The 71,237-nt window shown below is 52.1% G+C and overlaps 2 protein-coding genes and 1 long non-coding RNA gene across 3 annotated transcripts; all 3 read right to left on the bottom strand.

Annotated features, from left to right (window-relative positions):
* Nucleotides 1–20,865: 20,865 nt before the first annotated feature.
* On the bottom strand, nt 20,866–21,801 carry LOC311169223 (beta-1,3-galactosyltransferase 5-like; the record flags this gene model as incomplete). Its single annotated transcript, XM_084231010.1, has 1 exon — nt 20,866–21,801. The coding sequence occupies one exon, from the start codon at nt 21,799–21,801 to the stop codon at nt 20,866–20,868; it is 936 nt and encodes a 311-aa protein (XP_084087136.1).
* Nucleotides 21,802–40,555: 18,754 nt separating this feature from the next.
* On the bottom strand, nt 40,556–41,801 carry LOC311170047 (beta-1,3-galactosyltransferase 5-like; the record flags this gene model as incomplete). The annotated part of the gene is made up of 2 exons (XM_084232368.1): nt 41,785–41,801; nt 40,556–41,491 (listed from the first exon to the last, which is right to left on the bottom strand). The coding sequence occupies exon 2, from the start codon at nt 41,489–41,491 to the stop codon at nt 40,556–40,558; it is 936 nt and encodes a 311-aa protein (XP_084088494.1). The 5' UTR covers nt 41,785–41,801.
* Nucleotides 41,802–42,176: 375 nt separating this feature from the next.
* Nucleotides 42,177–65,971, bottom strand: LOC311169950. Its single transcript, XR_014617063.1, has 3 exons — nt 65,868–65,971; nt 57,473–57,544; nt 42,177–42,297 (listed from the first exon to the last, which is right to left on the bottom strand). It is a non-coding gene; the product is annotated as an uncharacterized lncRNA (long non-coding RNA).
* Nucleotides 65,972–71,237: the final 5,266 nt, after the last annotated feature.

Raw genomic sequence — 71,237 nt, 5'->3', positions numbered from 1 at the left:
AAAAGAAAGGGAAAAAAAAAAGGCAAAGGAAAGTGTTAAAGGTCTGAGTGAGGGATTTTTGACAGAAAATTTCTGTGATCTCAAGTGACTTGCCATGAAATATTTTGGTTAACTTAAATGTCAGTTGTGCAGCTGTGTGGCACCAGGCTTTAGTTATTTTGATATATAAAATTGTTTCTTGTTGTGAAAACCAACTGAGTCAATTTGGGTATATTGATACCTCATAGACAGTATTCTCATAAAATTGTTTCACCTTTTCAACATAAATGTAAACAAATAAAATTATTCTGAAACACATAAGACTTCTTAAAACCTAGTAAGCCAGTCATTTCAAGCTAAATTTACTGAGGCTATAAAAAGGTATACTAATCTAGACCCTAAAAAGGACAAACAATTTAATGGTCTCGGTCTCCTTCATTTGTCAGCCTTGCTCTGACAACAGGTGCAAACTCCAGAGACTAAGTCAAGGGCCTAAAATCCTTTTAATACTTTTAAACATGGCCTTCAAGGCCTACAATAATATGGAGGGGACTAACTAGACTAAAAAGAAAGGGAGAAAGGCAAGAGAAGGGCCAGTAAATGGCAATTGCCATTGTTAGTACCCTGCTACCTCAGACTCACCCAAGGCCCCATGCGCCCTAGGGCAGTTGGGACCTCAACCTCTTAATGGGCTGCCAGCTTACTTCCACTGCCTGCAACCAGGACACCTCAGCTGCAAGAAGCTGTCCCCAGGCCCATGCCTTCTGTGCCATCACACAGGGCACTGAAAAAAAAAAGGGACTGTCCCACTCTCCAGAGAGGGAGGGGCCAGCCCTAACCACAGGCCAGGATGGGAGGACAGGCTTGACCGTCAGCTGCGTCTGACCATGAAAAACCCGGTGCAGGAGAAGATCTTCTCTGAAGAAGCCCAGAGGTGAGAGAGACTCCCCAATTTACTGTTTCTATGGGCAAGCCTCGGGTGACCCTAAAAGTGGCAGACATAAAAATCACCTTTTTAGTAAATAAGGGGCCACTTACTCTGCCTTACTCCAATTCTTGGGACTGACCTACTGGTCAACTGTCCCCCTCACTAGTACAAATGGCCAGCCTGAGCCAGGACACTTTCCAACACGGCTACCTTCTCACTACAAGGCTACTTGTTTATACATTTTTAGTTTTGTTTTCCTAGCTTCCTCTATTAGGAGAAAAATTGTAACTACATTCCAAACTAGCAGCCTCCACAGCTACTATTACCTCTCTTAGCTGCTGCTACTAAACATAAAATGGTACTGAAGTCCTAGGTCTCACTAATTCTGTCATTTTGGCTACAGCACCTCCAGGTGTTTGGGGCACTAGCCCAACATTGCTCCTTAAAATCCCTAGTCTCAGTGGGAATATAAAATCGCAGAACCCTAGACCTGCCAATGGCTAAAGTTAAAGGAGTTTGTGACCTCCTTACTCTTAAACCTCCTCACTCTGAACTTTTGCATTTTTTTTTTCCATTTTCCTCTTGCTTGGGCTCTACATCCTCAATGCCTTCATCGAGGTCATCTCTCGACTGGAGACCATCAAACTATGAAGCCTCAACTGTCCTTCTTTCGAGGTCCCTTAGAGCGTAACCCTGCTGTGGAGCCCTGACAGTCTCCCCACGTCACCCACTTTCAGCAGGAAGCAGTCACTGATCAGATCGACGTCCTTTGTCCTAACAGCAGTTAGGTGCTCCACTGCAGAGGGAGGAATGAGACACAGGGCAAGCTAGGAATTAGGCAGTTTTAGGGACACTGCAGGAGGGGACCTCGGAGCACTGAGGAAGGCTTCAGAGATACGGGCAGCAGGAGGAGTGTAACTAATTCCACCTGGAAAAACAAACATCCCAGCACCAAGGACAACATTGTTAACGCTGGCCTTGGTTTCCTTCAGGTGATAAAGGGAGGCAGAGATCAGGGAAATGGAGAGTGGTTTAATTTATGGACAACTTAGAAGGGCAGCTGTTCAACTTCAATGCAGGGATGCTCATCCGGAGGACTGGGCCATAAAGATAAAGATGCAACAAATGGGGAAAGAGAAAGCTGCTAGATAAGGAATGTGAAGATCACCCGCCCAGTAGCAAATTAAGTGAGACAGCCGAGACCTCACCAATCACAGAGACACTAGTGGAGCTGTAGAATCATGAGGGAAAGAAGGTCTATATTCCCTGAGACACGACTCCACTTGGGCTTCCTGGCCTGGGAGTCCCACTTTATTTCTGCTCTTTTTCTCCTCAGTAAACTTTTTCTTTCTCTAAACAAACCTGCCTCTTCTCGCTTGCTGGCCTGAGCGTCTGCGAAGTTCCTGCTGAGGCTTCATGAGACACCAACCCGTGGGGGTCTAGTGGCCGGGACTCAGCGCTGCCCCTGCAGCCTGAGATATGTTCCTGGCTGGGAGATAGGCCTGACAATTCTGGTATCAGATATAAAGATGACCAGTGGGCACTTCAGATATGGCTTAAAACTAGGGAAATGCAATTTAAAACCACAGTTGAGATGTCACTTCCTGCAGGTTTAGAATAGCTGTTATCAAAAAGTCAAGAAATAACAAATGTTGTCTAGGACATAGAAAAAAAATAATCTGTACCCACTGTGCGTGAGATTATAGATTGGTGCATTCACTGTGGGAAACAGTATAGAGGCTTCTCAAAAATTAAAAATAGAACTACCATGTGATGCAGTAATCCCACTTCTGGTATTTACCCAAAGAATAGATAACCACTAAGTCAAAAAGAAAGAATCTTTCTGTGTTCATTGCAGCATTCCTAAACAATAGCCACAGCATGAAAGCAGCCCAATTGAGCAACAACCATCACCAGATGAGTGGACAAGGAAGTTGTGGTATGTCTACACAATGGCACACACTGAGCCATCAAGTATGTGCCTCTTGTCATTTGCAACAACTCCGACAGATTATGCTAAGGAAGTCAGAAGGAGAAACACAAACATCATCTGCTTCACTCAGTTGTGGAATACAAACAAAACAGAAACCAACCCTTAACCTCTGACAATCCAATGGCAGGACCCAAGGGGAGGGAGCCAGGAGGAAATGGGTGGAAGCCGCTGACAGGTTGGTGGAAAACACTGACTGGAATTTGTTGATGAGCATACTGAGAAAATGCAATCTGGAACCTATAAATAGTGCTGTAAGCTAACTTTACCTTACCTTAAAATAAACAAGTTTCCTTACCTAACTTTACCTTTACCTTAAAATAAACATAAAATTACATAAAAAGGTTTCTCAGCCTCAGTGCTGTTGGCAATATGGAGGAGGCTTAGCGGCAGCCCTGGCCCCGGCTCACTGAAAGCCTGATCCGAAGCTCAGCACTATCGCCTGCAGGTCGTGAGGACAGAATGAATCTCCCAGCATCACCCAAACTCACTGGGGGATCGATATTGCCTCGAGCCCAGAAACAAGCCTCAGACTAGCACTTCTAACATTTCACCACAGAGTTTGATTTTTGCTGTAAGCTTTCTGTGAATCACCAATTAAGGTTTATTATTACAAACAACAGAAACTGACTACAAGCTTATTACAAAAGCAGCAACAACAAAGAGAGATCTGGATTCTTAAAGAATAGATGGAAAGGCTGAAAAAAGAGGATTAGAGACTAAACAGGACCCCAGGGAGGGGGTGGGGAGCCTGCGGCACAGGGGACATTGCAAGGACAGTCTGATGGGAGTCCTGGCTGGTGCTCCCGTCCAAGCCACTGGAGGGAACCCCAAATCAGCCCTGCAGCTTTATGCAACCCACCCCCCATCAGGTCTGCTGGTGGAGCAGCAGACTGGCTAGGTTGAGGGCCCCCACTGCAGGTGGGGGCTGAATCAGACCTGGGGCTCCCAGAGTCTCACACACAGAAAGGGGGAGATTTCCCTCATAGAGGAAGGAGATGCAGACGCCTGGCTGCCTAAAAATGTGCTCAAATATTGAGATGTGAAAGAACCAAAATGCACATTTGCCTCTGTCCTGTTAAGGAATACCTCTCAAACGCTGTTCACTTGCGTGTCACTGTGGTTGCTGCTGCTGTTATTGTCGTGGACATGAGGGGGGTGATGTCAGATATGAAGACGGAGCTGCTCTAGAGGCCCCAGTTACCCAGCCAAATACTCAAGCATCTATCTTATTAAAGTTGCCATTATGTTAGAGATAGATGTGAAGAGACTTTGTAGACGTGATTGCCATCCACAACCAGTTGGCATTAAGTCAAGCACATTGCCTCTTTAAGGTGGGTGGGCCACGTCCAACCAGTTGAAGGCCTTAGAGTCAAACAGGTTTCCCAGGGAAGAAGAAATTTTGCCTCAACACTACAACAGCAGCTACTGCGAGCCTGGCCTACCCATTTCAGCTTGCCAGCCCCCACAACATGCAAGCCCATGATTGACATAAACCTGAGCACGTATGTATGTGCGTGTGTGTGTGTGTGTGTGTGCGTGTGTTCATACTACATAGATTTCAGGAAAATGTGTACTGGTTTTGTTTCTCTGGAAAACGCTGATGGATACCAAAGGTGTTTAATATTGTTAAATATCTCACCGGGACTTAATGAGAAAAACTTTTTTTCTCTCCTTTGGGGCAGTGACAGCTCACTTCCCCCTATTATTTCTTCTCTTTTTCTTCCATAATAATTAAATTTAGAGACACACAGAGCCACTCAAGACAATCCCAAAATTCCTGGCCATCAGATATGGCCGCATGACCAATTGCTGGCTCAGGGGCTGGATTCTACAAAGTATGATCAATTTCCAGGTCTTGGCCTTCAAGGTGCTGAGGCTCGGGGGGCATGTTGGGCACGAGAGCCTGCTTCCTTCTTGTTCACTGGAACATATCACAGACCCCAAGCAGGAGGAACCTCTGGACCCCGACGGGAAGCCTTGCTCTGAAGGAGCCAGGCAGTGCCCGAGCCGAGGTTGCCAGGATCAAGAGTCACACCAGAGTTTTGTCGAAGACCCAAAATTCTGCCCTATTCAAGTTGCTTTCATTTTAGATCTCCGTGTTCCAGACACTTGCAACTACACATCCTGTTCGTACATTGTACCCGCAGCTTTTCCAATATTAACCAATTCTCTCCTATTTTTTAATGTACCGCAACATTCATTTCAGTGGTGGGCTATTCATGATTTTGTGTCCATTTCCAAAGCTGAGCTTGCTCTATCATTTTCCTTTCTTTACTGTGTCTGTCCAGTTTCTGAGTCACACTTGTTTCATCATGGAAAATCATGTCCCTTTTTCTATTTTCTAAGACAAATGGCATGCCATGGGGATTCAGGAATCTTGGAAGATCAAATACTTCCGGTAAATGCTTGAGCCAGCCACCCCACTTGCACCAGGGCCATCTGTTTATATGTGGATGTAATTCTGTTTCTTCTTGAGCCAATTCCACTGCTTTCCTAGCAAATTTCTCCATTGTTAGATGATTCCAAAAATTGGCCCTCACTTTCTCTGTCAATTTTGCATTTTCTCTTTAAAATTCCCAAGAGTGGTCCAACCACTGTGGAGAGCTGTGTGGAGATTTCTGGACCTACTAAACATAGAGCTTCCATAGGATCCAGCAATTCCACTCCTAGGTATTTACCCAAAGGACACAGAAACATCAATTCCAAAGAGCACCTGCACCCCTATGTTATAGCAGCACTGTTTACAATAGCTAAGCTTTGGAAACAACCCAAATGCCCCAAAATAGATGACTGGATCAAGAAGATGCGGTACATATACATCATGGAATATTACTCAGCCATCAAAAAAGATAAGCACATGCAATTTGCAGCAACATGGATGGTGCTGGAAGGGATCATGCTCAGCGAAATAAGCCAGAAAGAAAAAGAAAAATACCGGATGGTCTCACTCATAGCAGGAATCTAGAAAACTTAAATAAGGGACCAGGAAAATGAATAACTATAAGAAAGTGAAAAACAGAATCAACAAAAAACTATGAAACAGAGACACTTTTGGGGGGGTGGGGGGCAGGAGGGGAGGGATTGGGATCAGAAAGGGGGGGTTGCAATTGTATGGGGAATGTAAAAATAAAATTATTTTTAAATAAATAAATAAATAAATAAAATTCCCAAGAGTCTCTGTTGCTTCTCTCCTTTGCTTAATCACTCATGCTAAAAGGACAGCTTGTTTTAAAAAGTTTCAAACATCCGGTGTTTTGTGGGTTTTGTTTAACTTCAATTCTGTTGCACCCGCGGGTCCTTCTCGGCCTCTGGGACACCGAGTCCTTCTGCATGTGTGTTCCAGCTTCCAAACACGTCATAGTGAAAACGAAGCATGGGTTTGGGGTGAGGAGGGAGGACATTTATTTTGGGGGCATTTTCTTTTATAGCATCCTGTAGTCAAAAAAGGTGGTCGTGTGATGACCTTTCTTTGGGTATTGGTTAAGGTTTATTCCATGGCCTAAGTGAGGTCAATGTGTACGATGCTCGGCCCACACTTGAGAGATTTCATTTTCCGTTTGTGAAGAGATGCATAGATGCCAATTAGCACTTGGCAAGAGTTGTTAATTATATCCCTTTTCTGGGTTTCATTTCCTATTTTCCTGAAATCTGTCTGGGAGTGATTATTTTCCCCTTAGTCAAATCTGTTTTGAAAAGGAAATCCCTCCATTTCACCGTTCCATGTTTTAAAATGCCTGTATTCTACTCTTACACTTGGTAGTTTAGCTGAGTCAAACCAGCCTAGGTTAGGAAAATAATTCCTGAGAGACAAATTTCTTCCTTGCCATTGAGCTACTGCTGAGCTGTCCATGCTGAGCTGATGCCTGCTCTTTCTCTCCAAAGCGTTAGGATCCTCCTGTTGTCCCAAGAGTCCTTAAACACCCTGACGGCCGGCGGGGCTGGCCTCACCCCGGGAACTTCTGTCCTTGACTTGTGGAAATGTCCTTGAATCATTCCTTTGCTGGAATCTCCCCTCCCAACTCCCCATTTCTCAGGTCTTTCTGGACCTTCTGTTTGAGGATGGAAGGATCCTCTAATGTTATGATATTTTCTTTCCTATCACGTTTGTCCTTTTACTGCAGTCACCAGATTTGCTCAAATTTCACTTCAAACTCCCGGTGCGTTTTCCTTTCCCGTTATATTGTCCATTTCAAAGGCCCTTGTTATTCGGATTGTTTACTCTGTAATAATCTTTTCTCTGTTGTTTCTGAGAACATGGATAGGTTTTGGACATCGCCTCCGTCCATTCTCTCCCAGTTCTCCTAGAATGTCTGCTCCATTGATTGAGATGTTTTGGTGTCATTGTTTCACAGGTATTTACTCTCTGGTCAAACAGCAATTTTCTAATTGACGGTCTTAAAGCGAATGTACATGGACGTACCTGTTAAACACGCGTCCAGTCTGCAGCTGGGAATCGGGACATCATCTCACGGCCTGTGGGAAAATGGGATCCCTGAGGTGATGGCTGGTTTTTATTAATCCTCCTCCTCGCGGTCCAGACTCTTCCCTTGGAGCCTCCCCGGTGGCGCAGCAGTTGACCGCTGAGCTGCGAAGCTGCCTGCAGCCTGTGCAGCACCGGTTCAATCCCCGGCCACAGGGGGAGGGTCCCACATGGTGCGCAGACCTCTCCTGCCGCCCGCTGCTCCCCTCAGCAGTGTACTTCGTCAGTCTACGTGTTCTGTTCCCCGCTCTGGCTCTGGTGAATCCTCTCACCCTCCCGCGCTTCTGACTGTACCCAGTGCTTGTATAAATAAATTAAAAAATAAATAAACCTTTAAAAAAAAAAAAAAAGACTCTTCCCTTGGGTGTCCTGGGAGTGAGTTGGGGCTAGGAAGTTCCATTTTCGACCAAATTTCTGTATCGGCTACATGAGCAAAGAGGGTCTACCTTTTATGAAAAGTAGAAAAATACCCATACTGGACTGAATTGTTTTCTCCAAGATACAACATATAGGAAAAATGTAGCCTGGACACCAGGAAGTCTCTCTGCAATGACCCTCAGCTCCCCCCAAGAACCCTGTGCTTTTCATTAATCGGTTCTTGACACAGGGCTGACCAGCTGCTGTTTTGCATATATTTAAAATATGCATTTCTAGATAATTGGGTTCATATTTGAAAGTAAGTTGCTTAAAATTACATTCAACTTCTTTCTACAAACCAACCTATTCTTCCCCATCACAGAGAATTGGTTAAGGTTTTAAAAGATATCATCCTCACCTTTCTCAAAGTTGCACAGAGGGGCTTTTGCTTACATACCGCAGGAGCAACAGATACTACAGGGTTGTTTGTAACCTGCTATCCTCAGTGCATGGCTGGATATAGCCTAAAACAGCCGCATGACAGAGAAGTGGAGAGCAGGCCTGTGCCTGGGGCTCTTTCCTGTGAAAACAACTTCTCAGTTTCATCATCTCGACAATAACGAAGCTGGACCTGGTTTTGTCCTGGTCCCTCTCTTGTCTGATATTCTCTGCTTCTTCCGTGACAAGAGCAAACACTGCTAAGGGCAGGTCACTAAAAGTGCTGATCACAACAGTGTCTTGATCTTAGGGCAGCCAGGTTCTCGTCCCTGAAATGGAACCTGGATGTGGAGTATCCATCTCCACCGCTGCTGAGCAAAGTGTGTCCACAAAAAGTGTCAGGGCCACAGCGCTGTTCACACAATGAGAATCACCGGCAGCCTCGGTCATCCGAGATGTGGAAGCGGCAAGGTCCCTGCCCAGGTGGCTGACCAGAACATGGGTCATAGACACTGGCCATGAATCAGACGAGAATCACCTGGAACCCTAAAGACGGCCACAGGCGTGTCTCCATCCAGGGTTCGCACCCTACTGATCCCTTCCTGACAGTTACTAATGGTCCCACTTCACCAGATTGTACCTAAAAGGGATTTCATCGCCATGATAGGACATTCCGGTGGGAAGTGTCTGTGACCCAGCTCATTTCTCTGCTTACCTTATTCTCTAATGCACTTTGTAGAGCAGGGAGACGATGGCCAGTTACTCAAATGCAATTTAATGTCCATAAACCAATCAGTAACGCAGAGCAAATTCTTATTCGTGGACCACTGAAATGAATCCGGATTCATGGACTTGTGGGCAAGAAAAGCAGGCAGCTACTTCAGAGTTCTGTGCGAGAGAGAATATTAACCCAAAGACAGACAGAGACACACACACACACTCTCTACCACTGAACCACTGCAAATCTCATTTCCTTTGTGTTCGGAGCGACCTGCATGGCCTTCACCACCCGGTCTGTCGCAGTCTTTCCTGAGGACAGCCAGGCCCATCTCTAGCCCGTGGATGCTGATGAGCTGCATCCATCACCATCTATAACCCCCAAGGCCGCAGGGCCATGAGAAAGGGTCAGGACTCAGGACTGAGCGAACACAGCACCCCCACCCAAACAACAGGACCTACCTGAGACCTGGGCAGTACCTCCTCTGCTACCTCCAGGCATCTGAGGCTCCCCACACAGCCCTGCACCCCTTCCCGGTGCCTCCAGCTTCTGTTTTGTTTCTGAGACAGCTGAGGACGCAGCCAGCAAGGAACACGGTGGACAGAGATTCCTCGAGAACTGTGAGAAACGCATGCGCAAGTCAAAGGGAAACACACCTGTTCCAAGCAGTTTATTTCCATTTACATGACATTTGGAAAGATCAAGTCCATAGGTTAGAGGCTGTGCCTCTAACCTATGCCTCAGAGATAAGTTATCCTGAAGACTGTAAAGATATCAACTCACTAGGCTTGATTTAACTTAACGATAGCTTTTTAAAAATATAAATATATCTGAGAAAAAGAAAATTCCCCAAGGACACTCGGCTTCATTTCAAGCCCTGGGCCTGCAAGTCCCAACAAAATTACTCACCCTTCACCCCTCACCACACACAGCTCCCCAAGTCCCTCCAAGTAGTAGGGCCCACCCCCTGCTTGGCTTGGAAAAAATCCCAAGGGAAAGAAGAAAACCCCATTACTTATAAACACAGGCATGTCGGGGCTGCTCAGCATATTTCTCTCTAAACATATAAAGCCCAAGTCAACTTTCTGAAATATTTTTTCAAACACAAATTTAGAAAGCATCAAGGTGAAGACAAAACAGTGTGAGCTTTAGGCTTTCCAAGGTCAGCTTCTCAGGCTGAACAAACTTATCACACCCATCTACAACTGGAACTAACCAAGTGTGTGATGTCATTTTCATAATTTCATTGTTATGAACCATCAATGCCACTATTAACAAATCAAAATACGCTCACATAATAGCGCTCCCGAAAATATAGGGGGTTGTTGTCGACTGTCATTCAGCAACATATCAATTTACTATCATTACTTACCTTTCAGGCAAAGCAAAACCTGAGCCCACAGCCTGCCCGGTTGGCATCCAGGACCTGCCAGCCATTTCATTTTGAGGTCCTCGTTGACCAGGTATGAGGTCAGTCCACTCCCCGCCCGTCTGCGAGGTTCCAAAGCAGAATTTAATGAAGAGCATCCCTACTTGCGAGGTCCACCTTGTGCTGGGGACTGACGGGCTGGACCCTCGGCCGAGTGGTCGGCACCGCTGCCCAGGAGCGCGTGGGACAGGAGACGGGGGCCTGGCCGTCTTCACTCTGCACATGACAGGTGCGCGTGCCTGAGCCAGAGGAGAAAGGCGGCAGGACACACAACGCAAAGGAGCAGATGCCGAGAGTTATGCTCGACTATGGATCCGCGTGTCTGCTTGCACACGTGCTTGTGTCTGACAAAGAAGGAATTGCTTTAAATCAGTTAAAAACTGCCTTTTGTGGCCAGTGTCCCAACAGCAGGAGGTAGGACACGGTCTCCTCTCTCAGCCTGGGTGATCATCCACCCCTGGGCCCTGGGCCCTGGGCCTGCTGGGATGGCCTCACCCGAGTTTCAGGGCTTGCCGAGAGGGAGGCCGCAGAGCATGGAAGTCACACATGAAAAGCAGGAAAACAGAGGCGAGGCTGTGCCTCTAAGTCCCCGGTGGCCACAAGCCACCACCCCCTCGGTGTTCTGGCACCAGGGGAGCACATTTTACACCCAAAGACGTCCCTGGGTTTCCTTCCAAAACGCCTCAGCCCGTGGCGCATCTTCCTCACGTCCACATACAGATCTTTAATCATGTAGAGCCAAAGAGAAATAAAAACAAGCGACAACCATCATCTAATTCCAGAGTCAGTGTTTGGAGGGAGCTTACACCTCACTGAATGATCGATTCTGTCCACCATTCTGCCTGAACCCCACCTATGTGAGGTCTCCTTAGGCCCAGTAGAGGGAAGGAAATTCTATGGGGCCTACACCTGAGGGGGTGGGGGGAAGCCAATATTCCTTAAAAATGAACAATGATGTAAAAAAATTTTTTAATTAATCATTAATTTTTTTAAATAAAAATAAACTTAAAAAAAAAAAAACAGTAGATAATTATCAAGTATCCCTACCCCAGGCACGAGCCAGGGGTGTGGGCAGAGAGGAAGAAGCCAGAGAGTTTTCACAATCTGCTAACACGCCAGTCCTGAGATGGCAAATGTTAAAAATTCTTATAAAAAAATTAACGAGGCCTCCCCAGTGGCGCGGTGGGTTGAACACAGCGCGGGGAAGCTGTCCACAGCCACTGCTGCGCAGATTCGGTTCCGGGCCGGCCAGGGAGATACCCAGATGGCACGGCAGACCTCTCCTGTCTCCCAGCTGCTCCCCCCAGCAGTGGATTTCAGTGGATCTGCCTGCTCTGCTCCCCACTCTGTCTCGGGTGAGTCCTCTCACCCTCCTGCGCCTCTGGCCTGTAACACAGCTATTGTAAAAAAAAAAAAATTATCATGAGAAAACAAACACTCCCACACGGGGAGACATGGAGGAAATGCAGGCAGCTTATCTCTTAAAATGAGGAGGCAGGGCAGCAGCTCTGACCCTGATTCCTTTGTGATTTGACCAGGCAGACCACACTCTTGGCAGGAGCCCAGGAGAACCTGGGCTGGTTCTCGCCTCACTCTGCCCCCCTGTGGCCCCAGCTGGACCAACTACAACAAACTCACAGGGGCGCCCTTCACACCTAGAAAGGCCCCAGGCCTGTGGTCAGTTTCACCTTATGTCACTGTAGCGGCAGGAAGGGACCGTGCAGGTTCTCTACGACCAAGCAGACGGGGTGAAGGAGGAGTCCTGGAGCCCTCGGTGACTTTTGCCGGTTTTTACTGGGATTTACCAGGTACAGGGAAGACAGGGGTGCTGGGGGCCGGGAGGCGGGCAGGCTCCCAGCCCCCAGCAAGTCTTCACTCTTTCTGGGCTCTCTGGCCTTCTCACACATTCTCTCTGCTTCTCGTAGTTCTGCTGGCGTCCCCGTGACGCCGCCCTTATGAGCACAGTCTCAGCACAGGTGCACCCACTTACACAGGCCCACACCCTACTCCAGGTGCCGCCTTCAGGCGTGCATTCAGGACCGCAGGGACCCATCATCAGTCCTAATGGCGGGAGGGCAGAAAAGCCTGGTACTTTACTTACCCTACAACCCACCCCCTTAGGGTTTTCTGCCATACAGTCTGTATCAGTCTATGCTCAAGTTATATACGTGTTTCTTGGCAATATGAACACCGCAGCCATGGCCCACAAAAGCAAATGAAATACATAACAAAATACAACAGATCACAAAAGAGTCCAGGCAGGGCACCAACCTAGTGGCAAAAGACAAGATCATTGGCACCAGCAGATGATCCAGCAAATCTGCTGCCGAAGGCACCTCTCATGCGAGGGAAGAGAACACTCAGGCATCGGCCGTCACACACCAGTTGCCGTCAGGCTTCCTGGCCTTCTCTGGCTGTGGTCTCGGCCACAAGCCACACTCCACATCCACCCCCTGGATGCGCGCACTCCTGGCTTGGCGATTCCCTATTGCTGGGGGTAATCACCCAATCCTCAGGGTTCCTGACTGCAGTCACTCCAACACTCGGCTTTCAGAGCCACCAGACCCCTGCACTCAGGACAACCTACCGCACGAGCACATGGGTCTGGGATCCGCGGATACAAGCTCCACATGCGGCCTCTCTTGGGTCCCCTCTATGGCTGTGGGCGCCACCCCAAGCCACGTTCCCCACCCGTCCCCCAAGGACGGGTTCCTCAGCTCCTCACCCTCACTCGACAACGAGCAGGGCATCACCCACAGGTGACTTTAAGAGACTCACTGGCCTTCACAATACTTGGGCGCTTAACAGCCACTCAAGGCTTCCCAATCTCAGCACCAGCTTTTGCCTAGTGAAGGCCCTGAAGGCTGAGGGGCTGGGTCTCCACCAGCTTTGAGCCCCGCCCACCCCCCTCAGGTAGTCACTGAGTCACCCTGAACCTCCATTTCTTCAGCTCCAACCCACGGCTTCATCCTCTAAGCACAGCCATCCGCCCCATGGGCTGCTACGTGGATCCATAAGATACCAGGCGGGATGGTTCAGCATGTGGGTCCAGAGAGGGCTCTGCACAAACACTGCTTCCACTTGTCAAGACTCCAGTCGCTTCATCTTCTCACCTTTACTAATTAACCCAGCAAAGGGCCTATTTGCAAAACCCTCAGTGACCAACCTCAGCTTAACGTTCCTTCCTGACTCAGAAAAGTCAATGAGTACATTTGCCCAACATACGAACCAATCTAAGGGCTAGAGGCTCACAAGAGTTTTCCGCTGCTGGTTTCTAACCCTGGAGACACGCTGATTGAAGACTCGCAAACGCCTCTGCTGTCTCCTCAAGGAAAGGGGCTGTTGTTCAAACCACTGGTAGTTTCCAGGCGCCGCCCAGTTCTGATTTTGTGTTGGATTTTGTTTTTTATTCTCTTGCTCAGATCTTCATACACCTGAATGCACCAAGTCTAGACCATGGCATACTGGGACTGTGAGGAGTGCCACAGACACGAGAATTTCTCCAAGAGTTTCAGCAAGAGTCCAAAGGGGAGAAAGGAGCAAGAGCCGAAGGATGTCTGGAGGCCTCGCCCCGCAGGCGTCGCCAGTGCACACGGAACACTATAAATACGCACCACACAGGCCCCGAACCCGCCGCCCAGACAGTGACCATCACTCCAGCACCTCCATCTACACCCATCACCTCACTGCAGGCCTGTGACCCAGGCAGGCAGGGCCCAGCACGGGCCCACAGGTTTTTCCTTTTCTAAAGCAAGCTCTTTCCTACAGCTGCACCACAAGTAAAAAGAAAGTAAAAACCTTGCTTCTCATAGGAGGGGAGGTAGGAAGGGGGGAGGCAAAGTTCAAACCCAACAGCCCCAACCCTAAGTGTAGCCCGTTCCCCAGAGAACATGGGTCCGGGGGTGGAGGGTCCACCCCGAAACACGCTGGGACCCCAAAACTAGATTTAATACACAATAGCTGGGAGCCAGGGGCAGCTTTCTTCCCACACTTGTACCTCATTCGCCCTGTTTAGGGTGGAAGGGCATGGAAACACCTGGAGCTGCCCACAGGCACTTCCCACACACCAGGGACGCGGCTCCCACGCCGCTGCAGGATGCTGGCGACACCAAGATGGCGGCTCCGTGCTCAGCCTGGCCCGGGCGCCAGCTCGACACAGAACCTGACTCCCTTGGAGCGGGGGCGACCACCATTCCCTTAACACAGGCCTGAAGACCCCGAGGATCGAGGAGTGAGGACATCCTGGTCACACAGCCAGCCAGCAGGTTGCAGATTCGAGCAAGGGCTCAAGGCCAGAGGTGGACCCTTTAGCTGTGACACCAAGGACAAGCCGTCGTGCTAATGGGGGCGTGGGAGCATCTACACACACCCGAATTCATCAGCCCCCCGCCCGGCCCTGGAGGGGATGTCTCCCCTCCCCTCGTTTCATGCCTGGACCCACCACCCCAGCGTCACACAGTTACCTCCTCATTGAGTGGGTGATGGTTTCTGTGGCTCCTGTCACTGCAAACCGGGAACCTGTGCTGAGGGACGTGACCGTTGGTTTCTACAGTGCAGCAGCCCAGCCGCCCCCACACGAGAGAGGCCGAGCCCAGGGGCTGAGCCAGGGGATTCCAGCTGAAGCTTCCAGGAGTGGGCACACGGGGCCGAGGTGCCACGCGCTTCAGCTCACCGTCCTCAGCAACTCTTCCTGGGAACTTGTTTCACGGAGCATTCTTCTACTTTGTGGGTCCAGGAAGAGCCAGCCTTGCTGGGGCGGGCGCAGGGGCAGTGGCTGGCCACATGTCCTGACTCAGGCAAATCCTCCCCACATCTAGTTATCTGTGCCGTGAAGGAAACTCAAGGCACTGCGTTCGTCACCAGCCTGACCTCACAGGTTGGACGAGCAGAGTCAAACCGCCAGAGACATCCAGAATTCAGCTGCCTTCTCGGTCCATTCCACCTCCAACTTGAGAACTTCAGGTCAAGAAGATATTGAAATAAGAGCAGAAAGAAGCTTTAAATCCAATCAGAGGATGTTACTGATTCCTGTGAGCAGGTAAAGGAACAAAAAGTGTCCCCTGGTGCCACCAGCCTGACCAGGGTCAGTCACCCCCAGGACATCATTGGGCGGCCCTGCCGTGGGGGCATCTGAGGAAGCAGATGCAGCTACTGGGAGACAGCAGAGTTCTCCCCCATTTTGGCACCCCTGAGATTTAACCGTCCTCTAGACATGTTTAGGAGGCTCGGACTCATAGTGTTATCATTAAAGATTTAAAGATGTGCATCCTTGACACTTAGTACATTTTTAACCTGGCCCAATAAAATAACAGATCCAGCCTCAGATTCCATTTTTCAACATGTAAATTGAGTCGCTGATTCAGGCTCATGATTTAAGATGACATTTTGCTGCTACATGCTTCGAGAATATCTAGTTGAATGAATCTTTGCAAAACTTCTATCTTTATGTCCTTAGATGCTAAGAATTACTTACATCTTCATGGAAGGTGTGTGTCAGACGGACCTCAGGGGGAGGGGGTGACAGGGTATCAGAGCTGGCCCTGGAGCTCTGGAGAGTGAGTGAGGCGTGTGCACATTCAAGTGTGAGGCTGTACTCCCCACAATCACGGCTTTGTAAATGAATGTCAAACCAATAAAAAAATTTTTAAAAAATTTATTTATTTATACAAGATCCGGGGTACAGGCCAGATGTGCGGGAGGGTGAGAGGATTCCCCAGAGACAGAGCGGGGAGCAGAGCAGGCAGAAGGACCGAAGGACACTGCTGAGGGGAGCAGCAGGTGAGACAGGAGAGGTCTACCAGGCCATGTGGGATTCTCGCCGGCCGGTGGGAATTGAACCTGCACTGCAGAGGCTGCGGACAGCTTCACAGTGCAGTGCTCAATCGCCTGCGCCCTATTTTAAAAAATAATTAAAAAGTGAAAATCGAATTTATAAATGATCATTAAAGCAGCTTAGTTAACAAAGTAAATGGAATTGTGCATCAGGAAATTTCCTTTTAGAACAAACTTTAAATTTTGCTGGAGGGGTAGGAGATAAAAAAAAAAAAAATTTGCTGGATCCAACCCATTCCATTGTACCCAAATGACACAAAAACACTAATTTGAAAGAACCTGCACCCCTATGTTCATTGCAGCACTACTCACAATAGCCAGGCTATGGAAATAACCGAAATGCCCCAAAACAGCCGGGTGGATCAAGAAGACGTGGTATATACACGGTGGAATACTACTCAGCCATCAAAAAAGATAAACTCATGCCATTTGCAGCAACACAGAGGAGCTGAAAGGGATGATGCTCAGTGTAATGAGTCAGAAAGAAAAAGATGATCGAAAGATCTCATAATTCCACACAATTCCATATGTGGAATGTAGAGAAACCAAACAAAGGGTCAGGAAAAAGACAAACTTGCAGCTGCCCATTGATCTGGGGCATCCAGCAGGGGAGGGGTTCAAAATAGGCGCAGAATGGTTTTGCCTCAAGGCAAAAGCCAAGGAAGAGCAAAGGGCCAGGGGCGCTGGATCACAGAGCGGCAGTGATGGCAGAACTACGGGGACGCACCTGCCGGAGGAAGCACATACTGTCCAAACATTAACAACGATGGTATTAAAATTTAAAACAAAGTTCAATTCCAAATACCTTATGGAAACACCGCACCCTCAAGGAAGTGCAGCGTGACTGACACGGTGCAGTGACTTCCTTCCAAGGGCAGAGTCAGGGCACAGGCGGAGCAGCCTCACGGAGGATTCCCACACACACTGCCTCCGCCAGGTGGCCGAGGCCGGCACCCACAGCGGCCAGTCATGCTGATGGGGCGTCCTGGACACCACAGGCAAAGGACGCCCTCAACCCCCGGGGTTTCCCTCCCCAAAGCCCCTACAGCAGACAAACCCCAGCAGAGGAACAATCGACAGAGCCCCCGACCAGCACTTACCACTGTCCAGGTGGTCAAAACCAGGGGTCCTGGAGAGCAGTCTCAGCCAGGAGCGCCCAGGGAAGCCTGAGAAATCCAGTTACTATGGCAACTGGACGGGGTCCTGGCACATTAAAGAGCAAGAGGCAAAACCCAAGGAAATCTGAATAGCATCTGGAATCCACTTAATAACAGCGTGTTGCAGGCCTCCCTGGTGGGGCAGAGGTGAAGTCTCAGTGCTTTGAAGCTATCACCAGCCACGGCAGCACGAGCTCCATGCCCAGGCAGGGAGCTACCCACAGGGCGCAGCAGACCTCTCCTGTCTCCCGCTGCTCCCCTCAGCAGTGGATTTTCAGTTAATCCACCTGTTCTGCTCCCCACTCTGACTGCAGTGAATCCTCTCACTACAGGATTCCCACCCCTGTGGCCGGTACCCCAGCTCCTATATGCATAAATAAATAAATCTTAAAAAAAAATACTAGTATGCAATTAATTACTAATGTGCTCATTAATAAAAAATACTAGTGTGCTCATCAATTATCACAAATGTGCCACACGGATGGGGAAGTGGGGGTGAGGCATGTGGCGACGACCCTACAAATCTAAACTTCTTCCTTTAAAAAGCATATTAAAAATAAAAATAAATTAAAAATAAATTAAAGTAAAATACCATTTGCAGGATCTATAAAGAGGCGATTTGCATTGAGTAGCTTAAGTTTAAAGCTCCAGAAAGAATTTTAATAAACAATTTACCTTTAAAGCCCAAGTAAATCTCTGGAGGATCGCACCTCGAGTTGCTTTTGCGCCAAAGCAAATTCACCCCAGAGGATGGGAGAGCTCACACGGAAAGTCAGTCATTCTGTGCGAAAGCCCAGTACAGGCTCCTTGGGGGCCTCGGGGCAGTGGCCGGTGCCCGGCTGGAGCTGGGGTCTCCCGCCCGCCTCCGCCCCGGGCAGGGTTCCCGCACAGAGCAGGCGCCCGGAGCCCCGGCTCGGCTGCCAGAGCGGGCCAGAGGGGAGAGGCAGGTCACAGGACACGGTGAGAGATGTAGGACCTGGCGAGGCTGAACTACAAAGTGGGGAGTACAACAGTAGGGAGTCACCTCGCCAAGGATTGCTGCTTGGCTGGGGGGGGCCGGACGCGGGGGGGGGGGGGTGCGAGGAGTGCAGGGGATGGAGGACGGGATCAGGAGCCAGAGGTGACAGCCGGATCCAACTGGGGGGCCGCTGGGCCTCCCGCCCCGGGAAGGCAGAGACCGGGACTGAGAGGCCCTGGACATGCCGGATGGGGCGGGCAATGCGGCCGAGTGGCCATGCACCCGCATCCCCTGGGGCCCCAGGGCAGGGTCGCCCACAGCCTGGGCAGGTACCAGCACCAGGATGCCCCAGCAGCTGGGCTTCACAGCCTTTCTTTTGTGACCGAGGCTAGAACTCAGGAACGGCCAGAGGACAGAAGCCCTGGCGGGGTACGGGGGCAGGGGGGTACTCCAGCCCCTTCAGTCCATCCTCCCCACTTGCCACACGTTCCACCTGGCACGGATTCTGCACCTTTTCAGCTGTGTGATCTCCAGCCAGCTGCCCACCCTCCCTCTGCCGCAGCTTCCTCCTCTAGAGGCCAGGGACAAAGGGGTACCCTCGCCCTCAGAGCTGTTACAAGGGCTGATCTCTCCTGGCAAGCGGCATTTGCGCCCAGCATCCTGCTCCCTGCGGCCCCTGAGCAAATCCCCACACGCGCTCCGGCTCTCCAGCCCCTCCAGAGCGACCCTCGGTGTTCACGGACAAGCCTGGCGCTCCAGCCTCCCCCGTGGAGGGCGAGAGGGCGTGTGGAGCACGGCCTCCCTCACAAGCGGGGGTTCTCGGGAAACCTCTGAGTCTCCTCTAGTTTTATTTCATCTTCCTGCAAGGCCGAACTGAAGCAGCTCTGGTCCCTTCAAGTTCTAGAAACACAACCTCATTTCCATGAGAAATAATTCTTCATTGTACGGAGATACACAGTGGGGGAGCGTGTTTGCAGAAAACCTCCTAAGAACCCGCAGAGGCTGAGGTGGAGCCTGCCTGGGTCCGACCATCCCCACAGAGGCAGCTGGCTGACCGGCCGCTGCCACCCTCACCCACCCAGGCCTGGACCACAGACGAGCGCCCGGGCCAGGCGGGCAGCTAAGCAAAGTGTCGTCCTCAAGTCACCATTCGCTTCAGAATCAGGGGCAGCCCATCCTCTGGGGCCAGGAGCACATGCTGGCAAAACCCGGGCTCCCCAAAGCCCACTCAGCCCAAGATTCCCCCCCAGGGGAGGCAGTTCTGAGCCCAGCCCTGAGGGTGCAGCGCAGGCAAGAGCAGGAAACACGTCAGGAAGGAAGCAGCTGGGTCAGGTCCGAGGAATGCTGCCTAGTGCGCACGCCTCCCCGGACCAGTCAACACGCCAGGAGGGTCTGCGGCCGGCTCGGGCCCAGCCTCACCCCAGAGTCACAAGTCATCAGCCCCGGGAGGCCCTGGCTTCACACGCCTTCAGGTCTACAAGGTAAAACTTTCAAGTGACCAAGAGCAAAAGGCCTCGCCTTCCCCCGCCCTCGGAGCAGGCTCGTGTCGCCTCCCAGAGGAGGAAGGTGAAGGTTCAGCTCCCTGTCACAAGCTGCTTCCTGGCCATCTCCAGTTCCAAAGCTCAAGTGCTTGCTCAGGCCAGGCCTGTAAGGACGAGGCAGATCCCTGAGCACTTCCTGCCCCGTGCTCCATGTCGGAGGGGGTTCCTGGGGAGCCTCTGGAATTAGGTACACCTGACTCCCCAGAAAAGCTCCCAAAATCCTTCACACACTGGTCCTTGGACCAGCTGCCCTGGGACTCTGAAGCGGGCAGGAGGATTCACAGCGCTCACAGATAGCCCTGGGAGGTCAGCACCGCGGCCCAGAGTCTACACAACAGGCCAGGCTTGGCGGTGGACGCTGAGCTTAAGTGCTGAAGATGGATCTCCATCTGGAATGGCTGAATCTCAGCTCCAGGCTGTAGCCACTGCCGCCCGGGCCTGGGATGACTTACCTATGAGCTGAGCATCAGCTGCTGACAGAACTCAGTGCCCAGCCAGCTCCACCTCCACACTAAATCCCAGCAGAGAAACACACAGGGGCTGGGAGTCGGGCAGGAGGGACGCCGGGAAGGGACTGAAATTTGCCAGTCACCAGGCTTCCCTCTGAGCCCTCCTGGCCACCCTCCCCTGCCAGGAGCCCAGAGGTGGCAGTGAGTGCTGACAACGCTCCAGCTCCATCCCTGCTCCAAAGCGTGCTGGCCATGAACCCTGAGTCAAGTTCCTGGACCTCCAAAGTTGCTGTGTCCGCAAGGGTAAAATGGGATGACAGCACCCCCCACTTCACGAGATCGCCAACCCCAAGAACTGAGAAGCAGCAGGAGAACATGGGGCCCTACCGGGGTGGGCAGGTCCTCAGATTATTTCAGGCACTGGAGGGACTCATTCCTGGCTTCACTCAGCTCACAGTCTAGTTCAGATCAAGAACCCCGCATCGCCCTCCCTCTCCACCGCTCCCAACCCCCACAGACACCATCAACAGTGGTGCCAAGGAAGGTCTTTCAAAAGGCATCGTCCTGGGTGCCTGACGTGTGTCCAGATGTGCTGCTGGGCTCCCCTCAATCACCTGGACACTCCTCTCCCAGGGAACTCTCCAGAGCATGCCAATATATCAGCATATCTTGAGGCTTGACAAAATGGCAGGCCACAACCTTCTTGAAGCGACATGCGGAAAAGGCTAAGCCCTCTGGGAAGAAGGTCTGCTCCGTGTGAAGGGGCTCAGGTCTGATTTTCAGTTGGGCGAGGCAGAGCCCCACAAAGACATCTTCCAGCTTAATGAACGGGACGCTGTGAGAAACGTTATACACCTGAGTGGCCACGTCGCTGGAGAACACGTAGCCGGTGCCAGAGCAGAAGGGCGGGTACTTGTCCCACGGATACTCCTCTTTGCTCACAAACCACTTACTGTCCTTTTTCCGGATGGGAAGTTCATCCATTTTTAGGAAGCCAGTGAAAAACCCGGAGGTCCGGTTCTTCCTCAGAAGCAGCTCCGTCAGGTAGTAGACGTTGATAAACATGTCGGAGTCTGTTTTCATGACGAAAGCGGCCTGAGGACAACAGCGGTGGACCCACTCCATTCCCATCATGGTCTTCAGGGTCAGATTCACATAAACGTCCACGAAGTCCTTCTGGATGATGTCGCGATGCTGCTGGCTCTCCCGGGCCACCGCCAGAGACCTGTCCCTGCTGGACGTGGTTCCCAGGAGGAAGAATGTTTTTATTCGTTTTCCTCCGACCGTCCTGTCTCCTCCCCAGGTGCTGCGGATGGCGCTGCGCTCAGACGTCTGATGGGGAGACGACGTCACCAGCAGGACCAGGAAGGGGGGCTGCTGCTTGCAGTCCATGTCTGGGAGCTGCAGGAAGTCCCCGTTTTCTCTCTTGAAAAAAAATGGACTTGCTTTCAAAGGGCTCAGATTGTGCATGCTAAGATACAAGCAAAGGGCTCCAAGCACCATGAGGGAAACAAATATCAACCTCATCTTCAGGGAAGCCATCTGAAAGAAACAGAACAAATGGTCAGAACTCAATGGCACACAGACTTGTTGACCTGGACCTGGGCGGTGGGCAGGGGAGGGACCGTGCTGCAAGCTGCTGTCTCCAAACCCTGCAACCTCACTGCACACGGGATGGAGTCTGGGGTTCAACAGAGAGGCAGAGAGGACGCCAGTGTCTTCACTCCACAGTGGAAGGTCAAGGCCACAAGCTGGGGCACAGGTCCAGGCTTCCAAGGTCACCAGGGACCCAGTGGGAGTCAGCAACCCCATCCAGAGGACAGGGGACCACATACCTCACCGGGTATTTCCAGCGCCGTCCTCCTCAGGCTTCTACAGAAGTCAGCTGGGGAACCTGGGAGACTGGACCTAAACGTGTGGACAATTTGCCTTCTTCTCCTCCCATGAAATTAAGCATCCTTTGTCTTGTCCAGAAAGAAGCCAGGCCAGTTTTCGAACCCAATGGTCACTACATTGTGATCAAGGGGACAATACTTCAAGAAGAAATAACACTCATTAACATATACTCACCAAACGAAGGAGCACCAAAATATATCAGACAACTGTTGTCATCTCTGAAAACAGACATTAGAGAAAACACATACGTAGTGGGAGACTTCAACACACCACTATCAACAATGGATAGATAAACAAGACAAAAAATAAGTAAAGAAACTAAAGCTCTAAATAAGGACCTAGAGCATTTGGGCTTAACAGACATCTATAGAACACTAAACCCCAAAAAAATGGAGTACACATTTTTCTCAAGCGCACAGGGATCATTCTCCAGGAACGAACACATACTGGGGCACAAGACAAACATCAACAGATACACCAAGATTGAAATCATATCAACCATCTTTTCTGACCATGAAGGCATCAAACTAGAAATAAACCATAAAAAGAAGGCAAGGAACTTTCCTACCTCATGGAGATTAAAAACCACACTACTGGAAGACCACTGGACTAATGAGGAGATCAAAGAAGAAATTAAAAAATTCTTTGAATTGAATGACAAGAAGGACACCAATATCCTAAATGTATGGGATGCAGCAAAAGCAGTAATAAGAGGAAAATATATAGCAATAGAAGCTCACATCAAGAAACAAGAAAGAACTCATAGAAACAACCTAATCTCGAAGCTCAAAGATCTAGAAAAAGAACAACAAAAAAACCCCAAACCCAGTAGAAGAAAAGAAATAATAAAAACCAAAGCAGAAATAAATGAAATCGAAACTAAAAAAACAATCCAAAAGATCAATGAAACCAAGAGCTGGTTCTTGGAAAAAATCAATAAAATAGACAAACCCCTAGCCAGGCTCACAAAGGAAAAAAGGGAGAAAGCACAAATAAACAGGATCATCAATGAAAGAGGAGAAATCACAACAGACACAGCAGAAATCAAAAGAATAATCAGTAACTACTATGAACAGTTATATGGAAACAAGTTCAACAATCTAGAGGAGATGGACAAATTCCTACAACTCTACAATCGCCCAAAGCTAGATAAAGAAGAAATAGAACACCTAAACAGACCAATTACAAGCAGCGAAATTGAAACGGTAATCAAAAACCTCCCCAAAAACAAAAGCCCAGGACCTGATGGATTTACAAATGAATTCTACCAAACATTCAGAGACGAATTAGTGCCTATCCTTCACAAACTCTTCCAAAAAATTGAGAAGGAAGGGACAATACCAAACACGTTCTATGAAGCCAACATTACACTAATACCAAAGCCGAACAAGGACAACACAAGAAAGGAAAACTACAGGCCAATCTCCCTAATGAACACTGATGCAAAAATCCTCAATAAAATTTTAGCTATCAGAATCCAACAATGTATCCATAGATAATTCACCACGACCAAGTAGGATTCATGCCAGGGACACAAGGATGGTTTAACATCCGAAAATCAATCAACGTTATCCAACACATCAACAAAAAGAAATATAAAAACCAAATGATAGGGCCTCCCTGGTGGCGCAGCGGTGGAGCGCTGGGTGCAAAGCTGCACGCAGCCTCTGCAGCGCTGATTCGATCCCCGGCTGCTCCCCGGCCCCGGAGGAGGGTCCCACATGGCGCGCAGACCTCTCCTGCCACCTGCTGCTCCCCGCAGCAGTGTGCTTCGGTCCTTCTGCCTGCTCTGCTCCCCGCTCTGGCTCTGATGAATTCTCTCACCCTCCTGTGCTTCTGACTGTACCCAGTGCTTGTATAAATAAATAAATAAATCTTTAAAAAAAAAAACCAAATGATAATATCAATAGATGCTGAGAAAGCTTTCAACAAAGTGCAACACCCATTCATGATAAAAGCCCTTGAAATTCTTGGGATACAAGGAACATACCTCAACATCGTAAAGGCCATCTATGACAAGCCAACAGCCAGTATCATTCTCAATGGCGAAAAGCTGAAAGCAATTCCATTAAGATCGGGAACAAGACAAGGATGTCCACTCTCACCACTGCTTTTCAATATAATACTGGAAGTCCTAGCCAGAGCAATAAGACAAGAGAAAGACATACAAGGAATCCAAATAGGAAAAGAAGAAGTCAAACTATCACTAATTATAGATGATATGATAATATACATAGAGAACCCCAAAAACTCCACAGAAAAACTAATTCAACTCATCAATCAGTTCAGTAAAGTGACAGGACACAAAATCAACACGCAAAAGTCAGTAGCCTTCCTATACACAAACAATAAATCTGAAGAAGAAGAAATAAAAAAAAAAAACATCCCTTTTATTATCGAAACAAAAAAAATCAAATATTTGGGAATAAATCTAACAAAAGAGGTAAAGGACCTATACAAAGAAAACTATAAAACACTGTTAAAAGAAATAGAGGAGGGCCTCCCCAGTGGCACAGCGGTTGAGCATTGGGTTGCGAAGCTGCCCGCAGCCTCTGCGGCGCTGGTTCGATCCCTGGCTGCTCCCCGGCCACCGGAGGAGGGTCCCACATGGCGCACAGACCTCTCCTGCTGCCCGCAGCTCCCCTCAGCAGTGTATTTTGGTCCCTCTGCCTGTTCTGCTCCCCGCTCTGGCTCTGATGAATTCTCTCACCCTCCCGCACTTCTGATTGTACCCAGTGCTTGTATGTATAAATCAATCAATCAAACAATAAATTTTTAAAAAAAAGTCATGTTAAAATTACAAATAAAAGCAAAAATGTAAAAAAAAAAAAAAAGAAATAGAAGACACAAAGAAATGGAAAGACATCCCCTGCTCATGGATTGCAAGAATAAACATTATTAAAATGGCCATCCTACCAAAAGCAATATACAGATTCAATGCTATTCTAATAAAAATTTCAATGTCATTCTTCAAAGAAATAGAACAATTATTGATGAAATTCATATGGAATCACCAAAAACCCCGAATAGCCAAAGCTCTCCTGAAAAAAAAAGAAGGGAATGGAGGCATCACACTCCCAGACTTCAAACTTTACTACAAAGCCATAATCATCAAAACTGCATGGTATTGGAACAAGAACAGACACACAGACCAATGGAATCGAATAGAAAATCCAGAAATAAACCCACAGATTTATGGTCAACTAATCTTCGACAAAGGAGCAAAGACTATGCATTGGAGCAAAAGAAAGTCTGTTCAATAAATGGTGCTGGGAAAACTGGGTCGCTACATGCAAAAGAATGAAGCTTCACCACTACCTCAAACAGTACACAAAAATCAACTCAAAATGGATTAAAGAACTAGACATAAGACCTGAAACCATAAAATACATAGAAGGAAATATAGGCGAAACACTACGTGATCTGCACATCAAAGACATCTTTACAGACACATCACCCAAAGCAGTGATAGTGAAGGCAAAGATCAACAGCTGGGACTACATCAAATTAAAGAGCTTCTGCACAGCAAAAGAGACAATAACAAAAACAAAGAGAAACCCCACCGACTGGGAGAACATTTTTGCACACAACACTAATGATAAAGGATTGATCACAAAAATCTGCAAAGAGCTGATGAGACTCAACAACAACAAAGGAAATAATCCAGTCAAAAATGGGCAGAAGAGCTAAAAGAGGAAATGCAAATGGCTAACAGGCATATGAAAAAATGTTCAACATCACTTGTCATCAGGGATACGCAAATCAAAACTACCATGAGATACCATCTTACACCAGTGAGAATGGCACATATTAAAAAAAACTAGCAACAACAAATGTTGGCGAGGATGTGGAGAGAAAAGAACTCTTCTGCACTGTTGGTGGGAGGGCAAACTAGTCCAACCACTATGGAGAGCTGTGTGGAGATTTCTGGACCTACTAAACATAGAGCTTCCATAGGATCCAGCAATTCCACTCCTAGGTATTTACCCAAAGGACACAGAAACATCAATTCCAAAGGGCACCTGCACCCCTATGTTTATAGCAGCACTATTTACAGTAGCTAAGCTTTGGAAACAACCCAAATGCCCAAAAATAGATGACTGGATCAAGAAGATGGGGTCCATATACACCATGGAATATTACTCAGCATTCAAAAAAGATAAACACATGCCATTTGCAGCAACATGGATGGTGCTGGAAGGGATCATGCTCAGCGAAATAAGCCAGAAAGAAAAAGAAAAATACCGGATCGTCTCACTCATAGCAGGAATCTAGAAAACTTAAATAAGGGACCAGGAAAAAGAATAACTATAAGAAAGTGAAAATCAAAATCAACAAATAACTATGAACAAGAGACACTCTACGGGGGGTGGGGGGCGGGGAAAGGAGGGCTTGGGGTAAAAATAAGGGGGTTGTAATTGTATGGGGAATATAAAAATAAAATTTAAATAAAAAAAAGAAAAGGTGACTTTCTCTAATGACATCTCCATGGGGATGGAAACGTGACTTACTGGGAGGAGATGGTGAGACAGGTGTAAGTGGAGCAGGTGGAGGGGAATGTTCAGTGGTGCTGAGGGCCCCGTGCAGCCTCCAGAGGGCCCCCGAGAGCCGGTCCATCAGGACGTGGCTGTGGACCGGGGCATGTCCCTGGGAATCTCCCCGGGGCCAGCCAGAAGCCCAGGCTTTTCTGACTGTAAATAGGTCCAGGCTGGCACAAAAGCAGCCATCCATGCCCACATGACCTGGTCCTAGCAGGACCACAAACTCACACGTCAGGCAAGCAATCCACGAGCAATTCCTACAGTGGAAATCGAAACTACAGGGGCAGCAGGACCAGCCGATAAATATGACCTAAATCCTTGCCAAGTTTTCTGATCCTTTTAAAAAGTTTTACAAACAATGTCTAAAAAAAGATCTCCAAAACTCGAGCAGTACAAAAGTTACACAGTGAACAGGATGCTCTCTGCACCCCTAGCCCAGTGCCCCTCCACCAGGACAGCCCTGCAGCTTCCGGGGTGTCTTTCCAGAGGTGGCCTGGGAAGGAAATTACTTTCCACTCTATTTCTGTTTCCAACCAAACCATCAACAGTGCCAACAATATGAAAAAAAAAATCAAAATTAAAAGTTGATTATCAAAGCAAAGAGAAGCATAAGCATAAGAGCAAGACTCTTACCTTTCATGCTCCCCCTCAATAACGGGGTGAGAGAGGGCTCCGCTGACACAGGACGCGAAAGCCACAGAAGGAAGTTACTGTTAGAAAAGCCTGATCTTCGCCCCAACTACACCCGCCCTACAGCAGCAGAAGAGACCCAATCACATCCACCCTACCTCAACAGAAGAGACCCAATCACATCCACCCTGCAGAAGGATGGGCTCCAATAAAAGTCTTATGAGGAAAGTAAAAGCAACAGCTTTGACCACACAGACAGACTGGACAAGTAGCGCAAAGAGGACAGAAGAGATTATGCACGTCAGCTACATGCAGTCAAAGCAAATTTTAAAAGAATGATATTTAACTCCAGTGGAGTAGTTGGAATGACATAGGGGAAAAAGTCACCATTGCACACACTTTTCCAAGCATTACTGAGATTCACATGGTTTTAAATAAGCAAAGGTGATAAGATTTAACCACACACCGTGCTGTAGTTAGAACGGGACAAGCGGTAGAAGCGCAGCAGCGAGACCTCACCTGTGGTAAAGGTTAACAGAAGCGTGTGAGGTGCAGCAGTTACACAAGGACAGGAAGCACATTATCTGGATTGTAGACACTGAAGCCGGAGGAAACAGGAGTGGCATCAGGCCTGGAGAGCAGAGAGTGAGCGACAGGACTGTCCTGCTGCTTGCCGCCTGTAGCATGAGTGACCTTTGACACTAGGTACATGTATACTTTTGGGTAAATAAATTTTATTTTCGTCCACTGGGAAAATGCATGTGAATTTGAAAGTCAAATTGATCCTAGTCTTGCACAGTATCAACCCTCCAGTTTCAGAGCTGGGAGAACATGAGAGTCAACGATCTGAAGAAATGGGTCAGGTTACATGAGCAACAGAAGAACCCCCCGAATTTCAGGGGCTGCACACAGCAAAGGCTCACGTCTCGCTCTCAAAGGGATGATGGGCGCGTGGATGACACTGTCCGCTGGCACCCGGGGCAAGCTGGCTTTCTCGTCCGTGAAGCCTGGTAGCGGTGGTGCTGATCTCGGTGTGGCTGGGACATGGACCAACGGCTGGAGGCATGTGACAGGGCAGACGTGGCCAAGAGCTGAGAATTTGTACAGACGAGAATCACCTGGAACTCTAAAGAGGCCACAGGCGTGTCTCCATCCAGGGTTCGCACCCTACTGATCCCTTCCTGACAGTTACTAATGGTCCCACTTCACCAGATTGTACCTAAAAGGGATTTCATCGCCATGATAGGACATTCCGGTGGGAAGTGTCTGTGACCCAGCTCATTTCTCTGCTTACCTTATTCTCTAATGCACTTTGTAGAGCAGGGAGACGATGGCCAGTTACTCAAATGGAACTTAATGTCCATAAACCAATCAGTAGCGCAGAGCAAATTCCTATTCGCGCACCACTGAAATGATTCAGGATTCGTGGACTTGTAGGCAAGAAAAGCAGGCAGCTGATTCAGAGTTCTGTGCAAGAGAGACTATTAACCCAAAGACACACACACGCACTGCCACTGAACCACTGCAAATCTCATTTCTTTTGTGTTCAGAGCACCACTGAGCCACCTCTGCATGGCCTTCACCACCTGGTCTGTCGCAGTCTTTCCTGAGGACAGCCAGGCCCATCTCTAGCCCGTGGATGCTGATGAGCTGCATCCATCACCATCTATAACCCCCAAGGCCGCAGGGCCATGAGAAAGGGTCAGGACTCAGGACTGAGCGACCACAGCACCCCCACCCAAACAACAGGACCTACCTGAGACCTGGGCAGTCCCTCCTCTGCTACCTCCAGGCATCTGAGGCTCCCCACACAGCCCTGCACCCCTTCCCGGTGCCTCCAGCTTCTGTTTTGTTTCTGAGACAGCTGAGGATGCAGCCAGCAAGGAACACGGTGGACAGAGATTCCTCGAGAACTGTGAGAAACGCATGTGCAAGTCAAAGGGAAACACACCTGTTCCTAGCAGTTTATTTCCATTTACATGACATTTGGAAAGATCAAGGAACCAACCTATGCCTCAGAGATAAGTTATCCTGAAGACTGTAAAGATATCAACTCACTAGGCTTGATTTAACTTAACGATAGCTTTTTAAAAATATAAATATATCTGAGAAAAAGAAAATTCCCCAAGGACACTCAGCTTCATTTCAAGCCCTGGGCCTGCAAGTCCCAACAAAATTACTCACCCTTCACCCCTCACCACACACAGCTCCCCCAAGTCCCTCCAAGTAGTAGGGCCCACCCCCTGCTTGGCTTGGAAAAAATCCCAAGGGAAAGAAGAAAACCCCATTACTTATAAACACAGGCACGTCGGGGCTGCTCAGCATATTTCTCTCTAAACATATAAAGCCCAAGTCAACTTTCTGAAATATTTTTTCAAACACAAATTTAGAAAGCATCAAGGTGAAGACAAAACAGTGTGAGCTTTAGGCTTTCCGAGGTCAGCTTCTCAGGATGAACAAACTTATCACACCCATCTACAACTGGAACTAACCAAGTGTGTGATGTCATTTTCATAATTTCATTGTTATGAACCATCAATGCCACTATTAACAAATCAAAATACGCTCACATAATAGCGCTCCCGAAAATATAGGGGGTTGTTGTCGACTGTCATTCAGCAACATATCAATTTACTATCATTACTTACCTTTCAGGCAAAGCAAAACCTGAGCCCACAGCCTGCCCGGTTGGCATCCAGGACCTGCCAGCCATTTCATTTTGAGGTCCTCGTTGACCAGGTATGAGGTCAGTCCACTCCCCGCCCGTCTGCGAGGTTCCAAAGCAGAATTTAATGAAGAGCATCCCTACTTGCGAGGTCCGCCTTGTGCTGGGGACTGACGGGCTGCACCCTCGGCCGAGTGGCCGGCACCGCTGCCCAGGGCGCGTGGGACAGGAGACGGGGGCCTGGCCGTCTTCACTCTGCACATGACAGGTGCGCGTGCCTGAGCCAGAGGAGAAAGGCGGCAGGACACACAACGCAAAGGAGCAGATGCCGAGAGTTATGCTCGACTATGGATCCGCGTGTCTGCTTGCACACGTGCTTGTGTCTGACAAAGAAGGAATTGCTTTAAATCAGTTAAAAACTGCCTTTTGTGGCCAGTGTCCCAACAGCAGGAGGTAGGACACGGTCTCCTCTCTCAGCCTGGGTGATCATCCACCCCTGGGCCCTGGGCCTGCTGGGATGACCTCACCCGAGTTTCAGGGCTTGCCGAGAGGGAGGGCGCAGAGCCTGGAAGTCACACATGAAAAGCAGGAAAACAGAGGCGAGGCTGTGCCTCTAAGTCCCCGGTGGCCACAAGCCACCACCCCCTCGTTGTTCTGGCACCAGGGGAGCACATTTTACACCCAAAGACGTCCCTGGGTTTCCTTCCAACACGCCTCAGCCCGTGGCGCATCTTCCTCACGTCCACATACAGATCTTTAATCATGTAGAGCCAAAGAGAAATAAAAACAAGCGACAACCATCATCTAATTCCAGAGTCAGTGTTTGGAGGGAGCTTACACCTCACTGAATGATCGATTCTGTCCACCATTCTGCCTGAACCCCACCTATGTGAGGTCTCCTTAGGCCCAGTAGAGGGAAGGAAATTCTATGGGGCCTACACCTGAGGGGGTGGGGGGAAGCCAATATTCTTTAAAAATGAACAATGATGCAAAAAAAAATTTTAATTAATCATTAATTTTTTTAAATAAACTTAAAAAAAAAAAAACAGTAGATAATTATCAAGTATCCCTACCCCAGGCACGAGCCAGGGGTGTGGGCAGAGAGGAAGAAGCCAGAGAGTTTTCACAATCTGCTAACACGCCAGTCCTGAGATGGCAAATGTTAAAAATTCTTATAAAAAAATTAACGAGGCCTCCCCAGTGGCGCGGTGGGTTGAACACAGCGCGGGGAAGCTGTCCACAGCCACTGCTGCGCAGATTCGGTTCCGGGCCGGCCAGGGAGATACCCAGATGGCACGGCAGACCTCTCCTGTCTCCCAGCTGCTCCCCCCAGCAGTGGATTTCAGTGGATCTGCCTGCTCTGCTCCCCACTCTGTCTCGGGTGAGTCCTCTCACCCTCCTGCGCCTCTGGCCTGTAACACAGCTATTGTAAAAAAAAAAAAATTATCATGAGAAAACAAACACTCCCACACGGGGAGACATGGAGGAAATGCAGGCAGCTTATCTCTTAAAATGAGGAGGCAGGGCAGCAGCTCTGACCCTGATTCCTTTGTGATTTGACCAGGCAGACCACACTCTTGGCAGGAGCCCAGGAGAACCTGGGCTGGTTCTCGCCTCACTCTGCCCCCCTGTGGCCCCAGCTGGACCAACTACAACAAACTCACAGGGGCGCCCTTCACACCTAGAAAGGCCCCCGGCCTGTGGTCAGTTTCACCTTATGTCACTGTAGCGGCAGGAAGGGACCGTGCAGGTTCTCTACGACCAAGCAGACGGGGTGAAGGAGGAGTCCTGGAGCCCTCGGTGACTTTTGCCGGTTTTTACTGGGATTTACCAGGTACAGGGAAGACAGGGGTGCTGGGGGCCGGGAGGCGGGCAGGCTCCCAGCCCCCAGCAAGTCTTCACTCTTTCTGGGCTCTCTGGCCTTCTCACACATTCTCTCTGCTTCTCGTAGTTCTGCTGGCGTCCCCGTGACGCCGCCCTTATGAGCACAGTCTCAGCACAGGTGCACCCACTTACACAGGCCCACACCCTACTCCAGGTGCCGCCTTCAGGCGTGCATTCAGGACCGCAGGGACCCATCATCAGTCCTAATGGCGGGAGGGCAGAAAAGCCTGGTACTTTACTTACCCTACAACCCACCCCCTTAGGGTTTTCTGCCATACAGTCTGTATCAGTCTATGCTCAAGTTATATACGTGTTTCTTGGCAATATGAACACCGCAGCCATGGCCCACAAAAGCAAATGAAATACATAACAAAATACAACAGATCACAAAAGAGTCCAGGCAGGGCACCAACCTAGTGGCAAAAGACAAGATCATTGGCACCAGCAGATGATCCAGCAAATCTGCTGCCGAAGGCACCTCTCATGCGAGGGAAGAGAACACTCAGGCATCGGCCGTCACACACCAGTTGCCGTCAGGCTTCCTGGCCTTCTCTGGCTGTGGTCTCGGCCACAAGCCACACTCCACATCCACCCCCTGGATGCGCGCACTCCTGGCTTGGCGATTCCCTATTGCTGGGGGTAATCACCCAATCCTCAGGGTTCCTGACTGCAGTCACTCCAACACTCGGCTTTCAGAGCCACCAGACCCCTGCACTCAGGACAACCTACCGCACGAGCACATGGGTCTGGGATCCGCGGATACAAGCTCCACATGCGGCCTCTCTTGGGTCCCCTCTATGGCTGTGGGCGCCACCCCAAGCCACGTTCCCCACCCGTCCCCCAAGGACGGGTTCCTCAGCTCCTCACCCTCACTCGACAACGAGCAGGGCATCACCCACAGGTGACTTTAAGAGACTCACTGGCCTTCACAATACTTGGGCGCTTAACAGCCACTCAAGGCTTCCCAATCTCAGCACCAGCTTTTGCCTAGTGAAGGCCCTGAAGGCTGAGGGGCTGGGTCTCCACCAGCTTTGAGCCCCGCCCACCCCCCTCAGGTAGTCACTGAGTCACCCTGAACCTCCATTTCTTCAGCTCCAACCCACGGCTTCATCCTCTAAGCACAGCCATCCGCCCCATGGGCTGCTACGTGGATCCATAAGATACCAGGCGGGATGGTTCAGCATGTGGGTCCAGAGAGGGCTCTGCACAAACACTGCTTCCACTTGTCAAGACTCCAGTCGCTTCATCTTCTCACCTTTACTAATTAACCCAGCAAAGGGCCTATTTGCAAAACCCTCAGTGACCAACCTCAGCTTAACGTTCCTTCCTGACTCAGAAAAGTCAATGAGTACATTTGCCCAACATACGAACCAATCTAAGGGCTAGAGGCTCACAAGAGTTTTCCGCTGCTGGTTTCTAACCCTGGAGACACGCTGATTGAAGACTCGCAAACGCCTCTGCTGTCTCCTCAAGGAAAGGGGCTGTTGTTCAAACCACTGGTAGTTTCCAGGCGCCGCCCAGTTCTGATTTTGTGTTGGATTTTGTTTTTTATTCTCTTGCTCAGATCTTCATACACCTGAATGCACCAAGTCTAGACCATGGCATACTGGGACTGTGAGGAGTGCCACAGACACGAGAATTTCTCCAAGAGTTTCAGCAAGAGTCCAAAGGGGAGAAAGGAGCAAGAGCCGAAGGATGTCTGGAGGCCTCGCCCCGCAGGCGTCGCCAGTGCACACGGAACACTATAAATACGCACCACACAGGCCCCGAACCCGCCGCCCAGACAGTGACCATCACTCCAGCACCTCCATCTACACCCATCACCTCACTGCAGGCCTGTGACCCAGGCAGGCAGGGCCCAGCACGGGCCCACAGGTTTTTCCTTTTCTAAAGCAAGCTCTTTCCTACAGCTGCACCACAAGTAAAAAGAAAGTAAAAACCTTGCTTCTCATAGGAGGGGAGGTAGGAAGGGGGGAGGCAAAGTTCAAACCCAACAGCCCCAACCCTAAGTGTAGCCCGTTCCCCAGAGAACATGGGTCCGGGGGTGGAGGGTCCACCCCGAAACACGCTGGGACCCCAAAACTAGATTTAATACACAATAGCTGGGAGCCAGGGGCAGCTTTCTTCCCACACTTGTACCTCATTCGCCCTGTTTAGGGTGGAAGGGCATGGAAACACCTGGAGCTGCCCACAGGCACTTCCCACACACCAGGGACGCGGCTCCCACGCCGCTGCAGGATGCTGGCGACACCAAGATGGCGGCTCCGTGCTCAGCCTGGCCCGGGCGCCAGCTCGACACAGAACCTGACTCCCTTGGAGCGGGGGCGACCACCATTCCCTTAACACAGGCCTGAAGACCCCGAGGATCGAGGAGTGAGGACATCCTGGTCACACAGCCAGCCAGCAGGTTGCAGATTCGAGCAAGGGCTCAAGGCCAGAGGTGGACCCTTTAGCTGTGACACCAAGGACAAGCCGTCGTGCTAATGGGGGCGTGGGAGCATCTACACACACCCGAATTCATCAGCCCCCCGCCCGGCCCTGGAGGGGATGTCTCCCCTCCCCTCGTTTCATGCCTGGACCCACCACCCCAGCGTCACACAGTTACCTCCTCATTGAGTGGGTGATGGTTTCTGTGGCTCCTGTCACTGCAAACCGGGAACCTGTGCTGAGGGACGTGACCGTTGGTTTCTACAGTGCAGCAGCCCAGCCGCCCCCACACGAGAGAGGCCGAGCCCAGGGGCTGAGCCAGGGGATTCCAGCTGAAGCTTCCAGGAGTGGGCACACGGGGCCGAGGTGCCACGCGCTTCAGCTCACCGTCCTCAGCAACTCTTCCTGGGAACTTGTTTCACGGAGCATTCTTCTACTTTGTGGGTCCAGGAAGAGCCAGCCTTGCTGGGGCGGGCGCAGGGGCAGTGGCTGGCCACATGTCCTGACTCAGGCAAATCCTCCCCACATCTAGTTATCTATGCTGTGAAGGAAACTCAAGGCACTGCGTTCGTCACCAGCCTGACCTCACAGGTTGGACGAGCAGAGTCAAACCGCCAGAGACATCCAGAATTCAGCTGCCATCTGGGTCCATTCCACCTCCAACTTGAGAACTTCAGGTCAAGAAGATATTGAAATAAGAGCAGAAAGAAGCTTTAAATCCAATCAGAGGATGTTACTGATTCCTGTGAGCAGGTAAAGGAACAAAAAGTGTCCCCTGGTGCCACCAGCCTGACCAGGGTCAGTCACCCCCAGGACATCATTGGGCGGCCCTGCCGTGGGGGCATCTGAGGAAGCAGATGCAGCTACTGGGAGACAGCAGAGTTCTCCCCCATTTTGGCACCCCTGAGATTTAACCGTCCTCTAGACATGTTTAGGAGGCTCGGACTCATAGTGTTATCATTAAAGATTTAAAGATGTGCATCCTTGACACTTAGTACATTTTTAACCTGGCCCAATAAAATAACAGATCCAGCCTCAGATTCCATTTTTCAACATGTAAATTGAGTCGCTGATTCAGGCTCATGATTTAAGATGACATTTTGCTGCTACATGCTTCGAGAATATCTAGTTGAATGAATCTTTGCAAAACTTCTATCTTTATGTCCTTAGATGCTAAGAATTACTTACATCTTCATGGAAGGTGTGTGTCAGACGGACCTCAGGGGGAGGGGGTGACAGGGTATCAAGAGCTGGCCCTGGAGCTCTGGAGAGTGAGTGAGGCGTGTGCACATTCAAGTGTGAGGCTGTACTCCCCACAATCACGGCTTTGTAAATGAATGTCAAACCAATAAAAAAATTTTTAAAAAATTTATTTATTTATACAAGATCCGGGGTACAGGCCAGATGTGCGGGAGGGTGAGAGGATTCCCCAGAGACAGAGCGGGGAGCAGAGCAGGCAGAAGGACCGAAGGACACTGCTGAGGGGAGCAGCAGGTGAGACAGGAGAGGTCTACCAGGCCATGTGGGATTCTCGCCGGCCGGTGGGAATTGAACCTGCACTGCAGAGGCTGCGGACAGCTTCACAGTGCAGTGCTCAATCGCCTGCGCCCTATTTTAAAAAATAATTAAAAAGTGAAAATCGAATTTATAAATGAACATTAAAGCAGCTTAGTTAACGAAGTAAATGAATTGTGCATCAGGAAATTTCCTTTTAGAACAAACTTTAAATTTTGCTGGAGGGGTAGGAGATAAAAAAAAATAAAATTTGCTGGATCCAACCCATTCCATTGTACCCAAATGACACAAAAACACTAATTTGAAAGAACCTGCACCCCTATGTTCATTGCAGCACTACTCACAATAGCCAGGCTATGGAAATAACCGAAATGCCCCAAAACAGCCGGGTGGATCAAGAAGACGTGGTATATACACAGTGGAATACTACTCAGCCATCAAAAAAGATAAACTCATGCCATTTGCAGCAACACGGATGGAGCTGAAAGGGATGATGCTCAGTGTAATAAGTCAGAAAGAAAAAGATGATCGAAAGATCTCATAATTCCACACAATTCCATATGTGGAATGTAGAGAAACCAAACAAAGGGTCAGGAAAAAGACAAACTTGCAGCTGCCCATTGATCTGGGGCATCCAGCAGGGGAGGGGTTCAAAACAGGCGGAATGGTTTTGCCTCAAGGCAAAAGCCAAGGAAGAGCAAAGGGCCAGGGGCGCTGGATCACAGAGCGGCAGTGATGGCAGAACTACGGGGACGCACCTGCCGGAGGAAGCACATACTGTCCAAACATTAACAACGATGGTATTAAAATTTAAAACAAAGTTCAATTCCAAATACCTTATGGAAACACCGCACCCTCAAGGAAGTGCAGCGTGACTTACACGGTGCAGTGACTTCCTTCCAAGGGCAGAGTCAGGGCACAGGCGGAGCAGCCTCACGGAGGAATCCCACACACACTGCCTCCGCCAGGTGGCCGAGGCCGGCACCCACAGCGGCCAGTCATGCTGATGGGGCGTCCTGGACACCACAGGCAAAGGACGCCCTCAACCCCCGGGGTTTCCCTCCCCAAAACCCCTACAGCAGACAAGTCCCAGCAGAGGAACAATCGACAGAGCACCCGACCAGCACTTACCACTGTCCAGGTGGTCAAAACCAGGGGGCCTGGAGAGCAGTCTCAGCCAGGAGCGCCCAGGGAAGCCTGAGAAATCCAGTTACTATGGCAACTGGACGGGGTCCTGGCACATTAAAGAGCAAGAGGCAAAACCCAAGGAAATCTGAATAGCATCTGGAATCCACTTAATAACAGCGTGTTGCAGGCCTCCCTGGTGGGGCAGAGGTTAAGTCTCAGCGCTATGAAGCTATCACCAGCCACGGCAGCACGAGCTCCATGCCCAGGCAGGGAGCTACCCACAGGGCGCAGCAGACCTCTCCTGTCTCCCGCTGCTCCCCTCAGCAGTGGATTTTCAGTTAATCCACCTGTTCTGCTCCCCACTCTGACTGCAGTGAATCCTCTCACTACAGGATTCCCACCCCTGTGGCCGGTACCCCAGCTCCTATATGCATAAATAAATAAATCTTAAAAAAAAATACTAGTATGCGATTAATTACTAATGTGCTCATTAATAAAAAATACTAGTGTGCTCATCAATTATCACAAATGTGCCACACGGATGGGGAAGTGGGGGTGAGGCGTGTGGCGACGACCCTACAAATCTAAAATTCTTCCTTTAAAAAGCATATTAAAAATAAAAATAAATTAAAAATAAATTAAAGTAAAATACCATTTGCAGGATCTATAAAGAGGCGATTTGCATTGAGTAGCTTAAGTTTAAAGCTCCAGAAAGAACTTTAATAAACAATTTACCTTTAAAGCCCAAGTAAATCTCTGGAGGATCGCACCTCGAGTTGCTTTTGCGCCAAAGCAAATTCACCCCAGAGGATGGGAGAGCTCACACGGAAAGTCAGTCATTCTGTGCGAAAGCCCAGTACAGGCTCCTTGGGGGCCTCGGGGCAGAGGCCGGTGCCCGGCTGGAGCTGGGGTCTCCCGTCCGCCTCCGCCCCGGGCAGGGTTCCCGCACAGAGCAGGCGCCCGGAGCCCCGGCTCGGCTGCCAGAGCGGGCCAGAGGGGAGAGGCAGGTCACAGGACACGGTGAGAGATGTAGGACCTGGCGAGGCTGAACTACAAAGTGGGGAGTACAACAGTAGGGAGTCACCTCGCCAAGGATTGCTGCTTGGCTGGGGGGGGCCGGGGGCGGGGGGGGGTGCGAGGAGTGCAGGGGATGGAGGACGGGATCAGGAGCCAGAGGTGACAGCCGGATCCAACTCGGGGGCCGCTGGGCCTCCCGCCCTGGGAAGGCAGAGACCAGGACCGAGAGGCCCTGGACATGCTGGATGGGGCGGGCAATGCGGCCGAGTGGCCAGGCACCCCCATCCCCTGGGGCCCCAGGGCAGGGTCGCCCACAGCCTGGGCAGGTACCAGCACCAGGATGCCCCAGCAGCTGGGCTTCACAGCCTCTCTTTTGTGACCGAGGCTAGAACTCAGGAACGGCCAGAGGACAGAGGCCCTGGCGGGGTACGGGGGCAGGGGGGGGACTCCAGCCCCTTCAGTCCATCCTCCCCACTTGCCACACGTTCCACCTGGCACGGATTCTGGTCCTTTTCAGCTGTGTGACCTCCAGCCAGCTGCCCACCCTCCCTCTGCCGCAGCTTCCTCCTCTAGAGGCCAGGGACAAAGGGGTACCCTCGCCCTCAGAGCTGTTACAAGGGCTGATCTCTCCTGGCAAGCGGCATTTGCGCCCAGCATCCTGCTCCCTGCGGCCCCTGAGCAAATCCCCACACGCGCTCCGGCTCTCCAGCCCCTCCAGAGCGACCCTCGGTGTTCACGGACAAGCCTGGCGCTCCAGCCTCCCCCGTGGAGGGCGAGAGGGCGTGTGGAGCACGGCCTCCCTCACAAGCGGGGTTCTCGGGAAACCTCTGAGTCTCCTCAAGTTTTATTTCATCTTCCTGCAAAGCTGAAGTGAAGCAGCTCTGGTCCCTTCAAGTTCTAGAAACACAACCTCATTTCCATGAGAAATAATTCTTCACTGTACGGAGATACACAGTGGGGGAGCGTGTTTGCAGAAAACCTCCTAAGAACCCGCAGAGGCTGAGGTGGAGCCTGCCTGGGTCCGACCATCCCCACGGAGGCAGCTGGCTGACCGGCCGCTGCCACCCTCACCCACCCAGGCCTGGGCCACAGACGAGCGCCCGGGCCAGGCGGGCAGCTAAGCAAAGTGTCGTCCTCAAGTCACCATTCGCTTCAGAATCAGGGGCAGCCCATCCTCTGGGGCCAGGAGCACATGCTGGCAAAACCCGGGCTCCCCAAAGCCCACTCAGCCCAAGATTCCCCCCCAGGGGAGGCAGTTCTGAGCCCAGCCCTGAGGGTGCAGCGCAGGCAAGAGCAGGAAACACGTCAGGAAGGAAGCAGCTGGGTCAGGTCGGAGGAATGCTGCCTAGTGGGCACGCCTCCCCGGACAAGTCAACACGCCAGGAGGGTCTGCGGCCAGCTCGGGCCCAGCCTCACCCCAGAGTCACAAGTCATCAGCCCCGGGAGGCCCTGGCTTCACACGCCTTCAGGTCTACAAGGTAAAACTTTCAAGTGACCAAGAACAAAGGGCCTCGCCTTCCCCAGCCCTCGGAGCAGGCTCGTGTCGCCTCCCAGAGGAGGAAGGTGAAGGTTCAGCTCCCTGTCACAAGCTGCTTCCTGGCCATGTCCAGTTCCAAAGCTCAAGTGCTTGCTCAGGCCAGGCCTGTAAGGATGAGGCAGATCCCTGAGCACTTCCTGCCCCGTGCTCCATGTCGGAGGGGGTTCCTGGGGAGCCTCTGGAATTAGGTACACCTGACTCCCCAGAAAAGCTCCCAAAATCCTTCACACACTGGTCCTTGGACCAGCTGCCCTGGGACTCTGAAGCGGGCAGGAGGATTCACAGCACTCACAGATAGCCCTGGGAGGTCAGCACCGCGGCCCAGAGTCTACACAACAGGCCAGGCTTGGCGGTGGACGCTGAGCTTAAGTGCTGAAGATGGATCTCTGTCTGGAATGGCTGAATCTCAGCTCCAGGCTGTAGCCACTGCCGCCCGGGCCTGGGATGACTTACCTATGAGCTGAGCATTAGCTGCTGACAGAACTCAGTGCCCAGCCAGCTCCACCTCCACACTAAATCCCAGCAGAGAAACACACAGGGGCTGGGAGTCGGGCAGGAGGGACGCCGGGAAGGGACTGAAATTTGCCAGTCACCAGGCTTCCCTCTGAGCCCTCCTGGCCACCCTCCCCTGCCAGGAGCCCAGAGGTGGCAGTGAGTGCTGACAACGCTCCAGCTCCATCCCTGCTCCAAAGCGTGCTGGCCATGAACCCTGAGTCAAGTTCCTGGACCTCCAAAGTTGCTGTGTCCGCAAGGGTAAAATGGGATGACAGCACCCCCCACTTCACGAGATCGCCAACCCCAAGAACTGAGAAGCAGCAGGAGAACATAGGGCCCTACCGGGGTGGGCAGGTCCTCAGATTATTTCAGGCACTGGAGGGACTCATTCCTGGCTTCACTCAGCTCACAGTCTAGTTCAGATCAAGAACCCCGCATCGCCCTCCCTCTCCACCGCTCCCCACCCCCACAGACACCATCAACAGTGGTGCCAAGGAAGGTCTTTCAAAAGGCATCGTCCTGGGTGCCTGACGTGTGTCCAGATGTGCTGCTAGGCTCCCCTCAATCACCTGGACACTCCTCTCCCAGGGAACTCTCCAGAGCATGCCAATATATCAGCATATCTTGAGGCTTGACAAAATGGCAGGCCACAACCTTCTTGAAGCGACATGCGGAAAAGGCTAAGCCCTCTGGGAAGAAGGTCTGCTCCGTGTGAAGGGGCTCAGGTCTGATTTTCAGTTGGGCGAGGCAGAGCCCCACAAAGACATCTTCCAGCTTAATGAACGGGACGCTGTGAGAAACGTTATACACCTGAGTGGCCACGTCGCTGGAGAACACGTAGCCGGTGCCAGAGCAGAAGGGCGGGTACTTGTCCCACGGATACTCCTCTTTGCTCACAAACCACTTACTGTGCTTTTTCCGGATGGGAAGTTCATCCATTTTTAGGAAGCCAGTGAAAAACCCCGAGGTCCGGTTCTTCCTCAGAAGCAGCTCCGTCAGGTAGTAGACGTTGATAAACATGTCGGAGTCTGTTTTCATGACGAAAGCGGCCTGAGGACAATAGCGGTGGACCCACTCCATTCCCATCATGGTCTTCAGGGTCAGATTCACATAAACGTCCACAAAGTCCTTCTGGATGATGTCGCGATGCTGCTGGCTCTCCCGGGCCACCGCCAGAGACCTGTCCCTGCTGGACGTGGTTCCCAGGAGGAAGAACGTTTTTATTCGTTTTCCTCCGACCGTCCTGTCTCCTCCCCAGGTGCTGCGGATGGCCCTGCGCGCAGATGTCTGATGGGGAGACGACGTCACCAGCAGGACCAGGAAGGGGGGCTGCTGCTTGCAGTCCATGTCTGGGAGCTGCAGAAAGTCTCCGTTTTCTCTCTTGAGAAAAAATGGACTTGCTTTCAAAGGGCTCAGATTGTGCATGCTAAGATACAAGCAAAGGGCTCCAAGCACCATCAGGGAAATATTTATCAACCTCATCTTCAGGGAAGCCATCTGAAAGAAAGAGAATAAATGGTCAGAACTCAATGGCACATGGACTTGTTGACCTGGACCTGGGCGGTGGGCAGGGGAGGGACCGTGCTGCAAGCTGTTGTCTCCAAACCCTGCAACCTCACTGCACACGGGATGGAGTCTGGGGTTCAACAGAGAGGCAGAGAGGACGCCAGTGTCTTCACTCCGCAGTGGAAGGGCAAGGCCCCAAGCTGGGGCACAGGTCCAGGCTTCCAAGGTCACCAGGGACCCAGTGGGAGTCAGCAACCCCATCCAGAGGACAGGGGACCACATACCTCACCGGGTATTTCCAGCGCCGCCTTCCTCAGGCTTCTACAGAAGTCAGCTAGGGAACCTGCGAGACTGGACCTAAACGTGTAGACTATTTGCCTTCTCCTCCCATGAAATTAAGCATCCTTTGTCTTGTGCAGAAAGAAGCCAGGCCAGTTTTCTGATTTGCATATCTACCTTAGAATTCTGCCCCTGCTGGCAGTGCTGCGGTTTTTTCTTTTTTTTTTTTTCTTTTTTTCAAGTAACTTTGAAATCTTTTGAGTTTTTCATCTTTTGCTCATCTATCTTTTCATCTTTTGCTCTCTAGAAATCCAAGGTCCTTCAAGTTGATGTTATAACTATACGAAATCAAATAACTCACTTTTCCCTGGTTAAGATGAACCTCTGGTTTGAAAGCCACAGAATAGACTCCAAGAGGAAATGTGTGCCAAAGAGCAGTCAGTTTGTGAAGTCGGGCACCATCCGTTTCTGAGCTTGGTGTGTTTGCCAAAAATGAAGATTCTCTTGTTCAAGAACCACTGTAAGGAAAAACCAACAAGGAGAGTGTCATTCAAATCCTCCCTGCCTCCCTGGCAGTACCAACATTTGTTTTGGTGCCAGTTCAGCAGCTACCTACGTGACCTGGAGCCTATCCTCAGCCTCAGTTTTCACTGAGGAAAAGTAATTCTATCTCTCTGATTCACCTGTGGACTACAAGAAAGGCTGCAAGTGAGAACTCTCTCAGGCCTAATGATGGGTGAAGATTCCACTCTAAGCATTTATAGAGACATGGTGAGCTCACTCGACAATTTTTTTCTGCCCACAATTTACCTTGTCTACATAACAGTCTGTGGTTGGAAATGAAAAAAATTTAACACAGATAAGAAGCCCATTAATTCTCAACTCAGTGCCCCTGTCTTCAAAACATTATCCTGATGTGGAGCTAGCAAGAAAAGAAAATGACCCAGTGATAAGAAGGAAAGATTGGTATTTCGATGGCAAGAGACATTTTCATTACAATTCTGTTCCATATCTATGCAACACAACTCAGCCACCCAAAGAAAGACTTCAATTAAAAAATGGACAGAAGAGCTGAACAGACACTTCTCCAAAGAAGATACACAAATGGACAACAGACATATGACAATATATTCATCATCTATTATTAGGGACATGCAAATCAAAAGCACAAAGAGGCACCACTTCGCAGCTGTGGAAATGGCTATTATAAAAAAGGAAAAAAACAACAGTTGCAAGGATGTGGGTGGGGCAGCAACTGCCTCTCGATAGGGTACCTGGCCAGCTCGCCACATTTTGGAGAGCAGAGGAACATTGCCCTACCCTTCTTGGTCCACCTCAGACTAGTGGAGAAAAAAAAATCAGACAGATTAGGAGAGAAAGATGAAATTTAATTACATCTGTATGGAGCACTCCCATGGATATAAACTCTAGAGTGAGTGGGACAGACGGAAGGCCTATCTCCTGAGCCAAGGAATAGGATAAGGGTCTGAGTGTCAAGGAACGAACTCACGGCAAGAGGAAGGAAAACTTCCTACGGTAAAACCTTGCCTCTAGATCTTTCCCTGCCATAGATGGGTTTCTCAATTAAAAAAAAAAAAAAGAGCATTCCTAAGGAGGACCCTAAATCTGGAGGAGGAGACACCCGAGAGGACCAGCCCACGACCCGAGGCAGCAGATTGTCGGGGAAGAAAGGACCACGATTCGGAGCTCGCCAGTGCTGATGCAGGGAGAGGCCAATGGACTTGGACTAATGGACTTGGACTGACAATCCTGCCAGAAGGCGGAGGAACTTTGGCAGGGTAATATTGTGGGGACCCTGGGGGAGGATGGTATTGTTTGTAAACCCCAGGAGATGGGAATATGGGGGTGGCCAGGGGGCCTTGATGGCCAAAAGCAGCCTGTGTACTGCCCAGCAGCCAGGCAGAGAGAGAAAAAGCCAACTTAGAAAAGCAAAAGCTGGTGCTCAGATTTGGAAGCCGTGAGCGGCTATTTAAAAGCTTAAAAATGTTGAAGGCCAGTGAGTCTCTTAAAATCACCTGTGGGTGAAGCCCTGCTCATTGCTGAGTGAGGAGCTGAGGAACCCGTCCTTGGGGGACAGGTGGGGCACGTGGCTTGTGGTGAAGCCCAAGCCAAAGAGGGGACCCGGAGAGGCCGCATGTAGAGCTTGTATCCACAGATACCGACCCATGTGCTTGTGCAATGGGCTGGCCTGAGTGCAGGGGTCTGCGTGTCGCACTGGTGACTCTGAATGCCGAGTGCTGGAGCGACCGCAGACAGAAACCCTGAGGGTTGGACGATTACCCGCAAAGTACAGAATCGCCAATCCAAGAGTGAGCGCATCCGGGGGTGGATGCTGTGTGGCTGCAGCCGAGACCACAGTTGGATAGTTTCCCCCTTGAATGAGCAGTGCCTCCGGCAGCAGAAGTGCTGGATCATCTGCTGGTGCCAATAATTCTTTTGCCACTAGGTTGGTGCCCTGCCTGGACTAATTTGTGTTCTGTTGTATTTTGTTATGTTGTGATGTACACCATTTGCTTTTGTGGGCCATGGCTGCAGGCTTCTATTGCCAAGAAAAACATATATGACCTGTATATAGACTTGTATAGACTGGCAGAAAACCCTGAGGGTATGGATTGTAGGGTAAGGTAAAAAGTATCAGGCTTTTCTGCCCTCCCGCCATCAGGATTGATGAAGGATCCCTGCGGTCCTGAATGCAGGCCTGATAGCGGCACCTGGAGTAGGGTGTGGGCATATGTAGGTGGGTACACCTGGGCTGAGACGGGGCTTTTAAGAGTGGGACAGAACCACCAGGAGAGAACAAGAGTGGCAGAGAGAAAGAGAAGCCGAAGAGAGAATGAGAACACGAGAGCACACCGGAGAACCCAGGAAGAGTGAAGACTCACCAGGGGCTGAGAGGCCTGCCCACCTCCCGGCACCCCTGCCTGCCGGGTACCTAGTAAACTCAATAAAAGCCTGAAAAAGCCACCGAGGGCTCCAGGATCATAGAGATCCTGCTCTGTGCCTTCCTGGCACTGCAGAAAGACAACAGGAATAAGAGCCTCAAGAATACACCCATCGAGGGTTCTCCGCAGAAGAGGAAGCCACGGCATGAGCCAGCGTGCCCCCCCCATGCGACTCAGTCTGCACCAATACGTCTCCCCAGCAGGCAGGCGATCTGGGCACACACCTGTCCCCCGGAGAGCAGAGGAGCATAACCAACCATTTAACAAATGATTTATTTTAGGAAAGGGATGGGCCAGTGTACATTTTGGTTATGTAGAAAGGCTGGCGCGACGGGAAAAGAACTCAGTGAAGCAGAAGCCCATGTACGTGGTCACGTCACGACAATTTACTGGGGAAGAGCGATCTTTGCAGCAAGTGCTGGGCCAGCCTGGGGAAAAGGCGCCTGACCCCCGCCTAACACCATACGCAAAAGTCAAATCCAGATAGACAGCAAATCTAAAGGCGGAAGATTTCTTTTACTAAAAGAAAGATTTTCTGATCTTGGCCTGGGCAATTATTAAGCAAAACACAAGAAAACTCCATAAAAGAAAAGGATAAACATAATTTCAAAAGCTCCCATTCAAGAGAGTTCAACGGCAAGTCACTGGATGTATTTGCCCTGCACAATCTGATAAGGACTGAAAGGGCACAAGGTGAAACCCTCTGATGAGTCAATAGGGGAAAAAACCCACAATTTAAAAAAAATCGTGAACAGTATTTCACAAAAGATAACAAACGGCACACACAGAAAAGGGTGACGTCATGAGTCATGAGTGAAATGGAAATAAAACCACAGTGAGACCCACCACCCCATCAGCGTGCAGCCCAGCCCGGCTCTGACGCACGGCCGGCCGGGAACGTTCAGAGTCGCTGCTTCTCCAGGGCCAAAACCGCTGTACCGGCTGGGTCCAGCCAGGGGACAGAAACTGCACGGTCACCTGAACAGGGAACGTTCAGGCCCATGACTGTGCGGAGGGCAGAGAGCGTGACCCCACCACCTAGGGGCTGCAGGGCGTCGCCCGCTGGACCCCTCACCCGTGGGGTCCCGGATGCCACTGGGGCAGGCACAGCTGCAGGAGGGGTCCCTGCAGCAAGAGACTCGAGGTGCCAGAGTGGCCGTGGGAAATGCAGCCGGTCCTCAGAGCAGCGCGCCCCTAGGGCTGAGGAACAGGGAGGGGTAAGCCCCCCCCACTGCCCCCACCACCCCCACCCCCCTACCCCCCACCCCCACTAGGGCGCAGGAGGCTGGCTGAGCACAGAGGACTCGCAGCACAATGGGAAATTCATGAGCAGGAACTTGATAAATGGCATCAGCATGAGCCAGAAAGTTCTTTCAAGAGTAGAATGGTGTATGAAGTGTTACACAGCCATTAAAATACACACCACTGACATACCCACGATGAGTCACGGACAGCCGGCCGGGGCGTGGGGAGAGCGGGGCTCGACGCATGAGCCCCTTGACACCTAGTTCACCAGGCAGATGGCAGCGGGCAGGAGAGAGGTAAGCTGCTGCCCGGACCCCCTGGAGAGCCAGGTGGGGCGATCCCGTGATCTGGACAATGCTTTCATGGGCACAGATGTGTGTAAATGTCCATCAGGCCTACAGCTGGGGTGTGGCATTTTGCTGGAAGTTGTGCCACATTAATAATTTTTAATAATTCTAATGAAAAATCAATCTCTAAAAAGCTGTCTTTTGTAGAATTTCCCAAGTGTACTGACCATACATCACGTTTGTACCCGCAGTGCATTTCATGGGCCAGCGTGTCGGAGACCAAACCCAGCTCTGGGGGTGCCCCTTTGTGAGCGAGGCGCGGGGGGAGGGGCAAGCCGGCTGCAAGCAGAGCTGACTGTAAACCACAGCCTCGCAGAGACAGGGTACAGCTCGCCTGCAGGGCTCTGGCAGGGGCGCCGGGTTCCGACGAAAAGCAGAGGCAGGAGCAAACCAGGTTCAGATGATGGCCTTGCTGGGAAGGCCGGGAGAGGCAGGTGAGGGCAGGGTGACGGCACAACGGCCATAGGGGCAGTGTCTTCAAGTGTCCGTTACTGCCAGCGCCTGCCGTGTGATCAGGGTACAGGGATGCACTTGTCCCGGGTGCAGGGCAGCAGAAGAGGGTGGTGAGAAGTGGCCAGTGTCCACAGGGCAGCTGAGAACAGGCTGACCCAGGGCAGGAGGGGGAGGGGCAGACCCTCCCAAGCAGAAAAATACCTTAAAATTAGGATTCATTTTATTAATGAACTTATGTAAAATCAGATGCTGCCACCCCAGGAAATAAAACCTGCTCTTCCTGAATGCTCTGAGGCAGGGCCGCTGCTCCCACCCATCAGAAGGCGGGGCGTGGCGGGCAGGTTCCTGGATCAAGGTGTGCGGGGCGGCTTGGAGGCCTGTGCCCCTGGCATAAGACCCATCGTGACTTCTACGTGAGCCTGAGCTGAGCGGCCAGGGTGACACTCGGTCACGCCAAGGCCACACTCCCTCCCACACCCCCTGGCTGCCCACCACATCCCCCCACAGACAAGGGGGCACACATTGCTGGGATGACCAGAACCCAAGGGCGAGGGGGAGGGCTCACCTGCCAGGCTGCGCCTGTGGGGCTGAGAGGACCGCAAGAGAAAGCAGAGCCGGGCACCTGCCCACAAAGGGGCCTCCCTGCACACAGCAGTTGTCAGGAAGGGCGGTGCCCACAGAATCAATGGCCAGCTGTACCCAGGACCCCAGGAAACACTTGGCAGAGCTGACAACACCTGCAAGAGCCCAGAGGGGAGCAGGCGACCCCCCACCCCACCCCCAGGAGCACAGGGGGTCACTTAGAAACTCCTGCTGTGACCCGTGCTGCTCCTGTTCCGTGCACCCCAGATGGAATGGGGTGCCGAGCTCGGCCTCAGTAAGAGCCCCTGACGATGAGTAGGATTTTCCCAGCCACGGAGCCAGATGGAGGCGGCCTCTGGCCCTCGCTGGGGTCTCCTCCCGTGGCCCAGCGCACAGCCCGGAGTCAGGGAGGGTCACCAAGCCGACGAGGCCCCGGAGCTGTCCTGCCTATCCGCTGTGCTTCGCGCCGGGAAGCTCCGTTTCCGGTCCCCCAAGATTCACATTCTCCCGGCACAGGGAAGATGACCTCTCCCTGCCCTGCCTCAGCCTCCGTGGGAGTCGGGACCCTGGCGGCGGGTCAGGGCAACACGCCCGGGGCAGGTTCGCTGACGATGCGGACAAATGGACACCGTCCCGGAGCCCCCGCTGGACTTTACGTTCTCAGTGGCCGCCTCTTGGGGTGGCAGCGTTGGAAGCAGCGCGGGCAGAGGAAAGACACCTAGAGGGGCTCACGCCTCAGGGAGTGCAGCCCGTTCCCAGGGTGTCTCACATTCCCTGGGACTCAGGCTCAGGGAAGGGGGGCAAGCAGGTGGGGGAATGTGTGGGAGGATGTGCTTGGTGGGACGTGGATTGGGGGTGCAGAATAGTCTGTGTGTGGTAGGGACGTGGATTGGGGGGTGCATAAATGTCTGGCACAAGCTAGTGGGGAGTGAATAGGGCCTGTTGCCTGGGGGGCTCCATTGTTTCTGCTGGTGGAAACACCCTATCTCTACTTCCTGCTGACACTTGACTTCCTGACCAGGTGTCTAGCTGGTGATGCTAATCCAGCCATAATGTCTGCCTGCTGTTTTCAGCAGAGACTGGTTTGCCAGTATGTTCCTCATACCAAGACTTTGGTCCTGGCAAGAGGCCTGCTGCCTGACTCTATGTTTTAGTTTGACCAGCAGGAACTCTGGGCGCCAAGACAATAACCCTGAACACGGCGGGGCTGGGGAATCCACATGCAGGTTCGCCCCAGAGTGGTGCTCCTGCCATAGTCTCGGCTCTGAGTGATGCCACCCTTTTATCCCTGGCCTCCCGCATGCTGTGAGTGCTCACACGTGCACACACCCACACTCTGGGCCCAGGTGCCCACAATCATAGGCACTCATGCCCCTCGGCCCCGAGCATCCACCAGCAGCAGGAGGGCAGGAAAAAGCCTGATAACTCCCCTTACCCGACAGGTGTGCGGCCTGCTAGGGCTCTGCCCGCACTCTGCACTTGAGCTCCGGCTGAGCCTTCTCCACTAAAGTAGAAGAAAACTGCCTTTCCTGCAGCTCCCCAAACTGAAGAAACCAGAGCACAGCTCCAGGCTGCTGAGACCTGATCCTTTCAAATCTACGAGCCTTCTGCTCTCAACATGCAAGATAACACTCAGCAATTTTACTCAATTTTTTTATCCACCATGTCAAACAGAACCCAAAGAGGTTGCCTGCAGATACAGGCAGGCCTGTCTACAATGAGTTTCTTTGAAAACTATGTTTTTAATTACTTCAGTAAGCTAAGAGTTGGGGTTTTTTCAGTATGGAGGTTTCTCAAAATATTAAAAATATATCTACCTTATGAACTGACAATCCCACATGCAGGCATCTACCTGAAGAATGCAGGGATACCTGCTCTCCTGTGGTCACTGCAGAGCTATTTACAACGGCCACATTATGGAAACAACCTAAGTGCCGGGTGGGTGGATTAGGAAGATGTGGTTTATCTACACAATGGAATATTACTCAGCTATGAAAACAATGAAATCTTATTGTTTCTGTCAATATGGGGGGAACTGCAGCAGATAACACTAAGTGAAATAAGTCAAAGGGAGAAAGACAGACACCAGATGGTTTCACGCATGTGGGATACAGAGGAAAAAATCAAAGGAACAGACAAAACTAAACCATAAACACCCAGGAAGTCTGACTACAAAACCGAAGCTAGCAGAGAGGGATGGGGAGCAGAGTGGGAGGGCCCCATGGACTATGGTGGAGACTGTGGGTGCTTAGGTGGTGGGGGTGGTGTGCTGATATCTATGGAGGTATGAACCTGTACCCCTAAATCATATACAATGCAGTAAACTGATGTTAAAAAAATAATACAAAATTTTAGGGGCCTCCCTGGTGGCGCAAGGGGTTAAGACATAACCTATGAAGCTGTCTGCAGCCTCTGCAGCATGAGTTTGTTCCCACCCAGGGAGCTACCCACATGGCGAGGCAGACCTCTCCTGTCTCCCCACTGCTCCCCTCGGCAGTCGGTTTCAGTAGATCTGCCTGTTCTGCTCCCCACTCTGTCTTTGGTGAATCCTCTCACCCCTGCACCACTGGCCTGTACCCCAGCTCTTGTATGCATAAATAAATAAATCTTAAAAAATATATACAAATTTTTAAAAACCAAAAAAAAAAAGAAAGAATTGTGGTTCTGTGACCAGTGGCTGAAGCCTGTTGGAGACCCCAAAGGCCGGCAGTGCTGAGACAAGAAGAACATCAAGGTCGTGGCTAGGAAACTGAGGAGCCCATGTGGGAGCCCATGTGGGAGCCCTGGCCCGTGGACAGGCCGGGGTGTTCTTCCTTGTCTGCGAAGCTGTGTCTAGACGACAAACTAGATTAGAAACAGAATGTTACCTGACAGCGGGGAATGTGTGCCCCGACAAGGCCAAATGTTAAGAGAAGACTTCGTTGTCTAGTAATTAACCCGAGGGGGGGGTACTGCATGTATCAATAAAAAGGAGTTGCACCAGGCACTCGGGACACTTGAGCACAAACGAGAGGCCTTGCATTCCCGGGCTCCCACTTAAACTCTGTTTTGTGTCTGTCATTTCTTGGTAATTTGTACGGCTCAATCGGATTCCTCTCTCAACCCTTTCACCGGAGCTGGTCTCCAGCAGAAGCCACAGGCTGCTATGGGTAGGTGGTACCCCCTGGAGGGGGTTGCTGGTGAGGACAGATAGCCCCAGGAAAAATGCTAAAAAGTATTGCATGGGGGGGGGGGGCAATGGATAAGTAATATAAGGTACTGCAGAAGGGGGCATGGATTCAGGCAGTCTTTGGATTTCAGCCATTTTCGGATTTTCAGCATTTGGGGTCAGGGCCTCTGGGCCCCCACCTTGCCAATCATCCAGAAGGTTGTTCTGGGTCTCTGAAGGTGGAGGTCTCCAGCAGCCAACCTCGGAGGGGAAAAGTTTTGAGACTTTGCAACTAGTGGAGCAATTGAAACTGTTCCCAGTTTTGCTGTGGTTACAGCCTGGCAGAGAAGGCAGAGACCCAGAGCCGGGGCCTCGCTGAGCTGCGTGAGTGGGGCCGTTTGTCTGGTCATTCAGCCACTGCAGCTGCTGGCTTTAGTGTGGCTTGTCTGGTGCTGCGCTGAGGCATCCTGGCAGCTCCAGGAGCATCTCCTGTTGCATCTTCTGTTGTCTTTGTGAGTCAGAACCTGGCCTAGAGTCTGGCTGCCGCATGCTCCTGGTTGGCAGAGGCAGGAAGATGCCATTTGGACACGTGGCCTACTATTTGGGAGAGGAGCTCCGCATCATCAGTGGCAGGATGATGCCATCTTAGCTGCTTCTGTTTAGGGCTGAAAAACATCAGACACGGGGCTCTTATTGTGCCCTCAGTAACTCTTTGTTTTTCCCTGGGTTGTTAATTAAATCCCATTGTTGTTGCTCCCTGAGCCTGAGTAGTCTTACAATTGTGCGTGCAGGTAAAGAACTCAGACAGTGACTGCTAAACTATCTGGACATGTCCTTGGCCAGTTTTAGTGCCCCTTGCTGTCCTGTGTCAGTTTTTCTTCAAAAACTGAACAAAGCAAATTAGTAACACAGCAAAAAAAAAAAAAAAATGGTGCGTGCAGCAGGATGTCAGTAACAGGATTGCTAATAATTAGGTGAAATCAACCACAGTTGAAAAACATGGAAAAGCTCTTTGATTGCCTGGATCTGATGAAACAAAGGAAGGATGGTGTTCTTTATCCCCATATAAAACACTTGGAAGCAGATATGAGGGATTTCCTTCAAAGATCATCTGGACAACCCAGCCAATGGGCAGAGCCATCAACCTAGATGGCTTGGGTGGCCTTGACACAGAATTCCAGAGGACAAGCGTTCAGATGCAAACCACGGGCAGGGAGGAGAGGCCAGAGACAAACTGACCAGGGGAGCATGATCATTCTGGAAACCAAGACTTGCCCCATTTCACTGGCTATGAACCACCCTGAACAAACAGCTGCATGTGATGCACTTAACTCTGGGTCCTGGCATCTCATATCTTCTTTTTTTAAAGATTTATTTATTTATGCACACAAGAGCTGGGGTACAGGCCAGAGATGTGGGGGGTGAGAGGATTCACCAGAGACAGAGCGGGGAGCAGAACAGGCAGACTGACTGAAATCCACTGCTGAGGGGAGCAGCAGGGAGACAGGAGAGGTCTGCTGCACCATGTGGGTTGCTCCCTGGCCAGCCGGGGATTGAACTTGTGCTGCAGAGGCTGTGGATTGTTTCATAGTGCCACCAGGGAGGCCCTGAAATCTCATATCTTGACAAAGAAGTTCAGGCAGCCTTGAAGACAGTCCACTGAGCAGCTCGCCAGTCAGCCCATGCATGACCTGAGTGATGTATCCCTCCTACCCTTGGGTCACTCTTGTTCCCTTTCAGCTCCTGAACACACTGGTCCTTCCCTCTGGTGCAATGTCCCGTCATGTGTGCAACAACCCAGGCCTCCACCCTCACCCACTTCTGCTCTGCTGCTCCACCTGAGCCCTCATAGCCAGTCCTAGCAGACCCGTTCCCGCACTTACTACTTCTGATGCCCGCTGTGTGGGGTTTTGTCAATTTTTTTAATAGGATCCTATGTTATTATTTCTTTGTGCAAACCTGAGACCACCATTCACCACCAGTTCATAACTCCAGAAGGATGGAACAGATGCTCCTGGCTACAAGGTTAAAGGCAACCAGTCTCGGTATTTCCTCACTGCGGCATCTGCCTATGCACAGTACGTGGCACACAGAATCCCAATGGAAGGTTCTGAATGAACAAAAAGAAATGAACAAATGTCTCCAAATGCCAAGTTAAATATTTTCTTACATAAAAACAGTTTACATGGAATGAGACTGTTCTGCAAAAGTTTTTGATACAAGGCCTCGCCGGTGGCGCAGCGGTTCAGCGCTGGGCTGCGAAGCTGCCTGCAGCTTCTGCAACGCCGGTTCAATCCCCGGCCGCTGGGAGAGGGTCCTACATGGCGCGCAGACCTCTCCTGCCGCCCGCTGCTCCCCTCAGCAGTGTGCTTCGGTCCTTCTGCCTGCTCTGCTCCCCGCTCTGGCTCTGGTGAATCCTCTCACCCTCCTGCGCTCTGACTGTGCCCAGTGCTTGTATAAATAAATAAAAATTTTTAAAAACCAAAAAAAAAAAAGTTTTTGATACATTTACAATAGAAGTGTCCATGGAAGGACAACTGAATCACTAAGGTGCTGTATGCACACACCATGGAATACTACACAGCCATAGAAGGGGGAAATACAGCCATTTTGAATCAGAACAGTAAAAACAAAAACTGGATATTTACACAGCAGACAATCTGATCGCACAAAACACTTTCCAAGACCAGTGGACATTAATCAACATCCTGAGGGTCTGAGGTTAAGATGGAGACGGAGGGAAAGCGTGAAGGGAACACAAGGGATGGAGGTGGGGAAAGTCAATATTTTTTTGGTGCATTAGATATTTTTACTTTTATGCTTTATAAGAACAATTATTTCTCGGGGGAAAATCGTACCTGACCTATTTCAGAGGAAGTGGAGCAATAGCAGGATTCCATACCCCACACGGAAGGCGCTGCTGGGTTCTTAGAGGCAAAGTGAAGATGTCACTAGGAGTGTTTAGAAGCTCATCAGGCTGCTCCAGCATGAAGGGAGGATGAGCCGTGCACGGAAGAAAGACCAGGAGGTAATGGGCTGGGGAGGGAGGCATGTGACCACGATGAGGCTGGAAGATAAACTTCCTCCAGAAAATGGTGCGCACACAATAATAAACCTCGCAGTCCAGACACAAAAGTCAGAAGTAGACGTGGTCCATCTACACTGCAGGAGTCTCTTTCAGAAGCAGAACAACCCTGGACTCGCCACCTTCACACTCCATGAACATGGAGACTGCCCTCACCTCCTGCAACCTCTAACTGGGGGTCTCTTCCTCTGCACGCATGTCATCCCTCGCAGCTGCGTCTCCATCCTAACAGACGACAACCACGAAAATCTACCAACTAGCAAAACATCAAATCCAAACATCAGCCGTCGCTTTGCGCAGGGAGGCCCAGCCTCGACGCTGGCGGCTGCCTCGAGGTGGTGAGCTCACTCCTGTCACTGTCACCCTGCACGGGGTCACATCACCGGCCATTACTGGCTGCAGGTCCTCAAGACGACACATGAGAAGAGACTCATCGAAGCCTAATCGAATTAGAACCTCACTTCTCCCCTGGGTTCGAGGTCACATGGCCTAAAGAGATTTGTGTGTCAGGCTCTGCACAAAACTTTGAGACCAAGACACCTGATAATAAAACTCACCACCTGGGGAGAGGAAAACCCCTTTCTATGAAGCAAACAGTGACTGACACAGTAGCCAGGAGCTTTTACCCCATCCTCCAAGCCCATTCAGCCACGACCCTGGCCAGAGGAGCCACGGAGGTTCTGGGCAGGCACCTGAGGACACTCAGCGACGGGAAGGGAGGGTGGGTAAGCATCGCCACCATCTTCCTCAGAAGCAAGCGGCCCACCGATGTGGTCTGCAGGGACACTGATTTGTAACGCCCCCGAAACAGCTAACATCATAATGCAAGGACACATCAATTAAAAAGCAATTTTAAGTAATGTCCCTGACACCTTAGAAACAAATTTCACAACGGGCATTTGTGCATAACGAGTGTGCAGGTTAGAGATGGTCCCCCCAAGCCCAGTGCAGGCTCATTGCTGACAGCGACATCCTACCGGCCATTGGTACACCAGGTGCCGGGCGAGCGCAGAAGGCGGCAGCGAGCAACATCCCAGCGGCCACTGCTTGGATTTAAACTGACCTTTTCACAATCCTGACCTGGGAGCACCTTCCACACTGGTGACAAGTCTCGTCTACGCAGCACGACTCCCTTACCACCAAGGTGCAGGGCAGTTTACGGGCAGAGGGGGCCAGCTGTCCATGTCCCTCCAGGGAAATCGTGGCAGCCAATGTCCAGCTTCCCGATCTAAATCACTCAGCTTCGAGCACCAGAGCCAATGGCCACTTCCCGTTGGGCAGCCACAGCCGGGAAAACACCAGCAGAGGGAAGAGGGGGCATTGGATCTGCCGGGATGCATCCCCGAGCCCAGTATGTGCAAGGCCCAGCACACCGGGAAGGAAACAGCAGGAGACACACAAGTATTTGTGGAACGAATCATCAGAAATGCCTCATCTGGGCAGAGTCCAGGACCGTAAGATAGAGGACACCCCTCCCCTGCACGTCTGCCCCATGCCCTGCTCTCTCTCCCCCAAGGTGTATGCGCGTTAGCACCCCCATCCCGGTCCCACCACCTTCAAGCTACTCTAGTGAACCTGTCCCTGTAACGGGGCCCAGGACCCCCCCGGCAGGGGGAAGTCCTCCCTCACCGGCTCCAGTGACCAGACATCCCAAGCCAAGCAGCTCGCAGGCACTCGTTTCCCTTGAGACAACAGCCCCTTTCAACGTGGATTTCTGCTTTAGATTTGGTCCCAAAACAAAAATGCATTCCCAAACACATGTTTATAGGACTTCAACTCAGTCACCCAACAGCCGCAGGGCCTCATTTTCCTTCCCCTCCAAATCAAGCTCTGGAATAAGTAATGTCCACTCACCACTTTCACTGCCTTGTCCACCAAATAAGTAATTACTCTTCGACTCGCTGCAGTGTGCCTTCACTCTCTCCGCCTATCTGCAAGCTCTCCGGCAGATGTCACTGACAGCCTGCTCTGTGTCCAGAACAGCAAACACAGGGATACGACAGCCTCGTCCCCTCCCAGTCGACCGGGAATCCTGCCTTTTCCAGACTGTTCCCAGTGCAGAATTATGGTAATGAATGAGGGAAGAGTTGAAATGCTGCAACAGACAGACACTAGCAGGAAGGAACTGAATCAACATAGAAGAGAGAGCTGCTAGGTGGAAGGAAGGGCAGCTGGGGCTGCACTAGGGATTTTGGGGAATTCAGAAGGGAAATTCAGGAAAGCGGAAGAAACAGAGAGGGAGTAGGGAATTAAAATTGTGTTGGTATTTTTTTTTAAATAATTTTTTTTAATAGAGGCATGTTTTTATTTATTTATTTTTGTTTGTTTGTTTGTTTATACATGCACTGGGTACAGTCAGAAGTGCGGGAGGGTGAGAGAATTCACCAGAGCCAGAGCGGGGAGCAGAGCAGGCAGAAGGACCGAAGGACACTGCTGAGGGGAGCAGCGGGCGGCAGGAGAGGGCTGCGCGCCATGTGGGACCCTCCTCCGGTGGCCGGGGAGCAGCCAGGGATCAAACCGGCGCCGCAGAGGCCGCAGGCAGCTTCGCAACCCAGCGCTCAACCGCTGCGCCACCGGGGAGGCCCTGTGTTGGTATTTTGTAAAGATTTCAGCAAAGGGCCTCCCTGGTGGCGCAGGGGTCAAAGTCTCAGTGCTATCAAGCTATCGCCAGCCACTGTGGCCTGAGTTCCATCCCCAGCCAGGGAGCAACCCACAGGGCCCAGCAGACCTCTCCTGTCTCCCCACTGCTCCCCTCAGCAGTGTGCTTCGGTAGATCCGCCTGTTCTGCTCCCCACTCTCTCTCTGGCGAATCCTCTCACCCTCTTCCCCCATACCTCTGGCCTACACCCCAGTTCTTGTATGCATAAATAAATAAAAAATAAATATAGATTTCAGCAAAGATGCAAATGTCTCCCCCAGCAACCAGACTTGACCACTCCCCTTCCTGGCATGTCCCTCCACAGCACCGCCATGTCACGGTTACACAGACTCTGCCTAAGTAACCTGAGGAAGGAAACACTGGATTCACAGTCATTTAAATCTCAATACCCCACACAGCGCTTTTCACATCACAGATGCTCAGTAAACGTTTATTATTATATTAATAAATATTTATTATTGTAGATGGAAATGCGCTCCACCAAATTCATATGCTGAAGTCCCAAATGTCAGCACCTCGGAATGGGACCCCATTTGGATATTGGGTCATTGCAGATGGACTTAGATAAGAGGAGGCCATGCCGAGTGGGGCGCTCATGCAGTTGACTGGTGTCCTTCCACAGAGGAGAAACTGGACACAGACACAGGAGAGCACAGCAGGAGAAGGCAGAGGTCAGGGTGAGGCTTCCACAAGCCAAGGAAGATCAAAGATTGACCCCAAATCCCCAGAGCTGGGAGAAAGGCCTGAAGCAAATCCTCAGAAACAACCAATGCTGCCCATACCCTGATCTCAGTCTGGCCTTCAAGACGTGAGAGAACAAATGTCTGTTGTTTAAGTCACTAGCTCTGTGGTACTTTATTGTAAGCCGAGGGTACGTACACATTCACTGGGCAAATAAACAAATACAGTTACTCTGAGTGATGTGTCCTTCCAAAGCAGCAAACACAACATAAATACCAGAGGCTCACGCAGTTCTGCCCGCAATCTCGGTCAATATATGCTTCCCCCTCTGAATATTTTGAAAGGAAAAATTTTTTTCCACACAATGTTTCCTCACTGGAGTTTTATTTCTACTTGGAGAAAACTCTACAGGCAGGAACAGTTACCAAAGGGCAGCCCCACGTGCATACCAAAAGCATGACAAGAGCTGTGTGGGGCAGGAGGCGGTTTAGTCACCCCGGCCTTGCTCTGGTGTTTCCTCCTCATCTTACCTCCAGGCAAGGCCTTCTCTCCTCAGGCCACTTCTCCTCAGCTTTTCAGCAGATCTGTGGACACCACCGTCCCTGAAATGGAAAAGAAGATGCATCAGGCAAACATCATCTTCCAGTCACCTCCCTGTGTCTGTTGCCAGTTCTCACTCGAAAACCCCGCACAGGCTCAGTGGAGGAAGCCGGGAACGGAGAGAAGGACATTTCACTACCTGAGTCCAATGGCCTGGGGCTGCAGCGAGTCACTGCTATGGTGGCAAAGACCATCAAGGGAGTGTAAACAAAACCCGGCCCCAGATACGCAGGAAACGCCTCCTCCAACATTGTTTTAACACAATTAAAAAAAAAAAGGATTTGCGGTCCACTGAATTGTAACCTCTGTGGGTGAAAGGTATGATGCTGATGTCATATCAACCATACTATTAATTAAAAAAAGACAAAGAACCCAGGTTGAAGGGAAACCAAGATCAGAGCTCGAGGGGATGCGGAAGCCGCTGTGGAGCAGAGGTCGACGCCTGCAGAAGGGGCAACTAGAGAGCTAGTGGACCCCAGCGGCACCTACGCAGATACAGACTTAAAATCTATTGTATACTTACAACAACTTAAATGCTGTCGGTGCAGCTCTTGTATTAATTATATGGTGATCCTGCCAGTGGGCATGCAAAGTGGTCCAATGGCTATGGAGAGCTGTGTGGAGGACCCTCAAACTACTAAAGATGGAGCTGCCATATGACTCAGCAAGTCCACTCTTCGGAATCTACCCAAAGGACACAAAAACATCAATCCAAAAGGAAACCTGCACCCCTGTGTTCATCGCAGCACTATTCACAGTAGCTATGATATGGAAACAACCTAAATGCCCCAAAACAGATGAGTGGATCAAGAAGATGCGGTCTATTTACACAATGGAATATTACTCAGCAGTCAAAAAAGATAAACTCATGCCGTTCGCAGCAGCACAGATGGAGCTGGAAGGGATCACGCTCAGTGAAGTAAGTCAGAAGGAAGGAGGAAAATATCACATGGTTTCACTTACAGGAGAAGCACAGGGGACCAGACAAGGGGTCAGGAGGGAAAAAGACAGAACTAACAGGGAAACTATAAATCGGAGGCATCCAGCGGGGGATGGGGAGAGAGAGGAGTCAAAAGCGGGGGAAGAGCACAATGACTGTGGTGACAGATGGCGGGTGTCTTGGCGGTGGTGATTTTATGGGGATGACACCTGAGAGGAGACAGAACAATGATGTAAAAATACATAAATTAAAAATTAAAAAATTATACAGTGATATATATGTAACATGTTAGTAAATTTTAAACTTTTTGAATGAAATTAATACTCAAAATTAAAAAGCGGCAGTTGACCACATACTCCTGTAATACAGGTCCTTGATGAACCTGTAAGCTGCGACAACAGAGCCTCAAACCACATCACTCAAAACCTGATAGTAACACGGGATCAATGTATTTTTACATCTTCCTCTCAGAAAGTATAGTGTAAGCAAATCAAAAAATAGTAAGAATCATGATTTGATTAAGAAACTAGTACACTTGGGCCTCCCCTGGTGGCGCAGGCAGTTGAGCGCCGTGCTGTGACGCTGTCCGCAGCCTCTGCAGCACAGGTTCCATCCTGGCCCACCAGGGAGACACCCACATGGCGCGGCAGACCTCTCCTGTCTCGCCCGCTGCTCCCCTCAGCAGTGTATTTCAGTCAGTCTGCCTGTTCTGTTCTGTCTCTGGTGAATCCTCTCACCCTCCTGCACATCTGGCCTGTACCCCATTCTTGTATGCATGAATAAATAAACGTTAAAAAAAAATCTTTGGAAAAAAAAAAGAAACTAGTACACTTAATAAATATGTAGAGAAACAAAGAAAAACTTTCTTTTTAATTGTGCATGGATCATGTGTAGGAACGTAAATGTCAACATAGAAACATAATGGGGGGAAAAAATGTATGTTTTGAAACTCTGAAATGTATACATAGATGTGGCTAAGAGGAAAACACAATGAATATTTCAAACCAAATACACATCCTAAAAATAAATCTAAGGGGTATTGAAACCTAAATGTGAAAAGCAGAACTTGAAGACATTTAGAAGAAAATACAAGACTACTTTTAAAACCTTAGGAGAGATAAAGGCACAAACTACAAGTGAAATTTTGGTAAATTGGACCAAATTAAAAGTGAAAAAATATTGATCAACAAAATTAAAGAAACGCAAGCCACATACTAGTAGATATTTGCGATGTATAATACTGAAATGAAGGCTCAAGATGATCCCAATGAAGTCTATACATCAAAAAGAAAAGAGATACCCCGAAATAAAAAATGAGCAAAAGATAGGAGCCATTCATAGACTGATTTTATATACGTATATACACTGCATTATTACATTATTACTATACACTGTGGACATATCATAAATAAGTTATGCTGTATATAGTTACTTCATATGCATGAATATTAAAAATTCAGTTGTTTTATATAAATTATATAAACCATTTATATATGTAAATAGTTTATATATTTAATAGTTTACATATATGGTAGTTACATATTAATAAGTTATTTGTATATGCTTTATATACAAATTTCCCATATATCTGTATTTTTCTATATCTGAAGTGGTTATATATAAAATATACATATTTTTTACATATTTATGCAGGGGAAAGAGAAGCAGCAATTCAGGATAATGGAAGGGAAGGGGGCGGAGGACCGGGGTGTGCGCAGGAGCCTCCGTGACGCCCCAATGCTGTATTATCTTTTAGATCAGAAGCCAGGACGTGGCACTCCATCGAGCCGCTGTGGACTCGCACGGCCTGTCTGTTATTCTTTAACTCTCGTGTCTGAACGCAGAAGTTTGGAATACTGTATAATTTTAACAGAAAAGAAAAATGTGACGCCTCCAGGCTACATCCTGAATAGGGGGGCATCGCGGACCTGAGTGCAGCCCGCAAGCAACTTCTAATACCATTGCAGGAACAAATGAACACAGCATAGCTCCCCCAGCACAGGCACCGGCACCTCCGGCCCCTCGCCCTCCTCATGCCCTCGGGCACCAGAAAAGCAGATGAGATCTGGCAGGCAGGACACAAGGGGCAGCTCCGGAACACAAATAAATGGCACAGAAGGAGAGAGGAGCCGGGAGAAGGCCCTGAAACCACACTGTCCACACAGCCGCAGCTGCCCTGCTGGACAGAGCGGTCCACACCCAGGTGCGGAGAACCTGAGCCCGGGGGCCAGGCAGGCCGGGGCTGTGCAGGAGGCCCTGAGCCTGGTCGCCTGTGCCCCGAGCCTGGCGAGGTCAGAGGAGCAAGCAGCAGAGAGAGCAGCTGCACACTTCAACAGCAGCACCGGGAGGGGCTGCAGATAATGCAGAGTCGGAGGCTAACTACACGGGCTGGTGCCCACAGTGTCAACAACACATTAGACACGGTTCCGTGACACCGGTCGCGTCATCCCAGCGAGTCTGCTGTTGCTCGAAATAGTCCGGGCACCATTTTTTGGGCGATTCCTTTCTAAACCGGGTTGGGTTGGGTTTTGGTTTTTTTTTTTTTTTTTTTTTTAATCCAACAAAAGAAAGGAGATATTTTCCTAAGTCATTCTTGATCCCAAACAATATTGTCCAGAGGGGGAAGGGCTGTTCCGGAGTTTTCTCCATAAGGGACCATGAGGTCCTCATACCCACGCCCCAGGAAACAAGGACTTTGACCACCTCCATTTCAGTCGAGGAAACTGGGGCACAGAGAAATTAAGTGCCTTCCCATGGTGGCAGAACAAGCACCTGAGGGAGCTGGGACGTGGACTGGGGCACCTGGCCCAGGCCCCACCCGCCTCCTCTCTCCGGGAACAGCCACTGACTGGGTGAGTGCGGGGCAGACCTCTTATTGACCCAACTTGGTCCCTAAAGAATTCAGGCCTCTTTCATCTGTTGAGGACATGTTCAAAATTAGATACGAAACTTCAGCTTGCTTGGGTTTTCAGACGCGTCTCAGGCCGCCATGCACTGCAGGCGGGTTGCAGGGGAGGCCAGGCCCCTGGTCAGACCCTCCATAGACCCTCTCACCCGCCCCTTCCTAGGAAAAGAAAAGGCTGCTCAGAAGCTTCAGAAGCTCATGCCCTCACTAAGGGCCTGGAATTAGGGGAGCTAGCAGGAGCCCCCACCCCGCAGGGGCTTTCCCGGGGGTAGGGAGGAGCAGAAAGAGAAAAACCAACACAAGGTGTCAGGGGGTTACAGATGTGGGGTCACCCAAGAGCAGCAATGGCATGGGAGGGGGCGCAGACATGGGAGGCTGCCGGCTCCTGACTGTTGACAGTGATGTTAGCGGGACAGGAATGAGGCATTGCAATATCCCCCAGGAGGGAAGTCATCCTAGTCAGCACCCCAGGGCCCTGCGGAGAGGAGCAGAGACCAAGCAGCTTCCCGCCACTGAAACCAAGGTGCAGGGCCCAACAGAAAACCAAGAAGAAATGTGATCAGAAGTCTGGTCTAGGGGAAACATCCTGGGGGGGCTAAGGGTCCCCAGGGACCAGGGCCTGGCTCACAGCCCAGTGCCACCTTCATGCCCGCACAGCCCCCAAGGCCCTCCCAGGATGGTCCAAGCTGGCCCGAGCCTGCACTCTGCTAGCGTCCTAGGTCAGTGGAGCGGGACGGAGGAGGAAGGCTGCCGCCATCCGCGGGAAGGGGGCCTGGCAGGTATGTGGGATCATAAAAAATCAGACTTTTTTAAGGTATCTCCATACTGTTTCCTGTAGGGCTGCACCACACTGCATTCCCGCCAACCATGGATGAGCATTCTTTTCTCAACATCTCACCGAAAATGGCGACCCCACGTGCTCGAGCAGCACCTCTGCTGGTATTTACCCAAGAACATGAGACCTAATGCAAAGGCCCACGCACGCCTACGCCCAGGCGGCACGGCCAGCCACCCAGCTGTGGAGCTGGCCTCAGGGCCGTGGGCAGACCACCGGAGAGAGACTGTGGCCTAAATTCCCCACAGAGTAGCACCCAGCTATTTAAAAAGATGAAAACGTGCCTCTGGGGGCAGAAGAGATGGGCCTCACAGAGGTGAGGCTGAGGAGCTAAACGAGAAAGTGAAAGACAGATTGCAGATGGTTTCACATTTTAAAACATACAGGCGAGGCACAGCAAAAACAGCTCTCAGACTCAGGGCCTATATACTGGCTACCAGAGGGAACAGGGGGGAAGCAAGAGACGGGGAGAAGGGGTCGGCCATTGGCAGGGGAAGGTGGGTGGAGGGTGCCCAGAGGGAGGAGTAACACTGGCTCTCCCAAGATAGACATGGGAACAACTGCCAAATTCATAAAACCAGATGATAACGGTGTTTCTTGCTTCTTCAAAGTACCTGCTTAGAAATCCCACATTGGAACCTTTGCAGACAGCCCGGACCTTGTCAGTTTTTGAGGTCACAGCTTGGTAATGTCACAGGCTGAGCCGCTGTGCCTCGGGCCTGCCCGAGGCGCCCCCTGCACGCATGCACTTGAGTCAGGAATCCGCCTGAACAAAGGCACGAGAGAAGATGGGCTGAGTGGAGTGGAGAAGGGAAAAAAATGAGCAGAGACAGCACCAAGTCTTAATAGCTATGCAGCCACTCCTTAAAAGGCAGGCAGGAAAGTCTGTGCCTTTGCAAGAGAAGTGGCAAATTAGGGGCACCTGTTTTAAAGGGGCTCCACAAAAGATGGGCATTTACAAGACAATACAACTTAACTAAAATATCCCTTTCTATGGAAGGATGGGCAGAATCCGCCTGCAGTTACCCCCATCTGGGACTCGAGGAATTTCCCAGCTGTAAAATACTCTCAACAGCCACCAGTCGGCCCCCACCACACACCCTCCCGGGAATATGACACGCCAGATCCTATCTTCATTAAATTCTACTCCTCCATCTCAAGAAGCCAGGGGACAAACAGGGAGGCAGAGGCCGAGGGGAGGTGACGCCGCCACTTACGGGTCAGTACCTAAGAGGGTTTTTAGAGGTTTGCCACGCTGGTAGACAGGGAGCCGAAGAGAAACTTCACACCTGATCCCTGCAGGCTTGGAAGGGTTTCCTAACGCCGGCGGCTGTGTCAGCTATGCTGATACTCTAACACTGACCTGCCACAGGTCAGAAGCCGAAACAAACAGAAAATCAAACAGACCGGATTTTAAGAAAGGTCGTAGTAACATACATCTGAGGAGGTGTGCGCCTGTGTCTCTGAATCACATACAATCTTGTAAACCAACGTTACTGCAGTAAAAAAAATTACTAGATAAATAAAAAGGCCAAATGCAGTATTTAGCAGACGTGTTATACGCACAATACTGTCCACACACTGCAACAGTTGTTACAGGGCAGCCCCGATATAAAGCGGGTGGCCTGGCTGTGGGTCCTCACCCGCGCGCTTACAAGGGACTTACGAATACTCCACTGCAGGCACACACAGAAGGTTCATAAAAGGTTTATTTACAAGGAAAGGGGAAATGAGGAAAATGGACAACTCAGGGGGAAAATAGGGAAATAAAATCTTAAATGCGTCCTACCCGGGCCGCCGACCTGGAAACCCCGTGGCACTCTGAGAGCTGGCTGAGAGCCTCAAGCTGGCGGAGAGCCAAAAGGGCGCCCCTCCAGGCCCACGTGTCTGGCTTTATCCCAAACCTGGCTGCTTAACCCCACCCTCAGGTCCCAGCCACCTTCCCTTGGGTGGTGACGGGATTTGTCTTTCCCAATGTCCTGATGCTTTGGCCTGGAGTGGGGGTGGCGTCCACAAAGCCTGCATGGAGTTTGCTCAGGACATCCTCTCCCCCTAACACAGCGAAGATTATGTAAAGTCTGCAGGTACCTCACCTTCTCGGCCTCTCCACAAAGCCAAGACCCCAGCTCAACCCTCAGTACAAGGAGGTCTTCGGCCCAGCCGCACACCCCGGTTCTGCCTGGCGCTGCTCTGCAGAGCGCTAGAGGTGTTTTTCTTACTTAGTTTGGGTTTTCATTTTAACTGTGAGATGTTTCCATCCACTCTTAATTCCCTAACCCTGTGTCTGCAGGATGTCCACGCCGCGAGAGTCAGGAGAGCAGTAAAACCACCCCATAGATAAACGCAGTGGTATCCACAGCCAAATTAAAGTAAAAATTGAAGTAAAAATGGGCAAAGGACTTCGATAGGTGTTTTCACGAAGAAGTCATACAGTGGTAAGCAGGTGGACAGAAAGATGCCCACATCACTCATCGTCAGGGAAAGGCAAACCCAAACCACCAGGAGAGCCCCCTGCACCTGTCAGGAGGGCGGCTGTCAGGAGGACAGGAGGTGCGCGGGGGCAGGTGAGGCTGTGGAGGAAAGAGCACCCTGGTGTTATTGGTGGGGTCCAAAACAGGGCAGCCCCTGCGGAAAACAGCCCCGAGGGTGGGTCCTCAAAAAAGAAAGATGATCCTGCCCCTTGCGACAAGGATGAGCCGGGAGGACACGGGGCTAAGGGAGGGGGACAGACACCCCGGGGATGGTGTGGCGAGGGGAGCGCTGTGGACCTCTTAGGGGGGAAAGCGGCCGCCAGGGTTGGGGTGTGGAGCTGGCTGGGCTGGTCAAGGGTGCAGACTTGCAGCCGAGGATGACCAAGGCCGAGGAGCCGATGTCCAGCACGTGACGGCCGTCGCGGACACTGTTGTGTAACTGGGATTCGCGAACACAGGGAATTCCCACCGTCTCGCCAAGAAACAATAATTCTAATTTTTAAATAAATACACCGTTAGGCCAAATTTGGTGAAAATGGTAACTATTTTCTTTCCTTTAATGTAAAAAGAAGAAAGAAGACAAGCTGGCGGGGTGCAGTCTTTGGCAATGCAGGGGATCAGAGGCGCCCCCTGGCCCCCAGGCCCCCACGCGCCAGGGACTCCAGCCCAGGGCGTCCCGCCGCTGCTCCAGACCCCACCCGGGTCCTGGCCTCCGAGCCAGTGCACACCGCCCCGGCACCTGCGCCCCTGCGCGCCCCCCGCCCGCCCGCCCTGTCCCCCGACTCCGGGCGCCGCCCGCGCAGCCCCACGGCTCCAGCTCTCCGACCCCTTGGCCGCGCCCCCGCGCCCCCATTCCCGGAGCCCTGATCCGCGCTCGCCCCCCGTGACCCCATCCCCGAGCCCCGGCCCGCGCCCCCGCGCCCCCCGCGGCCCCCCACCGGAGCCCCGGCCCGCGCCCCCGCGCCCCCATCCCCGAGCCCCGGCCCGCGCCCCCGCGCCCCCATCCCCGAGCCCCGGCCCGCGCCCCCGCGCCCCCATCCCCGAGCCCCGGCCCGCGCCCCCGCGCCCCCATCCCCGAGCCCCGGCCCGCGCCCCCGCGCGCGCCCCCCGCGGGCCCCCACCGGAGCCCCGGCCCGCGCGCCCGCGCCCCCCGCGCGCCGACGTCCGGCCTCACCGTGCGCCGCGGGGTCCTTCGGCCGCCGGGGGCTGCGGGCGCCGCGAGCCCCGCGCCACACCGCGACCCGCGGAGCGCGAGCCGGGCCGATCCTCGCAGGAGCCGGGCCGGGCCGAGCTCCCCGCCGCGCAGCATCTGGGGGAGGAGCGGCGCGGGAGGCGCGCAGGAAACCCGAGAGGTGAGGGGGCGGGGACCGGGGCGCGGCGCCTGGGGAGGGGCGCCCCGGCCCGGCCAGGCCCGCGCCCGCACCCGCGGCCGGCCGGACGCAGCGACCCCCGCGCGGGGCCAAGGGAGGCGGGGACGGCCCGAGGGTTCCGCCCCCCGAGCCCGCGGGTCGGCGCCCGCGGCTGGAATTTGCGCGCGTCCCCTTGGCCGCCTCTGCGCGCCCCTGCAGGCCTGGGGCGGGGGACAGTCCCAGCGCTGACTTTGAAAACACTCCTTCTTCTGCTGGGGACGGCGCGAGGTCTTGCGCTTCTCAAACCCCAGGTGCCCCCAGAAAGAGCAACCCCGCTTGGTTGGAGCGGTGAGGCGGGGCGGGCGGGGCAGCCGGGGGCTGCTCAGGCCTCAGCTCCAGCGAGGCAGTGGGTGCCAGCTGGGTCCCCGTTTCACAGATGCGGAGACCGAGGCACCCTCCGTGCAGGCCAGGGACGTGGGGTGCATGAGGCCGTGCCAAGGGGACCCCAGCTTTGGCTGGCAGGAAAAGGCAGGTGGACGTCTGTGCGCTCGTGTGCGCGCTGCACGCGTGTTTTCCGAGGAGTTGGGGCCTTACTATGGCCTGAGAATCCCTGGCGCTGCCCCGGCCGGAATCCCCTGTGTGCGCCGGCTGCGGGCGAGGCCAGCCGCCCTGGGTCTGCCTGTGCTCCGAGAGCTAGTGGGGGGCCGGCCAAGACGACCCCCAGCATTTAGGGAGATGGAGTGCCCACGCCTGCGAGCCAGAGAAAGGAAAAGGCCTGGTGGGTGGAGCCGCGGGGTGGAGGGAGCCGCGGGAGCAGCGCATAGTAGCACCAGCCCCAGCCTGGCGGATTCAACTCCCCCGCGCCTCTGCGCCTCCGCGCCGCGCCCCTCCTCTGCCTTCGGTTTCCTGGGGTAACCGGAGGAGCCCACACTGACAGCAGAGCCAGGCAGGATGCACCTCAAGGTGGGGCTGACACCAGCCCAGAGGGCGAATGAGGTAAAACAAGCCCTCCCAGAAGCCCCCCCCCAGCCTCGCTGGCCCTCTCCGGGCCCTCCCAGGATCAGGTGTCTGGCCCCAGCCACGCCTCCATCTCCACAGAGGGGAGGCTCGGAGGGCTCAGGGCTTGCGTGGGTGTCCAGAGGCCCAGCCGAGGCAGGGGAGGTGGGTGTTAACCCGGGCGAGGGGAGAAAGAAGGGGCACGACCCAGAGAAAAGAACTTGGGGAGGGGGCAGTGTCCCCGCAGGGACCTGTGCGCACACCTGGAACCTTGAAGAGGCCACCAGAAGCGAAGGGGAGACCCTGAGCCGGGCATCCAGCTGCGGGAGAGGCGCTGATAGGGCAGGGCTGTCCGGAAGGCCACGCCCACCGTGGCTTAACCTCGGACACACCTGCCGGCAGAGTGAAAGCAGGTGTGCGGGCCCTAGCACCGGCCTTGGCCCTGCTGTGGGAGGCCCGGCCGCTCCCTTCTCTGCAGGGCAGACCACTGCCCTATGCCTCAAATGTACCCCTCCTCTGCCCCACGCCACTCCAGAGCACGGGGCCCTGGCGGCCACACAACACCCCACCTTTCAGGTGGCTGAGACCCAAAACTGGGCCTCTCAGCTTCCGCACAGCTGACTCTGGGCCAGGCGGTTCTTTGGTGGGGGCTGTCCGGGGCACTGTAGGCTGTTTGCCGGCGTCCCTGGCCTCTGCCCACTACATCTCGCCAGGGGGCACCCCCCCGGGGTACACGTGTGAGTGGTGTCTTCAGACATTGCCAGATGCCCCCAAGGGAGCAGCCCTGCCCCCACTGAGAACCGCCACTCTGGGAGGAGACAGTGGACTCATGGGGAGCGCAGGCCGGACAGCCAGGGCCCGGGAACGGCCGTCCCTCAGGCGGGAGGTCGCCCTGCCAGGGACCAGCATCCTTCACAGTCGCCTTCTCTGGTCACCCCAGCCTCCCTGAGGGGCCCGGCCCTTTGCCATTGCTGGATTCCCTTCCCTCTGGAATGTTCCTCTGGTGGAGATTCACAGGCCTCTCCTGGCTTCATCCGGACCCCTGCCCGGGCTCCCCCACTCCAGGCAGTGGGGGCCTCGGCCCATGTGCTCCTGCTTTGCTGCCTGAAGTGGCCGGAACATGCCCTCGTCTGCCCTCCCAGAAGGGACGCCCGCTGGGCCAGCGGCGAGTGGAGACTGGAACCACGCCTGGCAAATGTATAAGCCGGGGTGAAGGACTGGCAGTGTGGGGTGCAGGGGCTGGAGGGGGAACATAGCAGGGGGCTCTTTCATGCCACTGTGTGGGATCCAGCAGCTGTGGGGGGACGTGGCCAGCCCTTCCTCTCCCTCCTAAGTGGGCTGATGATCTGGGGAGGTGAGAGAAGCGGGGGCAGGGAGCGGAGCACTTGCCTGTTCCTCGCCCATCTCCTGGGAAATGCTTCATTTCTAATTAAAGAGCCCGATGCAAGCCCTAGCATCGCTGAGACCGTCCCAGGCCCCTCGTGCAAAGTTGCACACTCACCAGAGGTTCAGGAGGCCGGGGACACGGCGTTCCCTGGGCAGCCTCTGTGCTAATTAGGGCCCCCCCACCAGCCTTTCTCGGCGTGTTGAAGCTCCAAGGTGCAGGCGAGGGCTGGGGGCCGTCTGATGTCTCCTCGGAACCGCACTTCCAAGCCCACTCAGTCTCCGCAGCCGCAGCCGTGGAGATTCTTCACACACACCCCAATCAACACGGTCGGTCGTCTGGAGGTTACCCTATCCCCTCCCGCAGGGGCTCCTGGCTGGTCCCGCAACCGGGGTCCGGGAGGTGGTCAGGCTCCCCTTCCGTCTCCTGGGACAGGCCTACCTCAGGCAGGACCCCCGGGGTCTTACCATGTCCCGAGGCCCCTGGCACTTCCGTCCATCTCTCGGCGGAGCCCGGTCGGGGTGCGGAGCAGTGGCCGGCTGACTCCCACCCTGGAGAGGGCCGTCAAACAAAGACGGGAGGCATCACCTCGCTCTCTTCAGGAAGAGTCACCAGGCACCGCCCCGACTCCAGGCCGGTGGCACAGGGGCCAGCACGGCCGGCTTCCCGGTCAGGGAACCAAAAATGTTCCTGCAGAAGCCATCAGGGAAGCAGGCAGCATCGGCCAGGAGCGGGGAGACCTGGCGGGCTTTACCCCTGTGGGCCCAGAGACCTCGCCCCTAAGCCCGAGCCCCGAGCAACTGGGTTACGGAGTTTTATTGACTAAAGCAAGGGGTACAAGCATCTGGAAATGCATAAATCAGGGTGTGGGTGTGGCCTTGGGGTGCTTACCAGTTGTCCCTAAAATTTTCAGTCTCTAGGCCATGTCCCGGCTTCCGCGCATCAGCTGCTCAGCCTGACACTCCCCCCCACCGGTCTGCCCCTCACCGGAGCCAGGCACCAGGAGTAGAGGTGCGTCTGGAAGCTTAAGGCTGGAAGTGCCACCTGCCCAAGAAGGTGATGGGGAGACCTGGATGGGAAGAGCCTGGTCCCGGGTGCAGCCCCACCCCCCACCCGGCATGGGCTACTCCAGCCACTGCACCCAAGGGCGCTCACTCGTAGCCCTGGGGCATCCCCCACGGTGTGGCGATTGGTTGAACCTGTTTCATCTGGGGGGCAGGAAGCCACCCACACCTCACCGCAACCCGGGAAGCCTCGCGGCCTGTCCAGAAGCCGGCCCTTCAGGGGTCAGCGCCCTCATCCAGGCGCATCCACCCGCGCTGCCAGCAACCGTGCCCAGGCCCTTCTCTGACTGACCTGGAGCCCCCAGGCCGCACGCTGAGCAGAGGCGGGGGCTGGGAACACGTGCGGGGGGCCCCATTCCAAGTGTGCGCGCTCGGGCCGCTGGCTTGACTGCAGTCGGGGGTGGGGAGCAGAGAAGAAGCGACTCAGGAGCCTGAGCCTCCAGCCCCCAGCACCCCCGTCTGTCACCTGGAGACAGCGCCGTCCCCCCTCCAGGCAGGCTGCGCCGCTGACCCTCTGTGGCCGAGGTGGGGGACACGTGCCCCAGTTCTAAGCACCGTGTCAGGTCGGGGGACCACAGGGCAAGCCCAAAGAGCGGGGCAGGCAGTTTCCCGAGCTCCGTCTCGGCCCTCGCTGGTCCTGGCGTCGGCTTTGCTGTCATTTCCTGCCGTTGAGCACGCGCCGGTTCTGGGCCAGGAGACGCTTCATCCAACAGCTCGCTGGGCCTTCGCCTAGCGCCATTTATGTGCCTGACGGATCACCTCGCCGGCAGGATGTGCAGCCTGTACTATGTGATCGACTCTTCCGTGACTTGGCCTTGATCAGTCTTCGCTTTGCCTGCTCTGTGCCTCTCAGTGTGCGGAAACAGGGCAAGTTGATAAGGATCCTCTAGGGGCAAACGTCCTGGTGCGAGGATCTCTACATGCCGACAACAGCACGTGCAGAAACAGCAACAGGTGTGATGGCTGGAGCGGCAGAAACACGGGGACTTTCCTTGACTTTCTCCTTATTTTTCAGCCTTGGCTGGGGCCAGCCGGCTCCGCATCCCCCGTGCACTCGTGCATTCCCCGTTGGCCTGCTGGCCTCTGATCTTTTTGCTCTGTCTGATTCTAAATAAAAACGAGACTGCTCTTGGAGCTGGGCTGCGCCTTCGTGGTGGAGTCCCCTCAGCTTCTCCTTGTTCTGGACATGGACTCTGAGGAATCCGTTTTCATCCCGCCGTCACACAGAACGAGACGGCGGGAGGACCCGAGGGTTAGCATTTCTCAAATCAAACTGACCCAGCGGTGGCTCCGAAGGCCTCTCCGGCCCCTCCACTGTGTCGCATGTCCCCGTGGGGCGGCGGGACAGGGCCGTGACCTGGGCCACGGTGTTCCTGGGCTGGACTCTGACCCTCAGGTAGGCAAACAACCCAGGAGCACACCTCTGGGAAGGGCCCCCTCCCCAGGGGAATATTGAGGTCCTATGTGTGGCTGCTTGATAAGCACCGCCCCATAGGGGCACGTCGTACCTCTAAAATAAAATAAAAAGTGCTAGTAATAATGAAATAAGAATGAAAACTAGGGCCTCCCTGGTGGCGCAAGGGGTTAAGATGCAACCTATGAGGCTGTCTGCAGCCTCTGCAGCACAAGTTGAATCCTCTAGCCTTCCAGGGAGCAACCCATGTGGCGCAGCAGACCTCTCCTGACTCGCCCGCTGCTCCCCTCAGCAGTGTGTTTCAGCCAGTCTGCCTGTTCTGTTCCCCACCCTGTCT

Source organism: Talpa europaea (assembly GCF_964194135.1).
Source record: "Talpa europaea genome assembly, chromosome: 4".
Lineage (NCBI taxonomy): Eukaryota > Metazoa > Chordata > Mammalia > Eulipotyphla > Talpidae > Talpa > Talpa europaea.
The sequence above is the reverse complement of the archived record's forward strand: the minus strand, read 5'-3'. Positions and strand labels throughout refer to the sequence as shown.